The sequence below is a fragment of the Peromyscus leucopus genome, chromosome X (assembly GCF_004664715.2).
Source record: "Peromyscus leucopus breed LL Stock chromosome X, UCI_PerLeu_2.1, whole genome shotgun sequence".
NCBI lineage: Eukaryota > Metazoa > Chordata > Mammalia > Rodentia > Cricetidae > Peromyscus > Peromyscus leucopus.
In genome coordinates this window covers 23,006,322-23,078,410 of record NC_051083.1, presented here as the reverse complement: position 1 = coordinate 23,078,410, position 72,089 = coordinate 23,006,322, and the positions used below count along the sequence as shown (strand labels likewise).

General features: G+C 41.0%; 2 protein-coding genes and 1 pseudogene across 2 annotated transcripts; 2 read left to right on the top strand and 1 right to left on the bottom strand.

Moving 5' to 3' along the window:
• Positions 1-26,881: 26,881 nt before the first annotated feature.
• Positions 26,882-30,547, top strand: LOC119086702. Its single transcript, XM_037199368.1, is given in 4 exon segments — positions 26,882-26,955; positions 27,399-27,511; positions 29,757-30,304; positions 30,307-30,547. Coding segments are annotated over 3 exon segments (699 nt in total). The 5' UTR covers positions 26,882-26,955; positions 27,399-27,482; the 3' UTR covers positions 30,429-30,547.
• Positions 30,548-38,871: 8,324 nt separating this feature from the next.
• Positions 38,872-46,779, bottom strand: LOC114688292 (RE1-silencing transcription factor-like). Its single transcript, XM_028862908.1, is given in 3 exon segments — positions 38,872-40,656; positions 42,987-43,180; positions 46,698-46,779. Coding segments are annotated over 3 exon segments (2,061 nt in total).
• Positions 46,780-52,839: 6,060 nt separating this feature from the next.
• On the top strand, positions 52,840-55,768 carry LOC114688291 (annotated as a pseudogene).
• Positions 55,769-72,089: the final 16,321 nt, after the last annotated feature.

The following is a 72,089-nucleotide window of genomic DNA, read 5'->3' as shown; positions in this document are numbered from 1 at the left end:
ATACAGTTTGTAAGTAATATAAGCATCTGAGTGATTATTTTATACGTGGATTGTGGGTCTGTGGGGCTTGGTCGAGCCTGGAGAGAAGCCCTCCAGCAACAAAGTCCCTTATTTCTTTGTTAACTTTCGATTTTGCAGATCAGTCCAGTGGTGAGAGTAGGGTGTTGAAGTCTCCCACTATTAATGCATAGAGTTTTATGTGTGATTTAAGCTTTAGTAATGTTTTTTACATATGTGGATACCCTTGTGTTTGGGGCATAAATGTTCAGAATGGAAACTTCATCTTGGTGGATGTTTCCTGTGATGAGTATGTTATGTCCTTTTTGATCTCTTTTCATTGATTTTAATTTGAAGTCTATTTTGCTGGATATTAGGATGGCTACACCATATTGCTTCTTAAGACCATTTGATCGGTTATTTGCTAGACTAGTCACTAGAGTAGACAGGTTCAGGAACTCTTTGGACCACTGCCAGCAGACCAAGATGGGGTCAACCTTGTGGATTCCTGAGAGCCTCCCCAGCACCCTGCCTCTTCCTATTCCCATGATGTCCTCATCTATCATGGTATCTTCCTCCCTGCTCTCCCACTCTGTCCCTGTTCCAGCTTGACCCTCCCATTGCCCTATGTTCTCATCCCCCACTCTTCGCCCTCTGCTACTTCCCCACACCCAGACCACTCATGTAGATCTCATCAAATTCTCCTTCACAGGGTCATCCATGTGTCCCTTGTAGGATCTTTTCCTGTTAGCTAGCCTCTCTGAAGTTGTGAGTTGCAGTCTGGCTATCCCTTCCCTCACATTTAGTATCCACATATGAGTGAGTACATACTATGTTTGTCCTTCTGAGTCTGGGTTACCTCACTCAATGCTATTTTCTAGTTCCATCTATTTGCCTGCAAATTTCATGATATCATTGTTTTTTTTTTTTTTTTTACTGCTGAGTAGTACTCCATTGTGTATATGTGCCATAATATCTTTACCCATTCTTCAGTTGATAGTCATCTAGGTTGTTTCCAGGTTCTTGCTATTACAAATAATGCTGATATGAACATAGTTGAGCATGTGTCCTTGTGGTATGATTGAGCATTCCTTGGGTACATGCCCAAGAGTGGTATAACTGGATCTTTAGGAAGACTTATTCCCAATTTTCTGAGAAACCATCATTCTGATTTCCAGAGTGTTTGCATAACCTAGGTGTCATCATAGAGCCTTTGTCTAGTGATTGATGGAGGCAGATACAGAGATCCACAGCCAGGCACCAGGCTGAGCCCAGGGAATCCAGTTGATGAGAGAGAGAAAAGATACTGCAGGTGAGGGACATCGAGATCACGATGGGAGGACATGCAGAGATGACTGGCCACACCAGTGGAAGCCCAAGAACTGTGGACTGGTGGCTGTGGAGCCCCCATGGGACTTGACTAGACCCTCTGGATATGGAAGACAGTTGTTTGGCTCAAACTGTTTGGGCAGGACCCAGGCAGGGAGATGGGGACCGGTCCCTGGTCTATGGGCAGGCTTCTGGAACCCGGTCCTGTGGTGTGACACTTTGCACAGCCTTAGGGCAGTGGGAAGGGCTTGGACCTGCCTAGGCTCAGTGTGCTGGACTCTACTGACTCCCCATAGGAGAACTCGATTTGGGGAAGTGGGGATGCGAGGCGGCTTGGAAAAGAGGACTGGGGGATGTGAGAAGGGAGGAGGGGGGGTCTGTGGATAGCATGTGGAGTGAGTAGAGAATATCTTAATAAAGAAAAAAAGACCATTTGATTGGAAAAGACTTTCCCCATGTTGTTGTTTTTATGTATGTGACCAACAGGGAAGATTCCACAGCCTGCCATCTTAGATAGAAGAATTCAAACAGCATTTGCCAGCAAATGATATACCACAGACTCTGCTGGAAGTAAATGTGACCTGAAAAGCATCATCCAGATTCTCAGGAGCTTGGCCCAAATGTCAGTTGATCATCTGGGTGTGGTGAACCATAACTTTAATCTCAGCAATGGGAGGGAGAGGCAGCCCAATCTCTGTGAGTTCTAGGTGTGACTTGTCTACATAGTGAGCTCGCAGAAAGCCAGAGGTACTCTGAAACCAGGTCTCATGTAAACAAAGAAAAGAAGAATTTTGCTGACATGCACAACATGCCTTTGTTTGAGACCTCTGCTACAAACCCCAATGGTGATTGTGCTCTCTACTCTTGATCAACTTGAAACACAGTAGAGTTTCTTTGAAAGATGGAACCTCAAATGAGGGATTACCTCCAACAGACTGGATTAATGATTGCTGTGATATAGACCAGCCTTGCATGATGTTTTCCTCTAACAGAACCCTTAGCTCTGATAGGTTGACCTTCTGAACTTTAATTGCCACTGCTTCATACACCCATTGACTTTTGCTACCAGTGGCTCTCAATATAAGGGAGTCTAAAAAAATACTACTTAGAGCACCCCTGTTGATAGGTAAGTCAGAACTGAAGGTGAAGTTAATAATGTGGTGGCTTATATTTACTGTGTTATCATTAAAGACTAAACTAACAGAAAGAATCCATGAATTGAGAATTGGAGGAATTTATTTTAACTAGGACTTTTATTTTAAATATGAAATGTTATTAAAAAAAAAAAGAAAACTTTAGAGACAACTGAAGGAAACTAGTCCGGAGTCTGAACCAGTTAGTAAGCATATGTTCCTATTTTCCCTAGTTTTCTCCTCATTCCCAGTCATGTTTTATTCTCAATGTTACATTAACAGACTTGAGTTATACTTCTGAAGGCATACCTTACCCTCACAATGTTGAAAATTTACATGGATATCTGTAATGCCATTATTTAGCCATTTTTTTCAAATGCTTGGATTTTATTGCCACTCGAGACTATTCTTTTTCAGGAGGAAAGATAAGTAAAATATGGAAAACCATCTTATCTGCTCCTTCTTAGAAAAGAGGAATATTTTTAAATTACCCAAAACATGTCATCATGAATTTCAGATTGTCCATAAAAAATAGCACCCTTTCATATGATGTGAATTACAGAAATGGAATGTTAGCCATGAACTTCAGCTAAAGTGTCCATATTGACCATTACCTACAGCTTACAATCGTTGGTAGCCTTAAAGGATATTAAGCCAAAAGACATTTTATTTAAATATTTTTAGAATGTGGGAAACAAGTGTAATCTAACTCAAATTAGCACTATTGCTACCGAGGGAAATTAATCTGTTTTTCTTCCTCATAAACCATAGAATAAATTGTTTTGTTACTGTTTTATAATAAACACATGGCTGTAGTAATTGTTATGTATATAATTAATTGGTTGGTTGGTTGGTTGGTTGGTTTAGTTAGTTGGTTGGTTGCTTGCTTGGTTGCTTGGTTGGTTTGAATCATAGTCTCACAGTATAACTTTGGAGTGAACCTCACTATGTATATGAGACTGGCCTCAAACTTACAGATACCTGCATGCCTTTTGAGTGCGGAGATTAAAACCATGTATTACTATGCCCCAAGAGTGTAACAGTTTCTCAAAGAATGGAATTTATCATTTTTCAAACTCCTCTGGCAAGGCCTCACCACAAAATCCCCCCATCAGTTCTTGCAGTCTACATGCCCTGCCCCAAAACCCATCATCTGCCTGAGACCCCAGTAACTTCCTGAGTCAAAGAAACCAAACTGCCAGCTCTCATTCGACCAAGAATAATTCCTGAGACAGGGAATCAGCCAGCCCTCATTAGACCAAGAGTGGCTTTCTGAGACATAGAATCTGCCACCTCTCACTGTACCAAGAGAGGCTTCCTGAGACACAGAATCTGTCAGCTCTGACTGGACCAAGAGCCCTGACTGGACCAAGAGCGGTTCCCTGAGTCACAGAATCAACTAGCTTGGGTTGAGCCAAGAGCAGTTCCCTGAGATACAGAATCTCCCAGCTCCAATTAGACCAATGGTTAAGTTTGGACCTAGAGGGGCCCCCTGCCACACAGACACAACAAGCACAGATTGGACCAATAGCAACTGGCTAAGAAACAGAGACTTCTTATGCCTATTAGAGGAAGAGATAGGCTGCGGTCAATGCAAAAATACATACAAGATAAAGAGCGTTACAGCATCACCAGAATGTAGCCATTCTCCAACATCAATACCTGAACATCACATTGTAGAAGAAGCAGAAGACAGCAACTATAAAAAGAGCTTCATGAAGATGCTAGAGGCTTTTGAAGAAAAAAATGAAAATTTCACTTAGAGAAATGGAGGAAGGACTGCAACTGTTCCCTGAGACAGAGCCTAACAGCACTTGACTGGACTAATTGGTGAGTCTTTATCCTCATACCAGAACACCCCAGCCCCTAGGCTTTGGGAACAGGGGCACAACTCTGTGTCCCTAAACTCCAACCCATAGCAGTTCCAGTTTCAGGCCAGTTGGCAGGCAGCCCTCCTGCACACAAGACAGATTACCACCATGCCACATCAGACCCTGTAACCCAAGTCCCCTTCCCACAATCCCACTCACCTTCTGATATTGCAACTCTTCCCTGAGACAGAGCCTGCCAGCACCCAACTGGACTAAGAGGCCCGTTGGCAGGCAGACATCCTGCAGACAGGTCAGATTACCACCATCTACCACATGGTAAGACTGCAGCTACTCCCTGAGACAGAGACCACTAGGGCCAGTTGGACTAAGAGCTGCTGCCTAAGACAAGAATTCCATCAGGATAGACTAAACCAAGAGATCCTACTGGAACAAGAGTACCAATCAGACCAAGAGAGCCCCCGCCCCAGACACAGACACCAGTTTCAGCAAGTGGAGAAATAGTTGGGTAGACACCAGGGCAAAAATACAGTCAACAACATAAAAAACCAGTATGGCTCTGTGAGAACCTACATCAGCAAGACCTGAACACCCCAACACAGAAGAAACAGAAAATATCTACCATAAAAATGACTTCAAGAAGATATTAGAGATCTTAAAAGAGGAAATGAAAAAGTCCCTTAAAGAAATAGAGGAAAAGTCAAACAAAAAATGGGAAGAAATCAGTAAATACCTTGAAAGCCAATTAAACAAGTGAGGGAAACAGTTCAAGATTTCAAAACTGAAATGAAGTCAATAAAGAAGACACAAACTGAGGTAATGCTGGAAGTGGAAAATCTGAGTAAACGAACAGGAACTAATGATGCAAGTATAACCAACAGAATACAAGACATGGAAGAGCAGATCTCTGGCATTGAAGATATGGTAAAAGAAATAGATTCATCAGTCAAAGAAAACACTAAAACCAATGAAGTCATTACCCAAATTGTCCAGGAATTTGTGACACCATGAAAAGACCTAACCTAAGAATAATAGGGATAGAAGAAGGAGAAGAACACCAACTCAAAGGCACAGAAAATATATTCAACAAAATCATACAACAAAACTTTCCCAAACTAAAGAAGGAAATGCCTATGCAAATACAAGAAGGTTTTTGAACACCAAATAGACTAGATCAAAAAAAAGTCCCTGGCCACATAATAATCAAACCACTAAACATACAGAATAAAGAAAAATTATTAAGAGCTACAAAGGAAAAACGCCAAGTAACATATAAAGGTAGACCCATCAGAATAACACCTGACTTCTTAATGGAGACTCTAAAAGCCAGAAGGTCCTGGTCAAATGTTATGCAGATACTAAGAGATCATGGATGCCAACCCAGACTATTATACCCAGCAAAACTCTCAATCAACATAGACAGAGTTAACAAAATATTCCATGATACATCAGATTAAAACATTATGTCTCCACATATCCAGCCCTACAGAAAGCACTGGAAGAAAAAATCCAACCTAGGGAAGTTAGATACAACCATGACAACACAGGCAATAGATAGTCAAATACCAACAAATACCAAAGAAGGGAAACATACAACACTACCACCAAAAAATAATGCGAAATAAAAATAATTGGTCATTAATATCCATTAATATCAATGGTCTCAATTCAACTATAAAAAGACACAGGCTCACAGAATGGATACGAAATCAAGATCCATCCATTTCCTGCATATAAGAAACATACCTCAACTCAAAGACAGACACACATCAGAATAAAAGGCTGGGAAAAGACATTCCAATCAAATGGACTTAAGAAGCAAGCTGGTGTAGCTATCCTAATATCTAATAAAATAGACTCCAAACTAAAATCAATTGAAAGAGATCAGGAAGGGCTCTATATATTTATCACAGGGAAAAGCTGACAAGATGAAGTCTCAATTCTGAATATTTAATTCCCCAATTACAAGGAAACTGACATTCGTAAAAGAAGCTTTACTAAAGTTCAAACCGCACATCAAACCCCATACACTAGTAGTGGCAGACTTCAACACCCCCCTCTCACCAATGGACAGGTCTGCCAGACAGAAACTTAACAGAGAAATAAGGGAAAAAACAGACATTATGACTCAAATAGACTTAATAGATATCTATAGGATATTCCACCCTAACAAAAAAGAATATACCTTCTTTTCAGGACCCCATGGAACATTCTCCAAAATCGACCACATACTTGGTCAAAAAGCAAATCTCAACAGATACAAAAAAATTGAAATAACCTCCTGTGTATTATCAGACCACCATGGCTTAATGTTACACCTGAACAACAACAAAAATTACAAAAAGCCTACAATCTAATGCAAACTGAATAATGCTCAATTGAATCACCAATGGATCAAAAAAGAAATAAAGAAAGAAATTAAAGATTTCCTAGAATTCAATGAAAATAATGTACAACATACCCAAACCATGAAAAGACTAAACCTATGAATAACAGGGATAGAAAAAGGAGAAGAATACCAACTCAAAGGCACAGACAATATATTCAACAAGATCATAGAAGAAAACTTTCCTAATGTAAAGAAGGAAATGCCTCTGAAGATAGAAGAAGCCTGTAGAACACCAAACAGACTAGTCCCCAAAAAAGTCCCCTTGCCACATAATAATTAAACAACCAAACATACAGAATAAAGAAAGAATATTAAGAGCAGCAAAGGAAAAAGGCCAAGTGACTTATACAGGCAAACTCATCAGAATAACACCCGATTTCTCAATGGAGACTTTGAAAGCCAGAAGGACCTGGACAGATGTAATGCAGACACTAAGAGACCATGGATGCCAGCCCAGACTAATATACCCAGCAAAACTTTAAATTATCATAGACGGAGTGAACAAGACATTCCAAGACAAAGCCAGATTTAAACATTACTTATCCACAAACCCAGGCGTACAGAAAGAACTAGAAGGAAAATTCCAACCTAAGGAAGTCAGATACAGAGTCGAAAACACAGGCAACAGAAAAAGCCACAGCAGTAAACCCCAAAGTAGAGAAGTATACACACACTGCCACCAAAAAAAAAAAGGAATGAACAATCACTGGTCATTAACATCCCTTAATATCAATGGACTTAATTCACCTAAAAAAGACATAGGCTTACAGAATGGATATGAAAGCAAGGCCCATCTTTCTGCTGCATACAAATAACACATCTCAAATTCAAAGATAGACACTACCTAAGAATAAAAGGCTCAGAAAAGACTTTCCAATCAAATGATCTTAAGAAACAAGCAGGTGTAGCCATCCTGATATCCAGCAAAATAGACTTCAAATGAAAATCAATCAAAAAAGATCAAGAAGGGCATTACATACTCATCACAGGAAAGGTCCACCAAGATGAAGTTTCAATTCTGAACATTTATGCCCCAAATACAAGGGCATATGTAAAAGAAACATTACTAAACTTAAACCACATATAAAACCCCACACATTAATAGTGGGAGATCTCAACACCCCACTTTCTCCACTGGACAGATCTCCCAAATCAAAACTTAACAGAGAAGTAAAGGACTTAACTGATGTCATGACTCAAATGGACCTGATAGATATGTACAGAACATTCCATCCTAACAAAAAAGAATATATCTTCTTCTCAGCACCCCATGGAACTTTCTCTAAAATCGACCACATACTTGGCCACAAAGCAAATCTCTACAGATACAAAACAATCGGAATAATCTCCTATGTTCCATCAGACCACCATGGTTTAAAGTTAGATTTCAACAACAACCAAAATTACAGAAAACCTACAATCTCATGGAAACTGAATAATGCTTAACTGAATCACCAATGGTTTAAGGAAGAAATAAAGAAAGAAATTAAAGACGAAAATGAAGACAGCACATACCCAAACTTATGGGACACCATGAAAGCAGTGCTAAGAGGGAAATTCATAGCACTAAATGCCCACATAAAGAAGTTGGAGAAATCCTACACTAGTGACTTAACAGTACACCTGAAAGCACTAGACAAGAAGGAGCAAAGTCTCCCAGGAAGAATAGATGCCAGGAAATTAACAAAGTGAGAGTTGAAATCAATAAAATAGAAACAAAGACAACAGTACCAAATATTAATGAAACAAAGAGTTGTTTCTTTGAGAAAATCAACAAGATGGACAAGCCCTTTGCCAAACTAACCAAAAGACAGTGAGAGAGAATCCAAATCAACAAAATCAGAAATGAAAAGGGAGACATAACAACAGACATTGAGGAAATCCAGAGAATTATCAGGTCATATTTCAAAAACCTCTACTCCACAAAACTAGAAAACCTAAAAGAAATGGATGATTTTCTGGATAGGTACCAAATACCTAAGTTAAATCAAGACCAGATAAAGTGTTTAAATAGACCAATAACCCCTAAGGAATTAGAAACAGTCATTAATAGTCTCCTAAACAAAAAAAAGCCCAGGACCATATGGTTTCAGCACATAATTCTACCAGATCTTCAAAAAAGAGTTAATACCAATACTCTCTAAATTGTTCCACACAATAGAAACAGAAGGACTATTACCAAACTCCTTCTATCTGCCTACAATTACCTTGATTCCTAAACCAAGCAAGGATACAACAAAGAAAGAAAACTACAGACCGATCTCCCTCATGAACATTGATGCAAAAAAACTCAATAAAATACTGGCAAACAGACTCCAAGAACACATCAAAACAATTATCCACCATGATTAAGTAGGCTTCATCCCAGGGATGCAAGGGTGGTTCAACATAAGAAAGTCCATCAATGTAATACACCATATAAACAAAGTGAAAGAAATAAACCACATGATTATCTCACTAGATGCAGAAAAGTCATTTGACAAAATCCAACACCCCTTCATGATAAAGGTTTTGGAGTGATCAGGAATACAGGGAACATACCTAAACAAAATAAAGGCAATTTACAGCAAGCCAACAGCCTACATCAAATTGAATGGAGAGAAACACAAAGCAATTCCACTAAAATCAGGAACAAGGCAAGGCTGTCCACTCTCTCCATACTTATTCAATATAATACTTGAAGTTCTAGCCAGAGCAATAAGACAAATTAAGGAGAATAAGGGGATACAAATTGGAAAGAAAGAAGTCAAGCTTTCCCTATTTGCAAATGATATGATAGTATATTGAGTGACCCCAAAGATTCCACCAAGGAACTGATACAGCTTATAAACACCTTCAGCAACATAGCAGGATACAAGATGAACTCAAAAAAATCAGTAGCCCTCTTTTATACAATTGACAAAGAAGCTGAGAAGGAAATCAGAGATACATCACCCTTTATAATAGTCATAAATGACATAAAATACCTTGGGGTAACACTAACCAAGCAAGTGAAGGACCTATATGACAAGAACTTTAAGTCCCTGAAGAAAGAAATTGAAGAAGATGTCAGAACATGGAAAGATCTCCCATGCTCATGGATAGGCAGGGTTAACATAGTAAAAATGGCAATCTTACGAAAAGCAATCTACAGATTCAATGCAATCCCCATCAAAATACCAACACAATTCTTCACAGACCTAGAAAGAAGAATACTCAACTTCATATGAAAAAACAAAAAACCCAGGATAGACAAAAGAATCCTGTACAATAAAACAACCTCTGGAGGCATCACAATCCCTGACTTCAAGCTCTACTATAGAGCTACAGTAATAAAAACATCTTGGTATTGTCATAAAAACCGAACATGGACCAAAGGAATCAAATTGAAGACCCTGATGTTAACCCACACACCTATGAACATATAATTTTTGACAAAGAAGCCAAAAGTGTACAATGGAAAAAATAAACATCTTCAACAAATGGTGCTAGCATAAATGGATATCAACGTGTAGAAGGCTGCAAATAGATCCGTATCTGTCACAGTGCACAAAACTTAAGTCCAAGTGGATCAAGGACCTCAACTTAAATCCAGCTACTCTGAACCTGCTAGAAGAGAAAGTAGGAAGTAGTGTTGAAAACATTGGCATAGGAGATCACTTCCTAAATATAACACCAGTAACACAGACACTGAGAGAAACAATCAATCAATGAGAACTCTTGAAACTGAGAAGCTTTTGTAGAGCAAAGGATATGGTCAACAAGGCAAAGCGACAGCCTACAGATTGGGAAAAGGTCTTCACCAACCCCACATCTGACAGAGGACTGATATCTAGAATATATAAGGAACTCAAGAAATTAGACATGAAAACGACCAACAGTCCAATTAAGAAATGGGCTATAGAACTAAACAGAATTCTCAACAGAGGAAACTCAAATGGCTGAAAGACATTTAAGGAATTGCTCAACATCCCTAATCATCAGGGAAATGCAAATCAAAACAACTCTGAGATACCACCTTTCACCTGTCTGAATGACTAAGATCAAAAACACTGAAGACACCTTATGCTGGAAAGGATGTAGAACTAGGGGAACTCTTCTCCACTGCTGGTGGGAATGCAAGCTTGTACAACCGCTTTGGAAATCAATATGGTACTTTCTTAGAAAAATTTGGAATCAATCTCCCCAGAAAACCAGCTATACCACTCTTGGGCATACACCCAAGAAATGCTCAATCATACCACAAGAGCACTTGCACAGCTATGTTCATATCAGCATTGTTTGTAACATCCAAAACCTGGAAACAACCTAGATGCCCTTCAACTGAAGAATGGATAAATAAAATGTGGTACATATACACAATGGAATACTATTCAGCAGAGAAAAACAATGACATCATGAGGTTTGCTGGCAAACGGATGGATCTAGAAAAAATCATCCTGAGTGAGGTAACCAAGACTCAGAAAGACAAATATGGTATGTACTCACTCATAGGGGAATACTAGATGTGGAACAAGGATGACAGGACTGCTACTCACAACACCAGGGAGGCTTCCTGGAAAACAGGACCCCAAGGAAGACATGGGATTGCCCAATGACGAAGAAAAGCATGAGATCTACATGAACAACCTAGACATGAGTGGGAGTAATGAAGAGTGAGGGTCGAGGGAAAGAGAGCTTGGGGGAGGGGGAGATCCCAGCTGGATCAAGAACAGAGAGGGAGAACAAGGAACAGGATACCATGGTAAATGAAGACCACATGAGAATAGGAAGAAGCAAAGTGCTAGAGAGGCCCACAGAAATCCACCAACTTACCCCCATAATAGACTGCTGGCAATGGTCTAGAGTTTCTGAACAGACCTACTCTGGTGATGGGATGGGAAACACCCTAATTGTAGTGCTAGAAACCCTATCCAACGACTGAGGGATCTGGATGCAGAGATCCATGGCTAGGTCCCGGGTGGAGCTCTGGGAGTCTAATTAGCGAGAAAGAGGAGGGTTTGTATGAGCGAGAATTGTTGAAACCAAGGTTGGATAAAGCACAGGGACAAACAGCCAAACGAATGGAAACACATGAACTATGAACCAATGGCTGAGGGGCCCCCAAGTGGATCAGGCCCTCTGAATGGGTGAGAAAGTTTATTGGCTTGATCTGTTTGGGAGGCATCCAAGCAGTGGGACTGGGTCCTGTGCTCATTGCATGAGTTGGCTGTTTGAAAACTGGGTCGCTAGGCTTGGCCTGGGAGGAGGGGACTGGACCTGCCTGGACTGAGTCTACCAGGTTCATCTTAGTCCTCGGGGGAGGCTTTGCCCTGGAGGAGGCAGGAATAGGGGGTGGGCTAGGGGAAAGGGGAGGGGGCCGGGAAGGGAGAGAACAAGGAAATCTGTGCCTGATTTGTAGAACTGAATTGTATTGTAAAATAAAATTAAATAAAAGAAATGTAATTTTCTACTTACTCCACATGCACAGATTTCCCCTCTCCCCCCCCCAGCTCTCTTTCCCAAGCTACCCCACATCCCCCAAATTGAGGTCTCCCATGGGGAGTCAGCAAAGCCCAGCCCACTTGGCCTAGGCAGGTTCAAGCCCCTTCCCACTGCACCAAGGCTATGCAAGGTGTCACACCACAGGCACTGGGGAGTCAGCAAAGCCCAGCCCACTGGGCCTAGACAGGTTCAAACCCCTTCCCACTGCACCAAGTCTATGCATGGTGTCACACCACAGGCACTGGATCCCAGAAGCCTACCCATAGACGAGGGACAGATCCTGTTCTCCCTGCCTGGGTGCTCCCCAAACAGTTTGAGCCAAACAACCATCTTCTGTATTCAAAGGGTTTAGTCCTCTCCCATGGGGGCTCCACAGCCACCAGTCCACAGTTCATGGGCTTCCACTAGTATGGCCAGTCCTCTCTGCACATCCTCCCATCATGATCTCGATTTCCCTCACCTGCAGTATCTCTCCTCTCTCTTATCAATTGGAATCTGGTGCTTAGACTGGTGCCTGGACATGGATCTCTGTATCTGCCTCCATCTGTCACTGGACAAAGGCTCTATGATGACAGTTCGGTTATTTGCTAGGCTGGTCACCAGAGTAGATCGGTCCAGGCCCCCTTTGGACCACTGCCAGTAGATCAAGGTGGGGTCAACCTTGTGGATTCCTGAGAGCCTCCCTAGCAACCTGCCTCTTCCTATTTCCATGATGTCCTCATCTATAATGGTATCTTCCTCCCAGCCCTCCCACTCTGTCCCTGTTGTAGCTTGACTCTCACATTTCCCTATGTTCTCATGCCCCACTCCTAGCCCTCTGCCATCCCACCCCCCAGTACACTCATGTAGATCTCATCCACTTCCACTTCTCCTTTACAGTATCATCCATGTGTCCCTCCTAGGGTCATTTCCTGTTATCTAGCCATCTCTTCCCTCCCATTTAGTATCCACTTATGAGTGAGTATGTACTATGTTTGTCCTTCTGAGTCTGGGTTACATCACTCAAGATGATACATTCTAGATCCTTCCATTTGCCTGCAAATTTCATATCATTGTTTTTTACTGCTTAGTAGTACTCCATTGTGTGTATGTGCCATATTTTCTTTATCCATTCTTTGGTTGAGGGACATCCAGGTTTTTTCCAGGTTCTTGCTATTAGGAATAATGCTGATATGAACATAGTTGAGCATCTGTTCTTGGGGTATGATTGAGCATTCCTTGGGTATATATCCAAGAGTAGTAAAACTGGGTCTTTAGGAAGACTTATTCCCAATTTTCTGAGAAACTGCCATACTGATTTCCAGAGTGGCTGTACAAATTTGCATTCCCACCAACAGTGGAGGAGTGTTCCCCTTGATCCACATCCTTTCCAACATAAGCTGTCTTCAGTGTTTTTTATCTTAGCCATTCTGGCTATTGTAAGAGGTTATATTTCTCTGATTTCTTTCTCAGCTGATTTTTCATTTGTATGTGGAAGGGCTACTGATTTTTTGAGTCAATCTTATATCCTGCCTTCTTACTGAAGGAGTTTATCAGCTATAGGAAACCCCTGGTAGTATTTTTGGGGTCAATTATGTATACTATGATATCATCTGCAAATAATGAAAGTTTGACTTCTTTTCCAATTTATATCACTTGATCTTCTTTTGTTGTCTTATTGCTCTAGCTAGAACTTCAAGTTCTCTAAGGAATAAGTAGGGGGAGAGTGGACAGCCTTGTCTTGTTCCTGATTTTAGTGGAATCGCTTTGAGTTTCTCTCCATTTTATTTGATGTTGGCTGTCGGCTTGCTGTAAATTGCCTTTCTTATGTTTACATATATTCCTTGTATTCCTAATCTCTCTAGAACCTTTATCATAAACAGGTTTTGGATTTTATCAAAGACTTTTTCAGCATCAAATGAGATGATCATGTGGTTGTTTTTTTCAGTTTTTTTATATGGTGTACTACATTGACTGATTTTTCTATGGTAAACCATCCTTGCATCCCTGGAATAATGCCTACTTGGTCATGGTGGATAATTTTTTTGATGTGTTCCTGGATTTGCTTAGCCAGTATTTTATTGAGTGTTTGTGCATCAATGTTCATGCATGAGATTGGTCTGTAATTCTCTTTTTTGTTGCATCTTTGTGTGGTATGGGTATCAGGTAACGACGGTCTCATAAAAATAATTTGGTAATGTCCCTTCTGTTTCTATGGTGTGGAACAATTTGAAGAGTATTGGTATTAGCTCTTCTTTGAAAATCTGGTAGAATTTTGCGCCAAACCATCTGGTTCTGGGCTTTTTTTGGTTAGGAGAATTTTAATGACCATTTCAATTTTTTTTAGGGATTATTGGTCTATTTAAATAGTTTTATCTGGTCTTGATTTAACTTAGGTATGGGGTACCTATCCAGAAATCATCCATTTCTTTCACATTTTCCAATTTTGTGGAGTACAAGTTTTTGAAGTACAACCTGCTGATTCTCTGGATTTCCTCATTGTCAGTTGTTATGTCCCCCTTTTCATTTTTGATTTTGTTAATTTGGATGCGATCTCTCTGCTTTTTGGTTATCTTGAATAAGGGCTTATTTATCTTGTTGATTGTCTCAAGGAACCAACTCTTTGTTTCATTGACTCTTTGTATTGTTCTCTTTGTTTCTATTTTATTGATTTCAGCTCTCAATTTAATTATTTTTGCATTGACATCTGCCTATCTCTTCCTCTAATAGGTATAAGAAGTCTCTGTTTCTTAGCCAGTTGCTATTGGTCCAATCTGTGCTTGTTGTGTCTGTGTGGCAGGGGGCCCCTCTAGGTCCAAACTTAACCATTGGTCTAATTGGAGCTGGGAGATTCTGTATCTCAGGGAACTGCTCTTGGCTCAACCCAAGCTAGTTGATTCTGTGACTCAGGGAACCGCTCTTGGTCCAGTCAGGGCTCTTGGTCCAGTCAGAGCTGACAGATTCTGTGTCTCAGGAAGCCTCTCTTGGTACAGTGAGAGGTGGCAGATTCTATGTCTCAGAAAGCCACTCTTGGTCTAATGAGGGCTGGCTGATTCCCTGTCTCAGGAATTATTCTTGGTCGAATGAGAGCTGGCAGTTTGGTTTCTTTGACTCAGGAAGTTACTGGGGTCTCAGGCAGATGATGGGTTTTGGGGCAGGGCATGTAGACTGCAAGAACTGATGGGGGGATTTTGTGGTGAGGCCTTGCCAGAGGAGTTTGAAAAATGATAAATTCCATTCTTTGAGAAACTGTTACACTCTTGGGGCATAGTAATACATGGTTTTAATCTCCGCACTCAAAAGGCATGCAGGTATCTGTAAGTTTGAGGCCAGTCTCATATACATAGTGAGGTTCACTCCAAAGTTATACTGTGAGACTATGATTCAAACCAACCAAGCAACCAAGCAAGCAACCAACCAACTAACTAAACCAACCAACCAACCAACCAACCAATTAATTATATACATAACAATTACTACAGCCATGTGTTTATTATAAAACAGTAACAAAACAATTTATTCTATGGTTTATGAGGAAGAAAAACAGATTAATTTCCCTCGGTAGCAATAGTGCTAATTTGAGTTAGATTACACTTGTTTCCCACATTCTAAAAATATTTAAATAAAATGTCTTTTGGCTTAATATCCTTTAAGGCTACCAACGATTGTAAGCTGTAGGTAATGGTCAATATGGACACTTTAGCTGAAGTTCATGGCTAACATTCCATTTCTGTAATTCACATCATATGAAAGGGTGCTATTTTTTATGGACAATCTGAAATTCATGATGACATGTTTTGGGTAATTTAAAAATATTCCTCTTTTCTAAGAAGGAGCAGATAAGATGGTTTTCCATATTTTACTTATCTTTCCTCCTGAAAAAGAATAGTCTCGAGTGGCAATAAAATCCAAGCATTTGAAAAAAATGGCTAAATAATGGCATTACAGATATCCATGTAAATTTTCAACATTGTGAGGGTAAGGTATGCCTTCAGAAGTATAACTCAAGTCTGTTAATGTAACATTGAGAATAAAACATGACTGGGAATGAGGAGAAAACTAGGGAAAATAGGAACATATGCTTACTAACTGGTTCAGACTCCGGACTAGTTTCCTTCAGTTGTCTCTAAAGTTTTCTTTTTTTTTTAATAACATTTCATATTTAAAATAAAAGTCCTAGTTAAAATAAATTCCTCCAATTCTCAATTCATGGATTCTTTCTGTTAGTTTAGTCTTTAATGATAACACAGTAAATATAAGCCACCACATTATTAACTTCACCTTCAGTTCTGACTTACCTATCAACAGGGGTGCTCTAAGTAGTATTTTTTTAGACTCCCTTATATTGAGAGCCACTGGTAGCAAAAGTCAATGGGTGTATGAAGCAGTGGCAATTAAAGTTCAGAAGGTCAACCTATCAGAGCTAAGGGTTCTGTTAGAGGAAAACATCATGCAAGGCTGGTCTATATCACAGCAATCATTAATCCAGTCTGTTGGAGGTAATCCCTCATTTGAGGTTCCATCTTTCAAAGAAACTCTACTGTGTTTCAAGTTGATCAAGAGTAGAGAGCACAATCACCATTGGGGTTTGTAGCAGAGGTCTCAAACAAAGGCATGTTGTGCATGTCAGCAAAATTCTTCTTTTCTTTGTTTACATGAGACCTGGTTTCAGAGTACCTCTGGCTTTCTGCGAGCTCACTATGTAGACAAGTCACACCTAGAACTCACAGAGATTGGGCTGCCTCTCCCTCCCATTGCTGAGATTAAAGTTATGGTTCACCACACCCAGATGATCAACTGACATTTGGGCCAAGCTCCTGAGAATCTGGATGATGCTTTTCAGGTCACATTTACTTCCAGCAGAGTCTGTGGTATATCATTTGCTGGCAAATGCTGTTTGAATTCTTCTATCTAAGATGGCAGGCTGTGGAATCTTCCCTGTTGGTCACATACATAAAAACAACAACATGGGGAAAGTCTTTCCAATCAAATGGTCTTTTTTTCTTTATTAAGATATTCTCTACTCACTCCACATGCTATCCACAGACCCCCCCCTCCTCCCTTCTCACATCCCCCAGTCCTCTTTTCCAAGCCGCCTCGCATCCCCCACTTCCCCCAAATCGAGTTCTCCTATGGGGAGTCAGTAGAGTCCAGCACACTGAGCCTAGGCAGGTCCAAGCCCTTCCCACTGCCCTAAGGCTGTGCAAAGTGTCACACCACAGGACCGGGTTCCAGAAGCCTGCCCATAGACCAGGGACCGGTCCCCATCTCCCTGCCTGGGTCCTGCCCAAACAGTTTGAGCCAAACAATTGTCTTCCATATCCAGAGGGTCTAGTCAAGTCCCATGGGGGCTCCACAGCCACCAGTCCACAGTTCATGGGCTTCCACTGGTGTGGCCAGTCATCTCTGCATGTCCTCCCATCGTGATCTCGATGTCCCTCACCTGCAGTATCTTTTCTCTCTCTCATCAACTGGATTCCCTGGGCTCAGCCTGGTGCCTGGCTGTGGATCTCTGTATCTGCCTCCATCAATCACTAGACAAAGGCTCTATGATGACACCTAGGTTATGCAAACACTCTGGAAATCAGAATGATGGTTTCTCAGAAAATTGGGAATAAGTCTTCCTAAAGATCCAGTTATACCACTCTTGGGCATGTACCCAAGGAATGCTCAATCATACCACAAGGACACATGCTCAACTATGTTCATATCAGCATTATTTGTAATAGCAAGAACCTGGAAACAACCTAGATGACTATCAACTGAAGAATGGGTAAAGATATTATGGCACATATACACAATGGAGTACTACTCAGCAGTAAAAAAAAAAAAAAAAAAAAAAAAAACAATGATATCATGAAATTTGCAGGCAAATAGATGGAACTAGAAAATAGCATTGAGTGAGGTAACCCAGACTCAGAAGGACAAACATAGTATGTACTCACTCATATGTGGATACTAAATGTGAGGGAAGGGATAGCCAGACTGCAACTCACAACTTCAGAGAGGCTAGCTAACAGGAAAAGATCCTACAAGGGACACATGGATGACCCTGTGAAGGAGAATTTGATGAGATCTACATGAGTGGTCTGGGTGTGGGGAAGTAGCAGAGGGCGAAGAGTGGGGGATGAGAACATAGGGCAATGGGAGGGTCAAGCTGGAACAGGGACAGAGTGGGAGAGCAGGGAGGAAGATACCATGATAGATGAGGACATCATGGGAATAGGAAGAGGCAGGGTGCTGGGGAGGCTCTCAGGAATCCACAAGGTTGACCCCATCTTGGTCTGCTGGCAGTGGTCCAAAGAGTTCCTGAACCTGTCTACTCTAGTGACTAGTCTAGCAAATAACCGATCAAATGGTCTTAAGAAACAATATGGTGTAGCCATCCTAATATCCAGCAAAATAGACTTCAAATTAAAATCAATGAAAAGAGATCAAAAAGGACATAACATACTCATCACAGGAAACATCCACCAAGATGAAGTTTCCATTCTGAACATTTATGCCCCAAACACAAGGGTATCCACATATGTAAAAAAACATTACTAAAGCTTAAATCACACATAAAACTCTATGCATTAATAGTGGGAGACTTCAACACCCTACTCTCACCACTGGACTGATCTGCAAAATCGAAAGTTAACAAAGAAATAAGGGACTTTGTTGCTGGAGGGCTTCTCTCCAGGCTCGACCAAGCCCCACAGACCCACAATCCACGTATAAAATAATCACTCAGATGCTTATATTACTTACAAACTGTATGGCCATGGCAGGCTTCTTGCTAACTGTACTTATATCTTAAATTAACCCATTTCTATAAATCTATACCTTGCCACGTGGCTGGTGGCTTACCGGCGTCTTTACATGCTGCTTCTCCTCGCGGTGGCTGCAGTGTCTCTCCCCCTTCTTCCTGTTTCCCCAATTCTCCTCTCTCTTTGTCCCGCCTATACTTCCTGCCGTGTCGCTGGCCATCAGTGTTTTATTTATATAGAATGATATCCACAGCAGACTTAACTGATGTTATGACTCAAATGGATTTAATTGATATCTGCAGAACATTCCATCCTAACAAAAAAGAATATACCATCTTCTCAGCACCCCATGGAGCCTTCTCTAAAATCGACCACATACTCAGTCACAAAGCAAATCTCAACATATACAAAAAAAATTGGAATAACCTCCTGTTTTCTACCAGACCACAATGGTTTAAAGTTAGATTTCAACAACAACAAAAATTACAGAAAGCCTACAATCTCATGAAAACTGAATTATGTTCAACAGAATCACCAATGAGTCAAGGAAGAAAAACAGAATGAAGTTAAAGATTTCCTAGAGATCAATGAAAATGAATAAACCACATACCCAAACTTATGGGACACAATGAAAGCAGTGCTAAGAGGAAAAGGCACAGCACTAAATGCCCACATAAAGAAGTTGGAGAAATCTCACACTAGTGACTTAACAACACACCTGAAAGCTCTAGAACAAGAAGCATTAAAATCACCCAGGAGGAACTGATGCCAGGAAATAATCAAATTGAGAGCTAAAATCAATAAACTAGAAACAAAGAGAATAATACAAAGAACCAATGAAACAAAGAGTTGGTTCTTTGAGGAAAATCAACAAGATAGACAAGCCCTTATCCAAACTAACCAAAAGACAGAGAAAGAGCATGCAAATTAGCAAAATCAAAAATGAAAAGGGAGACATAACATCTAACATCGAGGAAATCCAGAGAATCATCAGGTCATACTTCAAAAACCTCTACTCCACAAAACTGGAAAATCTAAAAGAAATGGATAGTTTTTTGGATAGGTACCACATACCTAGGTTAAGTCAAGACCAGACAAACTATATAATAGACCAATAATCACTAAGGAAATAGAAACAGTCATTAACAGTCTCCCAACCAAAAAAGCCCAGGACTACATGGTTTCAATGCAGAATTCTACAAGATCTTCAAAGAAGAGATAATGCCATTACTCTTTAAATTGTTCCACACAATAGAAACAGAAGGAACATTACCAAATTCCTTCTATGAGGCTACAATTACCCTGATTCCCAAGCCAACCAAAGATGCAACAAAGAAATAGAACTATAGACCAATTTCCCTCATGAACATTGATGCAAAAATACTCAATAAAATATTGGCAAACAGACTCCAAGAACACATCAAAACAATTATCCACTATGATCACGTAGGCTTCATCCCAGTGATGCAAGGATGGTTCAACATACGAAAAAGCTGTAAATGTAATCTATGATATAAACAAACTGAAAGAAACAAAACTACATGATCATCTCACTAGATGCCGAAAAGGCCTTTGACAAAATCCAACACCTCTTCATGATAAAGGTCTTGGAGTGATCAGCAGCAATACAGGGAACACACCTAAACATAATAAAGGCAATTTACAGCAAGCCAACAGCCAACATCAAATTAAATAGAGAGAAACTCAAAGCGATTCCACTAAAATCAGGAACAAGACAAGGCTGTCCACCCTCCACCTACTTATTCAATAGGGTACTTGAAGTTCTAGCCAGAGCAATAAGTCAACATAAGGAGATCAAGGAGATAGAAATTGGAAAGGAAGAAGTCAAGCTTTCCAAATTTGCAGATGACATGATAGTATACATAAGTGACCACAAAAATTCAACCAAGGAGCTCATAGAGCTTATAAACACCTTAAGCAAAGTAGCAGAATACAAGATTAACTCAAAAAAGTCAGTAGCCCTCCTATATACAAATGACAAATGGGCTGAGAAAGAAATCAGAGAAACATCACCCTTTACAATAGTCACACATGATATAAATATCTTGGGGTAACTCCAACTAAACAACCGAAGGACTTGTATGACAAGAACTTAAAGTCCCTGAAGAAAGAAATTGAAGAAGATGTCAGAAAATGGAAGAATCTCCCATGCTCATGGATAGGTAGGATTAACATAGTAAAAATGGCAATCTTACCAAAAGCAATCTACAGATTCAATGCAATCCCCATCAAAATGTCAACACAATTCTTCACAGACCTAGAAAGAACAATACTCAACTTCATATGGAAAAACAAAAAAACCAGGATAGCCAAAAGAATCCTGTACAATAAAGCAACCTCTGGAGGCATCACGATCCCTGACTTCAAGCTCTACTATAGAGCTCTAGTAATAAAAACAGCTTGGTACTGGCATAAAAAGCGACATGTGGACCAATGGAACCAAACTGAAGACCCTGACATTAATCCGCACACCTATGACCTTATGATTTTTGACAAAGAAGCCAAAACTATACAATGGAAAAAAAAAAGAAAGTATCTTGAACAAATGGTGCTGGCATAACTTGATGTCAACATGTAGAAGAATAAAAATGGATCCATATCTGTCACAGTGCACAAAACTTAAGTCCAATTGGATCAAAGACCTCAAGATAAATCCAGTAACTCTAAATCTGATAGAAGAGAAAGTGGGAAGTAGTCTTGAACACATTGGCATAGGAGATCACTTCCTAAATATAACATCAGTATCACAGACACTGAGAGAAACAATCAATCAATGGGACCTCTTGAAACTAAGAAGCTTTTGTAGGGTAATGGTCATGGTCAACAAGACAAAACGACAGCCTACAGAATGAAAAAAGATCTCCACAACCCCACATCTGACAGAGGGCTGATATCCAAAACATATAAAGAACTCAAGAAATTAGACATCAAAATACCTAATAGTCCAATTTAAAAAAATGGGATATAGAGCTAAAAAGAGAATCCCCAACAGAAGAAGCTCAAATGGCTGAAAGACATTTAAGGAATTGCTCAAGATCCCTAATCATCAGGGAAATGCAAATCAAAATGACTCTGAGATACCATCTAACACCTGTCAGAATGGCTAAGATAAAAAACACTGAAGATAGCTTATGTTGGAGAGGATGTGGAGCAAAGGGAACACTCCTCCACTATTAGTAGGAGTGCAAACTTGTACAGCTACTGTACAAGTTTGGAAATCAACATGGTGCTTTCTTAGAAAAATGGGAATCAACCTCCCTCAAGACCCAGCTATACCACTCTTGGGCATATACCCAAGGAATGCTCTATCATACCACAAGGATACATATTCAGCTGTGATCATAGCAGCATTATTTGTAATAGCCAGAACCTGGAAACAACCTAGATGCCCTTCAACTGAATGATGGATAAATAAAATATTGTACATATACATAAAGTAGTACTACTCAGCAGAGAAAAACAATGACATCATGAGGTTTGCAGGCAAATGTATGGAACTAGAAAATATCATCCTGAGTGAGGTAATGCAAACTCCGAAAGACAAACATGGTATGTACTCACTCATAAGTGGATACTAGATATAAAGCAAAGGATAACCAGACTGCAACCCACAACACCAGGGAGGCTACCTAGTAAAGAGAACCCTAAGAAAGACACAGAGATCACCCAGTGACAGAGAAATGGATGAGATCTACATGAGCAAACTAGGGGGAGGTAATGGAGGGCAAGGGTCAGGGGAAAAAGAGCTAGGGGATCAGGCGGTCCCAGCTGGATCAGGAACAGAGTGGGAGAACAAGGAAAGAGACCCCATGATAAATGAAGACCCCATGGGAATAGGAAGAGGCAAAGTGCTAGAGAGGTCCCCAGAAATCCACAAAGATACCTCCACTATAGACTACTGGCAATGGTCGAGGAGTGCCCGAGCTGGCCTACTCTGGTGATAGGATGGCCGAACACCCTAACTGTCATGGTAGAACTCTCATCCAATGACTGATGGAAGCAGATGCAGAGATCCACGGCCAAGCCCCAGGTGGAGCTCCAGGAGTCCAATTGCGGAGAGAGAGGAGGGATTATATGAGCAAGAGATACTGAGACCATGATTGCAAAAAGCACAGGGACAAATAGCCAAACTAGGGGAAACACATGAACTGTGAACCAATAGCTGAGGAGCCCCCATGGAACTGGACTAGGCCCTCTGGATAAGTGAGACAGTTGATTAGCTTGAACTGTTTAGGAAGCCCCCAGGCAGTGGAACCAGGACCTGTCTGTCCTTGATGCATGAGCTGGCTTTTTGGAACTTAGGGCCTATGCTGAGACCCTTGGCTCAGGCTTGGTGTAGGGAGGAGGGTACTAGACCTGCCTCAACTGAATATATCAGGCTGGGCTGACTCCCCATGGGAGACCTTGCCCTGGAGGAGGTGAGAATGGGGGTGGATTAGTGGAGGAAGGTGGGAGCTGGGAGGAGGGAGGTCAGGGGAATCTGTGGCTGATATGTAAAATTAAATTAATTATAAAATAAAAATATTTCAAAAATAAAAAAAGGGATTAGTGAAGGGCATATCATCTGGGCTATCCCATTGTGAAGGATTAGGTTTTGCACAGTGTGCCTACTCTAGCATTGAAATTTGCTGATCCTTATGCCTTCATCACCACTAAGCCAAGGGATAGCAGACAGCTCCAACTCCTGTTCAATAGGCCATTTTGGACAAATGTTTTAGTCAGCTATTCAAACAAACTCATGACACCTTTTTCTTAACTGTGTGAATATCCATATTTAGCACAGAATTTCTACTCAAAGTGCCCATATGAATGAATACAGCTTGATCCAGTTTTATGTTCCTTCTGCCATTATCACACACTCTTAAAATTCATCACCACACATCTCACCCAGACTTAAATTTGAATGAATCTGCAAACTCATTAAGGTCTTTGTAGTGTAGCATATCTCTTCATGGACTACATTTTCTACAACCCTTCCAGGAGCCTGCTCTGCCTTAAGTTTGGTTATAGGTCTAGAGGCAAAGAAATATTTTGGCTCTGAGGGAAATCAGTATTGTCTTGCCTGGCATTTTCTTCAGAGAAAGTCACTATTAGTTTAACAAACAATGAAGAATTAATTTCTCAGTTAAAGGAAGAGATGGCAATACTTCATGGGGTGAGGATGTGAGTACATCTTCTATTGAGGGTGGACAGACTGAGGTGAGATAAACCCTGAGAATCTGTGGGTTCAAAGTTCTCAGCTTCAATCCCATCCAAACACACATTCTCATCCTAAGTTACTGGATATCATTCTTGCCAGTTCATGCCCTTACTTTAATTGCTAAGACACTCCCAGTTTGGGACTTGAGTTTTTACTATAATTCAGTTAACCTTAGAATGAAGGCTTTAGTTTGATTTTCTTCAACTGGAGTTCTGTGGCTGCTAGAATGAAGTTTCTCGTCCAGGGTATACTTATGTACCTTTAAACTGTTTATGTCAACTGGGACTGTTCAGTTTTATCATTGAGTTCATTCTTTTCCTTTGTCAAGTTATCCAGAAATGCTAGGAGCAACTGGCCCGCATCATCATTTCCCTTATTTTTTTCACAATTTTTATATGCAGAGTCACCAAACCGCTTGCCCCTCACAATTGGTGAACCAAGATAATCAAATGTATTTGTCTCTTTATGTTCACACCATGGACTTTTGGTTCCCTCTGAGCTTCCTTGAAATGTCAGTAACTTGAGAGGTTTCAGTAACTATAGGTTTTGACAAATTGGAAAGCCTATTCCAGATACTCAAAAAATTTACCCTTATATTTCTGTTGCTCTAGAACCACTTCTAATACTAAGATGTTTATTGTCCAGGGTTCTCTAGAGGCTCTGTTCTTATAAAATATATCTTTATCTATATCTATATTTATGTATCAATCAATAAACCTGTCTATCTATCTATCTATGAAGGTGATTTATTATAATGGCTTACAGGCTGTTCTCCAAATAGTCCAAAAGTGACTGTCTACCAACAGAAGGTCAAAGAATCCAGCAATTGTTCAGTCAACAAGGCTGAGTATCATAGTTAGTCTTCAATATATGTTGGAATCATGAAGAGGTAAGTTCTTATACCAGTAAAGGAACGGGCTTTATAGTGAGAATGAGAACAAGAAATAAAAGAAAACAAATTTGCTGCCATACGTTTTATATTGGCTGCCAGCACAATATGTGGTCCAGATTAAAGGTCAATCTTATCATCTTTAAAGATATGTACTAAAGGTGAATATTCCCACATGGAAGATCTGGACTACAAGTAGGTCTTTGCATTTCAGACGATATAATTAAGAAAAAAAATCCCTCACATGTGTGCCCAGTAATTTGAGTTTTAGTTAATTCCAGATGTTATCAAGTAGACAGCCAAGAATAGTTTTTGGCTATTTGATGCATCACTTAATAAGAAATCAATTTTAAAGACTTCACTCTGACATTTATGGCTAAGATCAAAAACACTGAAGACACTTTATGCTGGAGAGGATGTGGAACTAGGGGAACTCTCCTCCACTGCTGGTGGGAATGCAAGCTTGTACAACCACTTTGGAAATCAATATGGCGCTTTCTTAGAAAATTGGGAATCAATCTCCCCCAAGACCCAGCTATACCACTCTTGGGCATATACCCAAGAAATGCTCAATCATACCACAAGAGCACTTGCTCAGCTATGTTCATATCAGCATTGTTTGTAATAGCCAAAACCTGGAAACAACCTAGATGCCCTTCAACTGAAGAATGGATAAATAAATTGTGGCACATATACACAATGGAATAATACTCAGCAGAGAAAAATAATGACATCATGAGGTTTGCAGGCCAATGGGTGGATCTAGAAAAACATCATCCTGAGTGAGGTAACCCAGACTCAGAAAGACAAATATGGTATGTACTCACTCATAGGAAGATACTAGATGTGGAACAAGGATGACTGGACTGCTATTCACATCACCAGTGGGGCTACCTGGAAAACAGGACCCCAAGAAAGACACGAGGATTGCCCAATGATGGAGAAATGGCTGAGATCTACATAAACAACCTGGACATGAGTGGGAGCAATGAAGGGCGAGGGTCAAGGGAAAGAGAGCGGGAGATCCCAGCTGGATCAAGAACAGAGAGGGAGAACAAGGAATAGGAAACCATGGTAAATGAAGACCACACAAGAAAAGGAAGAAACAAAGTGCTAAAGAGGCCCACAGAAATCCACAAAGATACCCCCACAAAAGACTGCTGGCAATGGCCGAGAGACAGCCGGGACTGACCTACTCTGGTGAGGGGATGGCCAAACACTCTAATAGTTGTGCCAGAAACCCCATCCAAGGATTGAGGAATCTGGATGCAGAGATCCATGGCTAGGCCCCAGGTGGAGCACCGGGAGTCTAATTAGCAAGAAAGAGGAGGGTTTATATGAGCAAGAATTGTTGAAACCAAGGTTGGATAAAGCACAGGGACAAATAGACAAACGAATGAAAACACATGAAATATGAACCAAAGGCTGAGGGGCCCCCAACTGGATCAGGCCCTCTGAATAGGTGAGACAGTTGATTGGCTTGATCTGTTTGGGAGGCATCTAGGCAGTGGTACCAGGTCCTGGGCTCCCTGCATGAGATAGCTGTTTGAAACCTGGGACTTATACAGGGACGCTTGGCTTAATCTGGGAGGAGGGGACTGGACCTGCCTGGACTGAGTCTATCAGGTCAATCTCAGTCCTCAGGGGAGGCCTTGCTCTGGAGGAGGTAGGAATGAGAGATGGGCTGGGGGAAAGGGGAGGGGCAGGAAGGGGGAGAACAAGGGAATCTGTGGCTGTTATGTAGAACTGAATAGTATTGTAAAATAAAATAATAATAATAATAATAATAATAATAATAATAATAATAATAAAAGACTTCACTCTGACATTACATGGGTCCCCATTGGAACCCATTTGTTGCCCAGGACCAACCACATAGCACTTGTAGTCATGGAAACATAAGAATGCATATAGTTACTTCTCTTAAGGTTGGCAGTCAGTAACACTTGAATTTCCTAGAAGAGAGATAAAAAGGTAAGAATTTAATATTTTCCAGGTTGTTTTCATTAATCACCTTCGCTATCTTAAGACATAAGATGCCAAAGAAGGCCTCTGACATATTGATTAGGGTACTTTTGTACATGTTTTCCATTTCAATAAATCCTTCTGAACATCACAAGTGAGAGGAAAAACCAAGTGAATAATAATAATCTCCAGTGTTTGTACTTCCCATTTATCTGTGTACCTCACTTAAGTTTGTGAATGGGAATTAGCATCTCTGGTATTTCCCTATGTATAAAATGAGAATAACAATTTTCTGGGTATCATTCAAGGGTCACTAATATCCTGTAGTGTTTAACATAGGTTCTAACTAAGTAAAGCATGTGCTGTGAATTCAAAAGTTTCTGAGAGCCCAACCATCAACAAGGCATTGTTCTGAGCAGAAACAGGTGCCTAACAGGACTTCTTTTACTCAGGTGCTTCACCACTTCATGTGACTCCCTCTCTAATCAGCATTTTCTGTGAATTAGAAGAAGACTTGTGATATTGTCATCTTCCAAATGGATCACTTTGCCCCTAACACAAAAAGGTAAAAACATAACATATGTTACATGAAAGCTTTCTACTTGTTTCTTTACAAAACACTTGTGTCTACTCTTGGGGGTTCAGACAAGGGCAGTACCACATCCTGCCAAGCTAGTTCATTTGGCACAAAATCATCTTCCCTCCTTTCATTTTTGCTTCAAAGCATACTGCTCCTGCAGTCACTGCCTCAGATCTCTCTTGGCAAGAAAGAGCTCATAGTGATACCCAAGCCACCACCAATTGCAAACTGATCTTGTTGATGTAATTTCCCAAGCAGTAAGTCTACAACCTTCGCCATTTTAAAAAGCACATGCCATAGGAGATTACGGAACAGTAAGTAGCTTGTTGGTAATGCTTTCTGGCAAGGAGATTCCATTTATAAGACCCTTAGTAAAAGGTGAAAGATTTATACCATCTGAAGAGAAACAGGGAGTCCAGTTGAAGAGAGAGATGAGGGATTATATGAGCAAGGGTGTGTGTGTGTCAATATCATAATGGGGAAATCTACAGATACAACTGAACCAAGCTCCTGGAAACTCATGAACTTTCGTCTGCCAGCTCTGGAGCCTGCATGGGACCAGACTAGGCCCTCTGCATACAGGAGACAGTTGTGTAGCTTGGTTTGTCTGAGGGGCCCCTGACAGTGGAATCAGGATCCCTGGTGCCTGAGTGGCTTTTTGGAGCCCATTATTTATGGTGGGATGTCTTGTTCAGCCTTGATGCAGTGGGGAGTGGCTTTTTACTGCCTCAACTGAGTGTACCAGGCTTTGTTGACACCCCACGGGAGGCCTTACACTTTTGGAGGAGGGGATGAAGGGTGGGTTGGGTGGGGAAGGCTTAGGGGGAGCAGGAGAAAGGATGAGAGGGAGATCTGTGGTTGGTATGTAAAATGAATTTTAAAAAATTTCTTTAATAAAAATACACAAAAAACCACCTAAACCTTCTGCATGTGCAATGGCAATAATGTATGCACATGCTGGAATCACTGAAGGACTTTGCTTCCTTCCTTTTGTTGAATAACTCTTCAGGACCACTCATCATGATTTTCTCATTTTCCTTATTGTCACACTCAAAGATCTGAGTTTAGAGAAGATGCAAATAAGTTCCTTCATGGTGTTAATGTGAAGTGTAAGTTTTGTGTCAAAGATGACATTGGCTCAACCAAAATACCTCAGGATACTTTATATGTTGCACCCAAATGAAGCCAATATTCTCAAGGTGCAATACTGAATATATTAGCAGATACAAAAATTTGCATATCCATGATTCCTCATCTTATACATACATATTATAGTTTTGTGGTTATGGGAAATGAACTCAGCACCTCACACATACTGGATAATCAGTAATCTACCAAAAGCTATATCTACATCCAGTTAAACATAGAAGTTAAAGTTTGTGTTCATGCTGGTTTTAATTACAAAATATTACACATACCTTTCTATAGAATTGAATACCATTTAGGAAAATATGTAAAGAATTATGACAGTATCTATTCTAACACCCTTGATCTGCTTAGCATTCCTTTTTTGTTCATCTTTTATGTTCATATATCTTTGGATATTGAACGAAGTCAGGTATACAATCCAGAGGTAAAGGCAGACAAACCTCTTTGATTTCAAGGCCAGCCTGGCATACAGAGTGAGTTCCAAAACAGCCAAACCGTTACACAGAAAAACCCTGTCTCAAAAATAAATAAATAAATAATAAATAATAAATAATGAATAAATAATTAAGTCAGGTATGCTTTGGTTTGACATAAATGGGCATACCATCTGTATCATTTTCCTTTTTGCTTCTTTCTTCTCAAGGGTTATACACATTAAAATGCTTGTGTAAGGATCATGCAACAACCCACTACAATAATGAGCATTCTTCTCCCCAGAACATTCATTAAAGTTATTTGCAATTCTTCTGTCATGCAAAGAGAGATGCAGTTAGAATTACCTTAAATGACCCTGAAAACTATTATTTCACCTTTAACTCCAAGTATTGAAATTCCAATTCAACAAACAGGAATATAGCAGCACTTGAAGGATATTGTGAAATTATTGTCCAAAACATCTTACAATGGGAACTCCTGCCACAGTCATAGATTTAAAGGCTTCTTATACATAAGTACAAAATTGAGACAGCAAGGGCAAGGGATGAGTATCTAGTACTCTGTAAACCATGATTCATTCACTCTGTTTATCACTCTGCATTTGTGTTTCTGGATTTATTCTAATTTTTTTCAATCTTATCTACAGATTTGCACAGGTGAAGGAATGGATCTTCAGACTGACTGGCTTCCTTTGCAGCCTCTTGTCGTTGGGGTTTGGAATAATCCTCCAAAGCAGCCGATACTGGCGCCTCTGGGAATTCGATGACGAAGTTGTTCAGCTTGTGTACATTGGACTATGGGAAGCTTATTACCATCGGGAGTTTCACATCTCTGGTTCTGTGACCAGGATTCTGGTGCACAGCCCTGTCAACTCGACCTGGACCATTTCACCTGAATTTAGATGTGCACAGATCCTGATCTTACTGGCTATGTTTATAAAACCCGTGGTGGTGATTTTTAGCTCAGCGGCTATTAGGGTTAGCATTATCAGAGCCTCAGTCCCTGAGATTCAGATACTCTGCTACAAGTGTTGTGTCTTAATTCTGCTTCTCAGCAGCCTTTGCACAGCTCTTTCTGTGACCTGGAACCATGTAGTAGATCTTTATGGTGAAACCACTCTTGATTTTCCACCCACCTTTCCTGTTAGGAAAGAAGACCTGATCGAAAAACACGACACTCATGTGTTCCCCATAGGGTCCTGACAGCCACCCTGTCACTCTTTGCTATGATTATGTTCCTCTTTGAGATCAGGTCATTGAAATTACAGAGTAACCTGAATGCCCAGGGTGCTTCCAAGCAGGCCAATCCAAATGCCTGAAGTATGAGCTCTGGTGTTTGCAAAATGCGCCAGAAGACTCCTTGGTCAAATTTACTAACATTGCACAATATTCTTGTAGTATTCTACTCACTAAAAATAAAATATTCCTTTGATTATTAGGCTGTGTCTGAAGCTTGTGTCTTCCTCTACATGTCTAATGTCTTCCCTTCCTTAAAGGTGTTCACATCCTAAGCTCTGCATGCAAAGATGATGTGTTCAGATAGTGCCAACTCTTTATGGCAGACAAATGTATTGGTGAAATGAAACTGGCATAAATCAAAAGACCAACCCTAAGGTGAATGGTTTGTTATTAAAGTGAAATACAACACAAGGAATTAATGAATTAATGCCCTAATGTGTATTAAAGAAACACTTTTAAGCCCTAATATATACTGCCTCTGAAGTCTTTCCCATGATGGGACTATCTGAAATTCGCAGGCACTTCCCATCTACTCTGCTAGGCAAAGGTATCACTGTGTGGAACAACTTGGTAGGATATGGGCATGATTCAGCTGTGTGGAAGATCTCTGAGGGTTAGAGGATTCTACTGAATATGGTTAAGCCACTAATAATGCCCTGAACCCACTCCATCCCAAAGAAGAACCTCTTTGGTGCTCTCACTGAAACAATGAAATGCCATCTCCAAATTGGAGAGATGGGGGAGGGAGCTGGTTTCTGGAAATTAGTGTCTGCATTTCCAAGGAGAGCTTCTGAATCATTATGTCTTCTCTGGGTTTACTCAGAAAACAGTGTTTCCCTAATGGGCAGCTCAACCCCTGGATGTAGTGACTATAGCCAGTGTTCCACTGAATAGCTGTATTTTTACTTGGTCCTCTCCCTTTGGTCCCTTCTTCCAGAATCATGTGAGTGATTAGACTTTGGTAGAAGAAGAGAAAGGACCAGTTAAGGTTCCTAATGAGAAAGACGAGGTAGACATCTATGTAAACTAATTGAGGTAGCCATGCTCGGCAGAGAAGCACTGGTACAAATTGTTGCTGCATGCTAATGTTTTTTTTTTTTTAATTTTTATTCATTTTACATACCAACCACATATCTCCCTTTCATCCCTCCTCCTGCTCTTCCCACCCCTCTTCCCGTTCTCCAACAGGGTAAGTTCTCCTATGGGGGGGCAGCTAAGCCTGGTATACTCAGTTGAGACAGGACCAAGACCCTCCCCAGCTTTTGAAGGGTGAGCAAGGTGTCTGACCATAGGTAATGGGATTCAGAAAGCCAGTTCATGCACCTGGGATAGCTCCTGATCACACTGCCAGGAGCCCTTCAAACAGACTAAGCTACACAACTAAACTCCCATATGTAGAGGGTCTAGTCTGGTCCCATGCAGGTTCCACAGCTGTAGGTCTAAAGTTCATGAGTTCCTTTGAGCTTGGTTCAATTGTCTCTGTAGATTTCCCCCATCATAATCTTGAGCCCCCTTGCTCATATAATCTCTCTTCCCTCTTTTCCACTGGACTCCCAGAGCTTGGCCTGGTGCTTGGTTGTGAATCTCTGCACCTGCTTCCATCAGTTACTGGATGAAAGCTCTATGATGAGAGTTAGGGTATTCATCAATTTGCTTACCAGGGTAGGCCAGTTCAGGCACCCTCACCACTATTGCTAGTAGTCTAATCTGGGCTTGTCCTTGTGGTCCTGGGAATTTCCCTAGAAACAAGTTTCTCCCTTACCCCATAATGTCTCCCTCTATCAAGATCTCTATTTCATTGCTCTCCAACGCCATCCCTCCCCTAGTTCGACCATCCTGTTCCCTCACGTTCCCAACTCCCATCCCCTCACCTCTTCCCCCCCCCATCCCCAGTTTACTCATTGAGATCTCCTCTGTTTCCCCTTTCCAAGGTGATCCATACATCATCCGTAGGGTCCTCCTTGTTTCCTAACTTCTCTGGAGGCATGGGTTGCAGTATGAATGTTCATTGCTTTACATCTACTATCCACTTATGAGTGACTACATGCCATGCTTCTCTTTCTGAGTTTGGGTTACCTCACTCAGGATGATACTTTCTCATGCATTTGCCTACAAATTTCATGATGTCATAGTTTTTTACAGCTGAGTAATACTCTATTGTGTAAATGTACCACATTTTATTTATCCATTATTTCATTGAGGGGAATCTAGCTTGTTTCCAGTTTCTGCCTATTACAAATAATGCTGCTATGAACATAGTTGAGCAAGTGTCCCTGTGGTATGCTTCAGCATCCCTTGGGTATGCCTAAGAGTGGTATCATTGGGTCTTAAAGTAGACTGATTCCAAATTTTCTGAGAAACTTCCATACCGATTTCCAAAGTGGCTGTACAAGTTTGGACTCCCACAACAGTGGGAGTGTCACACTTGTTCCACTTCCTCTCTAGCATAAGCTGTCCTCAGGGTTTTTGACCTTAGCCATTCTGACTGGTGTAAGATGGTATCTCAGAGTCATTTTGATTTGCATTTCCCTGATGACTAAGAATGTCCAGCAATTCCTTAAATGACTTTCAGCCATTTGAGATTCTTCTGCTGAGAATTCTCTGTTTAGTTCTGTAGCCAATTTTTTAATTGGAATGTTTGTTATTTTGCTGTTTAATTTCTTGAGTTCTTTATATATTTCGGAGATCAGCCCTCTGTCACATATGGAGTTGGTAAAGATCTTTTCCCATTCTGTAGGCTGTCATTTTGTCTTATTTACTGTGTACTTTGCTTTATAGAAGCTTCTCAGTTTCAGGCGGTCCCCTGTATTAATTACTGCTGTCGATGTCTATGCTACTGGTGTTATATTTAGGAAGTGGTCTCCTTTGTCAATGTTATCTATGCTACTTCCTTTCTATCCTATCAAGTTCAGTGTATCTGGATTTATGTTTAGGTCTTTGATCCACTTGGACTTGAGTTTTGTGCATGGTGTTAGATATGGATCTATTTGCAATCTTCTACATGTGGACATCCAGTTATGCCAGCACTATTTGTTGAAGATGCTTTCTTTTTTTCCATTGTACAGTTTTGGCTTCTTTGTCAAAAATCATGTGTTCATAAGTGTGTGGATTACTGTCAGGATCTTCAATTCAATTCCATTGGTTCACATATCTGTTTTTATGCCAATACCAAGCTGTTTTTATTACTAGAGCTCTATAGTAGAGCTTGAAGTCAGGGATGGTGATGCCTGCAGAAGTTGCATTATGAAGGATTGTTTCAGAAATCCTAGTTTTTCTGTTTCTCCATATGAAGTTGAGTACTGTTCTTTCCAAGTTTGTGAAGAATTTTTTGGGGATTTTGATAGTGACTGAATTGAATCTGTAGATTGCTTTCAGTAAGATTGTCATTTTATTATGTTAATACTACCTATCCATGAACATGGGAGATCTTTCCATTTTCTGATATCTTCTTCAATTTCTTTCTTCAAGGACTTAAAGTTCTTGTCATGTAGGCCTTTCACTTGTTTGGTAAGAGTTACCCCAAGGTATTTTAAATAATTTGTGGTTATTGTAAAGGGTGATGTTTCTCTGATTTCTTTCTTGGCCCATCTATCATTTGTGTATAGGAAGGCTACTGATTGTTTATTTTTATTTTTTTATTTTTTTGGTTAATCTTGTATCCTGCCACATCACTGAAGGTGTTTATCGGCTGTAGGAGTTGCTTGGTAGAATTTTTGGGGTCACTTATGTATACTATCATATCATCTGCAAATAGTGAAAGTTCAACTTCTTCCTTTACAATTTGTATCCCCTTAATCTCCTTTTGTTGTCTTATTAATCTAGCTAGAACTTTGAGTACAGTATTGAATAGATATGGGGAGAGTGGACAGCTTGTCTTGTTCCTGATTTTCGTGGAACTGCTTTGAGTTTCTTGCTGTTTAGTTTGCTGTTGGCTTGCTGTATATTGCCTTTATTATGTTTAGGTATGTTCCTTGTATCACTGATCTCTCCAGGAATTTTTTCATGAAGAGGTGCTGGATTTTGTCAAGGGCTTTTTCAGCATCTAATGAGATGATCATGTGGTTTTTTTTTCTTTCAGTTTGTTTATATGGTGGATTACACTGAAAGATTTTCATATGTTGATCCATCCCTGAATCTCTGGGATAAAGCCTACTTGATCATGGTGGATGATGTTTTTTTATGTTTTCTTGGGTTCAGTTTACCAATATTTTATTGAGAATTTTTGCATCAGTGTTCATGAGGGAGATTGGTCTGTAATTCTCTTTCCTAGTTGCGTCTTTATGTTGTGTGGGTATCAGGGTAACTGTAACCTCGTAAAAAGAGTTTGGCAACGTTCCTTCTGTTTCTATTGTTCAGAACAATTTCAGAAAAATTGGTATTATCTCTCCTTTGAAATTCTGGTAGAATTCTGCATTGAAACCAGCTGGCCCTTGTAGCAGGAATCTTTTGTTGTTGTTGTTGTTCTATTCATTCACAGTTAATACAGAAAATACTTGGAAACAATTTTATATAATGTTTGACACAGAAATCATCAAATAGAAGTATACAATGTTGACAGGAGACAGTACATTTATAATTTATAACCCCAAATGTATTTACAAATTAGAAATGGAAAGATCTACAAATGAAATTATGAAGGTTCTCCAAAGTCATTTAATCTGTCAGTTTCTCATTCATTTTTATGTCTTAATAATATTCTATTGTATGAATAAGCCACATTTTATTTCTCTCCAGTATTCGATAGCTATTTGAGTTGTTTTAACTTTTTTACTATTAGCAACACACTGCTGTAAACCTTCATGTACATGTTTCATAGGTGCACATTTTCAGTAGTTTGAGGATATATTCCTAAGGGTAGAATTGTTGAGTAACAGAGTAACAATGTTTTGCATTTTGACCAACCACCAAACTGCTTTGCCAAAGTGGCACACCATTTTACAATCTCACCAAATCCTTGTTTTTAAGGCTCTGATTTTTGTACAAAAGCATTCAATCATTCTGTCAGACCAAACCAGGAAAAGTAAGCTATAGTTCAGAGCTGTTCTATTCCATTTACTATGCAAAGCCATTCTTGGTGTTTGCAACTCTCAGCCCTTTTGAGTATTCTTGCATTGTTCACTTTTTCCTCCACCACTTTTTTTTCTGGTTTATTTCTATCTATTACAAATGTATAAAAAATCCTCCATCAACGCTGCTGATAGCAGCAGAACCTTGAGAAATATACCTTTGGTTTGCCTCAGAAAAGGAACATATATTGCACTGTAAAGTTTATAAAATTGGCGCAAAACATTGTGATAATGTTACAATACCAGTTTTAAGAGTTCAGTGACTAATGGGGAGCCGATGGGATACATATGCAGAACTGTGAAAGCGATCTCACTTAGCCAGCTGTACGCGTAGACTGTAAATCTACATTCAGATCATTTCTGAACTAAGACTATCATCTCAGTTTATCTGTTGAGGTCAACCAGGAAACTCTAGAATATACCTTGTTTTTTGCAAAAAACAAAATAGGGGGAGGGGTTTCTTCAGCATTTCACTCCACGAGTAACAGTATCCTAACAGGCAAAGTGTTCTCTCACTGTCAACATAGAATGAACTGCTGCTGGAGGTCAACTTGGGCTTTAATTTGCATTAGCACTTACATGCATAGTAGTCCAAATTGTTGACCTCATGACTTTAAAAAGTAACTCTAAAAAAGTAAAATGGCCCTTCTTGGAAGACTAAAGAAAGACATCCAGCCACAGTTGTAAAAAGTCTCATCAAAACAATACACCCTTTTATAAATTACGCCTCAATTTAAAAAAAAAAAAGTAGCCCCAAATAAGAAGCAGCTCTGAAAAAGAAAATATAACTTAAGATATTTGAATAAAACAAGGTGAATACAGGTTCAAAAATAATTAAGATACATTTTCCTAAGGCTACCTAGAATTAGGCTTTAAAGAATTCTACCATTTCAAGTTTAAAACTAGTTACTAGATACCTATTTACAAACAAGATGTTCACTTTTTTTGTTCCTTTATCAAGAGAAAAATCTACCTTCAGACTATGAGGGTGGTGATGGGGAGGGACTAGAAGACAAGATTCAAACAATCCCATGCAAATATCACATTTTTCAAATGGAAGAACTCCAAACTGCACTAGAAGTTCCAATCACTAAGAAACTTTCCATTGAAATGATTTAAGTACAACTACATGGCACCAAGGTTTAGGCCTAATATAGGCCTGACAACCAAGTCCTTGTTTTCTGGAAGAAAGGCCTCAAAAGTCCCACTCAGTTCCACATAACCATACTTCAAAGATCAATTAGGTTTTCATTTCCTTAATATTTTTGTTTTTGACTTCTAATCTTAAAGACTAGATTAAAACTTAGCTCATTTCCCAGAAGGCATTGCTTCCCTTTGCTCTATGAAAGAGTCCACCAAGACCTCTTCCTCAAAACCATCTAGCCCCCAGCCTCCAGCCTGTGCTTGTGATGCATCTTTCTCAACATCCTGAAAAGGTAATGTAGGTAAAATATGCTCATAAACATTAAAACTAGTTGTTAGAAAGACGTAACTAGCTTTATAATTTAAGTTTTAAAACATAAATACTTGCAGCTTGATCTGCACTGACAATGATTGTCGGAGCCTAGAATTCAACATTTACAAATTCTCATTCACACACACAAAACACACTATTATCACACAACTTGTGTCTTGAGAGAATCTTCTGCTTTTTAAATCTTTGGCCTCCCAGTCAATCCCAAGTTCAACCAACTTTAACTAAAACTTCACTCAGAATTTCACCAAGCTTTTCACCCACACATTAATGCTTGTCGTATCTTTCATCAACTGTCAAAATCTGAAGCCTGCTCAGAGATCGCCAGGTAAAAGAAAATAAATGAAACGCACAGAGGTTATTTCAAAACAGAACATGACTATCATCAAAAAAAAAAAAAAATGTCATGATTCCCGATTGGGATCATCCTTTGTTTACTACTAGTAAGAAAAATCCCACGTTGGACTATTTCACACTCCAGCATTGGCCAAAGGACACGAGAGCTGGTTCTGGAGCATGCAGTTTCTCACACAGGTGTCCCCAGAGGAACACCAGGGACAAAGTCACGTGAGGCCTCTCCCGTACAGAGGCTGTCTCACAGGGGCAGCGAGGACACCCACTAGTTTGTGGAGATCCCTGAGAAAGTATGATTCTTAAAATCTGGACTGTACATAATTCATATCAGCCCTGTTCAGGTACTCACTGGAAGAAAGATGCAGCTGTTTGCCAGAACTCAGCACTCCACTCTAGATCAGCCATGTGGCCATGATGATTTTCTCACAAGTGATATTCTCTAGTTTAAAGGATAATTATGTTGGGCTACAGATTTGCTATTTCCAAGGATGACTTGGAGTTCATCACTCATCACTTGACTTGAGTAACCATCCCAACATCAACCATCTATTGAAAAAAGAAACTCTTCAAAGAATGACTTCTCACTCTGTAAGAAATAAGCTAGAAACAGCAAAGTAAAAAAACTCTAATGGCTGATACTGAGATTAAACTGTGTTCAATATGGGATCTAGTTGCTTACTGCAAAAACCAGACCCGGAGAGCTGTAGAATTACACATATGCTCACCATCAAAATAACTTACATGAAACTGCTTCTGGCATAGATCAAGAGGTTAAGATTAAAAAAATAAAAACAATGGATTGAACCTGCATGTTCCATTGCTCATAAACTTGCACACACTATTGTTCTGCAAAAAAGACAACTGCAGCAAAGAAAAATGGCCCTTTTGCAAACAAGCCTAAAAGTAGCCCCCAAAAAGAAAAAAAACATGCATATATGTATAAAGTGTTACTATTAAACACAATGCTATATCTAGGGGGGGAATTAACTGCATAGATTAAAAAAGAAAAACAAAAAACCATGTGCAACATCTTAAGCCAGTAAAGCACCAAAATAAAAAAAAAATTAAAAACCCACCAAAAATCACTTTTCATAATGATTAACATAGAAGCACAAATATATCGACCATAAGTCAGGAAGCAATTACCTGGACAGATACAATGTCCACTGTTGAAAGAATTTTTCTTCAATTTAAATGTCTTTCTCATCTCTAAAGAAACCTTAAAGTGCTAACTTTACTTATATAAAGCAAGCAAATTCTTCAAGTAATTTGCTACGCCAATTTTTATCAGCCTAAACAAGGAACTAAAAATATCAAGTGAAGTGAAAAGGGCAGAACACCCGACCGGTTCCACACAGGTAGACACCCGGGAGAATGTCACCTACCATCCCGCCTTTCTTCACTGCACTGCACAAGCTAACAGATTAAGTATCTGTTTTCTAACATTAACTCCCTAGAATTTGCTAAGGTTTTTGCAAGTCACTAGGTAACACATACAGTCCTAAGGAAATAATGTCACTTAAAAATCAGCACACTAATTAAAGCGAGCTTGTGTGTGTCCACTGCCTTAAACTAAAAGTGAGGCATCACTTACAAACTGTGACGAGCCGCCCTCCACCGACCGGCTCACTACTCCTGCCCCTCAGCTGCTTTTTCAAGGAAGTATACATTAACCAGATGGCAATTGAGGTGCTTGCTGTAATCCTTTTCCTTTCTGAAAGACCCATCACAGAAAATACAAACAAACTCTCCCTCGGTTATTTTAACTGCCAACCCCTCCTTCCCACTTTTTGAACTTGCTTCTTGTGGCACTGGCCGAGCCCCATGCAGCCCAGAATCATCACTTCCCTCGGACATATTATCACTCAGGTCACTTCCATCATGGCTGTGGATGCCTTCATCTTCATCAATGTCTGGTGACTCGTTTTCAGCCAAAGTGATAGGAGACGAGGCCATTACGGTTGGTGATGGGACCGGAGGCAATGGTGACGCAGGTTCGGGTGCTGAGGCTTTCACAGGGACACTGTCTGGGTTCTGCTCAGTGTCCACTTCCATTTCACAAAGCCCAGCTGAACCAGTCTGACACTTAGCATGTAACGTTTCACCACCTGACCCATTTGAGTTTTGTTCCGAGGATAAGACACTGGTAGATTCCTTGGGAGCAGCAAGCATAGCTAGACTCTTGCCAGCTTCCTCTGTTCCCACTTTCTTGATAGGGGCCATTTTATTTCCTTCCCCATCAGAGCCAATTTCTTGGTCCTTGGGTGTCTCGTCTCTTCTTGAGTTTCCCTTTGGAAGATCCTGTGTGCGCCTGCTTCCCTTCAGAAGCTGGCTATCTCTAACAGGTACTAAGCCAACTTCAATAAGGACTTGCTCCTGCCGCACCACGTCACTCCACATGCCCGACTTCTCCTTGGTACTCTCTTTTCGGGGAGAAGACCTTTTGGTGACTGGTTTCACTTGAAGAGGTGGCTCCATGACAGCAGGAGGCTCCTTCTGAACAGATCCCATGTGAGGAGGCCCTGTCTGAGCAACCTCCACCTGAGCATGGTCCAAAGGACAAAGCAGCCTCTTCTGACAATGTCCCCGCTGAGACTCCATGGGAGGAGGCGGCCCCATCTAATCAGGCTCCATGGGAGGAGGCGGCTCCCTCTGATCAGGCTCCATGGGAGGAGGCTGTTCCATCTGAGTAAGCTCCATGGGAAGAGGCTGCTCCATCTTTGGAGGCTCCCTGGGATGGGGCAGCTCCCTCTGAGGAAGCTCCAGGGGAGAAGGCAGCTCCCTCTGAGCAGGCTCCAGGGGAGGAGGTGGCTCTCTCTGAGGAGGTCCCAGGGGAGAAGGCAACTCCATCTGAGCAGGCCCAGTCTGAGCAATATCCATGGGAGAAGGAAGCCCGGGCTGAGTAGAGCCTGTAGGGGTGACCACCACCTGAGTGAGTGCAAGACGGGAAGAGACCTCCTCCTGAGCCAGCTCCATGGAAGGAGGCTCTGCCGGAGCTGTCTCCTTCTGCATCTTCTGAGCAGGTCTGCTGCCTTTCTTACTTGATTTACCTTTTTGAGGTTTCTTCTTTGCACCTTTTTTAATGGAAGTATTTTGCTTTTTATTGTCCCCCCTAGTCTCCTCCGTCTTGCTGTCATCCTTTGGCACCTCGGTACTATTTTTGGATTTGCTTTCCATCTTTTTTTTTTTCTTTTTTGTCACTGGTTCCTCGTTCACAGGCTCATCTGACGGATGGGCTTCAGCATTTACCTTTCTTTTCTTCTTCTTGGCTTTACTGACTTTTTCTTTATTATTTCCTGTATGTACATCTATGTGTTTCGTCTCTGCTGCCTTAGTCTCCGTCGCAGATTTCCGAGTTCTGGTAGTTACCTGGACCACTGAGGCATTGCCACAAGACTTCTTCTCTTTTGAAACATCCTTTTTCTCTAGATATTAGGATAGCTACACCAGCTTGTTTCTTAGGTCCATTTGCTTGGAAAGCCTTTTCCCAGCCCTTTATTCGGAGGTAGTGTCTGTCTTTGAAGTTAAGTTGTGTTTCTTGTATGCAACAGATGGATGGATCCTGTTTTCTTATCCATTCTGTTAGCCTGTGTCTTTTTATAGGTGAGTTGAGACCATTGATATTGATGAATATTAATGACCAGTGATTGTTAATTCCTGTTATTTTCTGTGGTTGTGTTGTGTTGTCCTTCTTTGGTGTATATTGGTGTGGGATTATCTATTGCCTGAGTTTTCATGGATGTGTTTAGCTTCTTTGGGTTGAATTTTCCCTTCTAGTGCTTTCTGTAGGGCTGGGTTTGTGGACAGGTATTGATTAAATCTGGTTTTATCCTGGAATATTTTGTTTACTCCGCCTATGGTGATTGAGAGTTTTGCTGGGTATAATAATCTGGGTTGGCATCCATGGTCTCTTAGTGTCTGCATGAGATTTGTCCGTGATCTTCTAGCTTTCATAGTCTCTATTGAGTAGTCTGGTGTTATTCTGATGGGTTTGCCTTTATATGTTATTTGGTCTTTTTCCTTTGTGGCTCTTAATATTTTTTTCTTTGTTCTGTGTGTTTAGTGCTTTGATTATTATGTGGCGAGGGGACTTGTTTTTTGGATCCAGCCTATTCGGTGTTCTGTAAGCTTCTTGTATCTTCATATGTATTTCTTTCTTTAGGTTAGGAAAGTTTTCTTCTATGCTTTTGTTGAATATATTTTCTGTGCCTTGGAGTTGGTATTCTTCTCCTTCTTCTATCCCTATTATTCTTAGGTTTGGTCTTTTCATGGTGTCCCAAATTTCCTGGACGTTTTGTGTTACGACTTTTTTGTCTTTAGTGTTTTCTTTGACTGACGAATCTATTTTCTCTATCGTGTCTTCAGTGTCAGAGATTCTCTGTTCCATCTCTTGCAATCGGTTGGTTATGCTTGTTTCTGTAGTTCCTGTTCATTTAGTCAGGATTTCTATTTCCAGCATTCCCTCAGCATGTGTTTTCTTTATTGTCTCAAATTTATTTTTCAGATCTCGGAATGTTTCTTTCATCTGTTTAATTGCTTTTTCTTGGTTTGATTTGATTTCTTCCCATTTTTTGTTCGTTTTTTTTCTTCCATTTCTTCAATGGAGTTTTTTATTTCCTCTTTAATGGAGTTTTTCATTTCCTCTTTAAGGAAAGTTTTTATTTCCTCTTTAAGGTAGTTTTTCATTTCTTCTTTAAGGAAAGTTTTTATTGCCTCTTTGCGGGAATGTTTTATTTCTTCTTTAAGGGCCTCTATCATCTTCTTACAGTCATTTTTAGGGTTAATTTCTTCTGTTTCTTCTGTCATGGTATGTTTAGGTCTTGCAGGTGTAGAATCACTAGGTTCTGATGTTGCCATATAGGTCTTTATGTTGTTGCCTGTATTTTTGCACTGGCGTCTACTCATCTCTTCCTCTGTGCGGTGCAGTTGGTGTCTGTGTCTGAGAGTGCCTCTCTTGTTCTAATTTTTAGTCTTGGTTTAGTAGGAGTTCTTGGTTAAATTGGTGCTATTGGACTGTTTCTTCAGGGACAGCTTATTTCAGTCGGTGGATTATATACTTATGATTCTGGTGATCTGGTTTAGTGGCTGGGTAGCACCTTCTTCTGTGTTCCCAGGTCACGTTTTGTTCATTTGTCAACTCCTCAACTGATCTTGTTTCTTCAGACTTTAAACTGTAGGCATCTGAATCCTCTCCCAGATGGGTTTCAGCTGAGCAGGGTAGTCTCACCAACACCTCCAAGTTGTTGGGTTTCACAGGATCAGCAGTTGTGCCCCGGGTTGTCCCCAGACGGAGTGCCCAGACTCGCCCTGGTTCCGACCCAGGGAGATAGCCTCCTCCCCAGGTGTTGGGGCTAGGGGCATCCCCGTTCCAAGCTGCGTCTGCCCATCTCCATCCCTGGGCCTGTCCACCCCTGCGGCCTGTTGTCACAGGCCCACCTGCGTCTGCTTGTCTCTGCTGCCGGGCCTGTATGTCCTTGTCAGCTGCCGCTGGGTCTGTCTGCCTCTGCGGACTGCCACCGGGCCTGTATGTCTCTGTCGGCTGCCGCTGGGCCTGAATGTCCCTGTCGGCCGCCACCACCGGGCCGGTCCACCTCCCTGGGTCGCTGCCGAGGACCCACCTGCATCCGCCTGTCTCCGCCGTGTAGCCTGTCTACTTCTGTGGGCCGCGGCTGGGCCTGAATGTCTCTGGCGGCTGCCGCCGGGCCTGAATGTCCCTGTCGGCCACCGCCGCCAGGCCCGTCTACCTCCGCGGGCCGCTGACACAGGCCTACCTGTGCCTGCCCGTCTCCGCCATTTTGAATCTCTCTTATCTGACCGCTCTGGCTTTCTTGGGACTTTTGTACATTATCCTGATTTTCCTCATTGAAGCCAATACATTCTCCGTACTGAAATCCAGGCTTTCTGGCTTTTCTGTCATTCAAGGTACCATCCAAGTTATCTAGTTGGCAACCATGGTACATGGAAGCTTGTAGCTTGAGTTTTCCTGCCTTGCCCACAGTCAGGACAAATCTTTGTCTCCTGCCAGTCCCACAGCCATTCAGACCAGCATTTTCACATGCTTCTTGTCCTGGCAGCAGCTGGCAGGCAGTCCCCTTCTGCCTTCCTGTTCTTTCTTTTCTCCTCTCTCATAGCAGGAATCTTAAAAGTTCTTATTAATAAAATCAAACCTGAGCCAGGTTTTGGGGTGAACACTGGAAGGTCAGAGAGACAGAACAAACCACAGCTAACCTCACCTGGCCAACTTCTCAGCTGATCTTGTTTCCTCAGACTGGAGGCCTCTGAGTCCTCATCCAGAATGGGTCTCAGCTGAACTGTGCTGCTCAAAACCTAAAAGCTTAACCAGCCAAATGCTTAACCAGGCCAAATGCTTCTAGTTTCTGGTCTCCACACCTTATATATCTTTCTGCTTTCTATCACCACTCCCTGCAATTAAAGGCTGGCTTTCTGGGATTAAAGGCGTGAGTCACCATGCTTGGCTGTATCCTTGAACACATGGATTTCTGCCTCTGGAATGCTAGGATTAAAGGCGTGTGCTACCACTGCCTATTGTCTATGTTTAATATTGTGGCTGTTCTGTCTCTGACCCCAGATAAGTTTATTAGCATGCACAATATTTCGTGGAACACAATACCACCACAGGCCCTGGGCTTTTTTTGATTGAGAGCCTTTTGATGATTCCTTCTATTTTCTTAGGAGTTATAAGTCTATTTAAATTGTTTATCTGATCTTGATTTAATTTTGGCATGTGATACCTATAAAAAATAAATTGTCCGTTTCTTTTACATTTTCCAATTTTGTGGAGTACAAGTTTTCAAAGTATGACCTAATGATTCTCTGGATTTCCTCAGTGTCTGTTATGTTGTCCCCCTTTTCAATTCTGATTTTGTGAATTTGGATATTCTCTCTCTGCTTTTTGGTTAGTTTGGATAAGGGTTTGTCTATCTTGTTGATTTTCTCAAAAAACCAACTCTTTGTTTCATTGATTATTTGTGTTGTTCTCTTTGTTCCTATTTCATTGATTTCTGTCCTGAGTTTGATTATTTCCTGGGGTCAATTCCTACTGGGTGAGTATGCTTCTTTTTGTTCTAGAGCTTTCAGTTGTGCTGTGATTTCTCCAACTTCTTTATGTAGGCACTTAGTGCTATGAACTTTCCTCTTAGCACAGCTTTCATAGTGTCCCATAAGTTTGGATATGTTGTGCATTCATTTTTGTTGAATTCTGGGAAGTCTTTAATTACTTTATTTCTTCCTTGACCCAGGGGTGATTCAGTTGAACATTGTTCAGTTTCCAAGAGTTTGTAAGCTTTCTATAATTTTTGTTGTTGTTGAAATCTAACTTTGAGACCTGGTGGTCCAATAAGGTACAGTGGGTTATTCCAATTATTTGTATCTGTTGAGATTTGTTTTGTTACCGAATATGTGGTCAATTTTGGAGAAGGTTCCATGGGGTGCTGAGAAGAAGGTATATTCTTTTGTCTTAGGGTGTAATATTCTGTAGATATGTATTAAGTCCATTTGAGTCATAACTTCTGTTAGTTCCCCTAATTCTCTGTTAAGTTTCTGCCTGGCAGACCTGTCTGTTGTTGAAAGTGGTGTTTTGAAGTCTCTCACTGTTAGTGTGTGGGGTTTGATATGTGATATAAGCTTTAGTAATGTTTCTTTTACAAATATGGTTGCCCTTGTATTTGGGGAATACATGTTCAGAATTGAGAATTCATCTTGATGGATTTTCCCTGTGATAAATATGAAATACTCTTCTTCATCTCTTTTGATTGATTTTAGTTTGAAGTCTATTTTTTAGCTATTAGGATAGCTAAACCACCTTGTTTCTTAGGTCCATTTGATTGGAAAGTTTTTCCCAACCCTTTACTCTGAGGTAATTTTGGTCTTTGAGGTTGAGGTGTGTTTCTTGTATGCAGCAGAAGGATGAATCCTGTTTTTGTATCCATTCTCTTAGCCTGTGTCTTTTATAAGTCAATTGAGTCCATTGATATTAAGGGACATTAATGACCAGTGATTGTTAATTTCTGTTTGTTTTGGTGGTAGTGTGTGTTTGTTTCCCTTCTTTGAGATTTGCTGGAGTGAGACTATCTTTTGCCTATGTTTTGGTGACTGCAGCTAACTTTCTTGGATTGGAGTTTTCCTTCTATTGCTTTCTGTAGGGCTGGATTTGTTGATATGTAATGCTGAAATCAGATTTTGTCATGGAATATCTTGTTTTCTCCATCTATGGTGATTGAAAGCTCTTCTGGTTATTGTAGTCTGGGCTGGCATCCATGGTCTCTTGATGTTTACAGCACATCTGTCCAGGACCTTTTAGCTGTCAGAATTTCCACTGAGAAGTCAGGTGTAATACTGATAGTTCTACCTTTATATGTTACTTGACCTTTTCCCTTTTCTGCTGTTAATATTCTTTCTATATTTTGTATGTTTAGTGTTCTGACTATTGTGTGGTGAGGGGAATTTTTGTGGTCCAGTCTATTTGGTATTCTGTATGCTTCTTGTACCTTCATTGGCACTCCTTCCTTTAGGTTGGGAAATTTTTCTTCTATAATTTTGTTGAGTATATTTTCTGTACCTTTGAGCTGGAATTCTTCTTCTTCTATCCCTATTATTCTTAGGTTTGGACTTTACATGGTGTCCCAGATTTCCTGGATGTTTTGTGTTAAACATTTGCGGGATTTAACATTTCCCTTGACCTATGAATCTATTTCCTCTATTATATCCTCAACACCTGAGATTCTCTTTTCCATCTCTTTTATTCTTTTGGTTATACTTGCTTCTATAGGTTCTGCTCATTTACTCAGACTTTTCCTTTTCCTGAATTCCCTCAGTTTATGTTTTCTTTATTGCCTCTATTTCAATTTTCAAGTCTCAAGCTGTTTCCTTCACCTGTTTGATTGTTTTTTTTTTCCCTTGGGTTTCTTGACTTTTTAAAGAGATTTCTTGATTTCCTCCAATTTTTTGTTTGTTTTTACATCCATTTCTTTAAGGTAGTTTTTTATTTAATCTTTTAGGGCCTCTATCATCTTCATAAAGTTGTTTTTAAGGTCATTTTTGTCTGGACCATCTGCTTTGGGATGTTCAGGTCTTGATCACTAGGTTCTGGTGGTACCATATTGCTCTTTATGCTGTTTAATTGGTTCTTACACTGCCATCTACCCATTTCTTCCCTTAATCTGAACAGGTGGTGCTACCGGTCACTCTTCTTCCAATTGGTGCAAGTAGGGCCTCTGGCTCCTATGGTTGTTCTTCTTCTCAATTGGTCCAAGAGGGGGCATATGGCTCTGGTGGTCACTGGTGGTGCAGGGTATGGTTGGGAAGTGGTGGGGGTGGGAGGAGGCTACTCCCTGGTCTCTGGGGGCTGCACTGGCTTGGAGGAGGGGCACAGAATATGCCCATGGGGCCTATGGGCTAGAGAACTGGGATGACCACTCCAGAGATTGGAGACTTACCTGTTTCTAACCAGTGCATGATGGTTGTATGGCTCTGGTTGTCCTTGGTGCCACTGGGGCTGGTTGGTTTGTAGAGCTCCATGTTCTTTATATAGGCTTTCAGTTGAAAGTGTATCCCTGATTAGAGTTTAAATATCTAGATTAAAGGTGTGTCTTCCTTTCTCAAAGGTCTGGGTCTGAAGTGGATCTTCCCACTTCAAATGATCCAATTAAGCAAAAATTACCTAGCAGGTTTAAGAGTCCAGTTTGGGGTTTTAGTCAATTCTAGCTGTAATCAAGTAGACTACAAAGAGGAGCCACCACACATCCTCAGTGAGGTCATCTAAACCTCAAAGGACAAATATGGTATGTGTTTGCTTATATGTGGATATTAGCTTTTAAGTATTTTATAAGTAGATTCTAATATGTATACACACAAAGGCAAGATATAAAGTAAAGGATTTGCTGAGGGAAAGAACCAAGAAAGGGAACGTAGAATATATAGGTATGGATAGATGGCGGTGAACACCAACTTCAAAGAAGCTGATTAAATGGAAAGGAAGAAGGAAACTAGGGATATTAGAGGAAACATGGGGAGGAAGAGCTAAAACTACGGGTCACTTGAAGAGTTGAATGGAAACCTAATACAATAGGGGCTTCTTACAGTATACACATATATTAAAGAAATCCAAATGGAATCACCAAATAACAAAGGAGACTAAGCCCCAACTAGACAACTCTCACCACCATGGAACATCCAGTGCCAGGAATGGGTTACATCTAATTGAGTTGTTGGTCCAAGGGGCCTCATGGAAACCCCTAGGCTATTGTCAACTCTATTGGTTGCTCTTTACAAACTGAAGGTAAGGCCCTTGGGTTGAGAAGAACACCTACATATTACTTTGAGTAGAGAGAAGTCAAGCTCATGCCCACCTAGAGCCTTCATCCCTACTGAGTAGTGTTCATAGGGTACTCTACAGAATATTGGAGGAGAAATATAAACAACAGGCTACAAAAACTTAAAACTTCAATGGTGATCTGCCTGCATTTATACACTGCTTCAAGCACTGTACAAAAGTTGTAGAAGTATCCATCAACTATCTGCTTGGATTTAAGGTCTATGTATGAGATGGATCTCATGCTTGACACTAATTTGGTAGCCAAGAACCTGAGACTAAAAAGGACGTGGTCTGGGTAGAAAACTGCTGTTCTACTAGTGGTAATGACATTCTGCTATACTCATAGTTCAGAGTCTTACACAGCCACCATCAGAGAAGCTTATAACTTAAGAATTATGGGAACAAATACAGAGACCCAGAACTGGACAATGTACAGAGAGTGAGAAACTTTGAAACACTCAGTCCAAAATAGGATGTCTCCATAATTCCCTCCTCTTAGGGCTCAGGGACCTTTGAGGAAGAAGAGGTAAAAAGATTTTGAGAACTAGTATGGCTAGACTACACTAAGGAAAGAGTGCATTCTAGAAACAGCAGGACTGGGACACATGAACTCAGAGAAACTATGACAGCATGCACAGAGTCTGCATAGATATTGTTGTAGGATATTCACCTAAGAAGACCACTCAGATTTAAACCTACTTGGACTTAAGCCAATAGAAAGTCTTTTATTGGCCACCCAGGGGTTACACTGTGTGTTTGGAGTCCTAATGTAGCCCTAAGCCTTTCTCAGGGTGAGATTTTAAGTATAAGAATCATGTTCTGGGTTGACTCTGGTGATCAAGAACCCTTAGCCAGAAGCAGAACTATAGAGGGCAAAAAGCAAAGTTAGAACATTGAGGGACTTCACGGAACCATAGACTTTGATGGATTATATCATTGTTTCCGTTTTTGTCAAGAGGTACTGTCTATGTGATGAGTTTTACAGCCTGAATAGCACTTCCATTATGGAGTCAGTTGTGCTAAGGTCTCAAGGCCTACTAAGATCTGGGGTCCTGTTATGTTCCACACTGGTCTTGGAGAATGAGTCAAATTGTGGACTCATTCTGCCCTAAAGAGGTATCCTAAGGACCATTAATTTGACTAAACTCATACATAATTGAACAAATAGTTTAAGATGCAGGAGACCAATCTTAATCCAATCAAAATGAGATTTCAAGTCCCAGTTAGTATTTATAGCAGAATAGTTAGCCAGGGAGATTAAGGGGACAGAGACTGGTATCAATTATATAGATTTATCTTTGTTTCTTTTTCTTTTTTGTTTTTTTTCAATCATAGCAAGATTTTTTTTTAATTACTACTAATTAATTAGTATAGAAACAACATGTTTTCATTCCTAAAGCCAGACATAATTTTCTTTGTCCCATGGGAAGTAAGTCTAAGCCTTTTTAATTTTCTAGGATCATTCCTGTAAGGGAATATAACCATTGTTTTAATACCTCTGGGTCCTGATCAATCTGTGTACTTAGTTTAGAATGTATCAGAAAAGGCATATTTAGTCAAACCATTGAGACATGCACACCAACTAATCTCAGGGGCTCAGTAATATTATTGTTATCCAGATGAATGAAACCACAAGGCAGAATAGCAGACATCAGAATAAGGGAAAGTACCTAGTTTAAAGGTTTTGGATATTAGACAAGTCCCAGTCATTTGTAAGTCATTTAAGTTTAATTTGGACTGTGCCCCAGACACAGTGATTTTTGTCAGTCAGTATGTTGACAGTTTTACCAGCAATCCTGACTGATTTTTGGCAGGAAATGGTTACCTCCATTGCCTGGTTCCCTTCCTGTGACATAGAGTCAGATTTCCCAGGTTTTTCCTGCATTCCAAAGGCCAGAATATTTCTTAAGGAATTTTTCAGGAAGCTTCTGTTTTACAACCCCAATTTTTGCAGTGGAAATTCCCTTGTTTCTGGTAAACAGGAGGTCAAGCTGCTGGGGCATGTGTAGAGTTGAAAACTTTGCATTCCTACCTCAAAATATAAACTTCTACACCCTCACTTTCTCCAGTACAGCCAGACACTTAAAGTGGGATGACTTCCAAACATAATATAATAGGGGGAAAAACCTCTCCCTTATGTTGTGCAGCAGACTGAAGCATAGCAAAGGAATGAAACCTATCCATCTCTCGCTGGACTCTCATGAGAGCTTTATTAGTTTCTTTTCATGTCCTGCTTATTCCTTTGCGTGGCAAGAGCTCTGAGGTCTGTATTCACAATGATGTTTTTAAACTGTGTCTAAAGCATTAGCTATTGAGAGGTTTTTTTTTTGTATGAAAACTAGGCCATTGTTGGACCCTATTGCTAGCAAGAGGTCAAAATCAGGAGACCATGGAGGATCTTTTTAGTTACTATTTGAACAGTTTTAGTCACAGTGAAGAACACTTCTTACCCATCCAGAATAGCTATCTATAGAAACTAGCAAGTACTCAGCAAGTTGGATCTAGGTGAATCCAGTTTTTCCAGAGTTTGGTAGGGTGTTAGTCTCTCATACTGACCCCTTCCTGGGTATGGGTTCTTTGTTTTGGATTCACTTGAGTACAAACCTGGCATCTGACTGAGGCATTCAGCACTAGGATGCTCAGTCTAGGTATAACATACTTTGGTCCGAGTAACTCAAAAACTTTTGTGCGGGCGGTGGTGGCACACGCCTTTAATCCCAGCACTTGGGAGGCAGAGGCAGGCGGATCTCTGTGAGTTCGAGGCCAGCCTGGGCTACCAAGTGAGTTCCAGGAAAGGCGCAAAGCTACACAGAGAAACCCTGTCTCAAAAAACCAAAAAAGAAAAAAAAAAATGCCAGGCAGTGGTGGCGCACGCCTTTAATCCCAGCACTCGGGAGGCAGAGGCAGGCGGATCTCTGTGAGTTCGAGGCCAGCCTGGGCTACCAAGTGAGCTCCAGGAAAGGCACAAAGCTACACAGAGAAACCCTGTCTCGAAGAAAAAAAAAAAAAAAAAAAACTTTTGTGGATCTTAGATCAGTTACCAGAGTCCTATCCATTGTTTATGAGAGAATGATCTTTCCTTCTGGTGTCCTCCATCAACCTGTGGATTTGAGCTGTTCATTTCTTCTTTACCATGTGGTCTCAAGTAGCACTGGGTTGTGGTATGTCATCAGAATTTCCAAAGGCCCACCGGTCTTAGTTCCCATTGTCTGGCAGCCAGGTCAGAAGCCCAACAGTGTGGAGGACAACAATTTGTAGGGGAAACCAAGTAATCTCTAGGAGGCCAGGAATTTTTTTTATAAAGTCTGGGGCCCTGTTACAGTCAAAGCAAGATGGGCTCCCAGTGGTGAAAGGGAAATTAGACACAAGCCCCTTACCCTTAATCCAGAAGCTCTCTCCAATTGACAAGCACTCACAAAGGAAAAACTAGTTTTCACCAGTGGAGTCTCACTGGGTGCACAAACCACACTCAGTGGTGCCCCATTCCCAGCAGCAAATGTCCAAGAAAAAATGTACTCAAGGTTATATTAGAGGTCTTTTTGTCTTATAAAGCTTTGTCAAGGCATGGGTTTCTTTCTTTCTTTTTTGCATTTTAGCCCTTTTGCTTATACATTATGGTTTCTGATTTTGTGTTTTATGTGATTTCTGTGTGTCCATGTGTGTGTGATTCCATCTGCATGTGATTCTTTTCCTTTCTCTTTGGTTCCTTTTTTTTCTGTTTTTTCCCTATTCTTTCTTCCTGTTTGTTTTTTAGTTTCCTGTTTGTTTTTTAATGAAAAAGAGAAAGAAAGTGTGTGAGTGTTTGGATTTTGGTGGGTAGGGAAGTGGGCACAAACTGGGAGAGAGGATGACCGAGGAAATTCTAATCAGAACATGTTGTGCAAAATATATTTTCAACAAATATTACAATAAATAAATAAATATTTAATTAAAAATTTAAAAAGTCTTTATGAACAATGAAAAATACCACCAATCTATAAAGAACATGCTCATTATGTAGCTCATGAATAGAATTTATTTGAAAGATTGTCAACATTACAACTGAGGAACACATAATGGGAATAATAAGTGGCTATATGAGAAAGTTTATCCTAATAGTAGTATTTGATTAAGAAATAATCTTACTCATTATCTTCCAAGTACACCACCTACAAAGTCATGCTCAATATATTCAAAGATGACTGCAGGACAAAAAAAACCATAAGTACAAAAGGGTCACCTCCAAAAAGATGAAAAGAATTTATTTGGTTTTCACAATCTGAAATTGTGCAGACAACTGTAAAGTCACAGCCAAACCAAGCTGGTGGGAACTCAGGAATTTTGGATCAACAACTGTGGAGCCTGCATGGGACTGGACTGGGCCCTCTGCATCGTGAGACAGTTGCGTGACATGATCTGCTTAAGGAGCCCCCTGGCAGTAGGACCAGAATCCGTCCCTGGTGCATGAGCAGGCCTTTTTGGAGCCCATTTCTGTGATGTGACACCTTGCATGGCCTTGAGGCACAGGGAGGGGCTTGGACCTGCTTCTACTGAGTGTACCTCCCCTTGGGAGGCCTTACCTTCTTGTAGGAGGGAATATGGAGTGGGTTGGGAAGGGGAGACTGCAGGAGCAGGAGGAGGGAAGAGGGGAATCTTTGGCATGTACACTTAATTTTAAAATGTTTTTCTTGATGAAATAAATTTTAAAAAGAGAGATAATAAAATATTTTCTCTAATTTTGCCAAATACAAATGAACTGGATATTGCAACTGTAATTCTTAATTGATAACCGTTTTTGTTGTATATAATTTTACTATGTTAAGGTTAAAACATTCCTTTTTAATTAGACAAACATGGAGAAATGCTGTGGAACAATCTTTTACACTGTCTATATGTGTTGCTTTCAATGTTAATAAAAAGCTATTTGGCTGATAGCTAGGCAGGAATTTGGGGGCAGAGAGAATTCAGGGAAGAAGAGTGGAGTCAGAGGCCTCAAAAGCCAAATCCAGAAAAAGCAACATGGGAAGTTCATAGATGAGGTAAACGAGTCTTGTGGCAGCACATATATTAATAGAAATTGGTTAATTTAAGCTGTAATAACTAGCTAGTAATAAGCCTGAGGTATTGGCCAAGCACTTATAATTAATGATAAGTCTCTGAGTGATTATTTGGGAGAAGGCTCAGGGGACAGAGCTGACCAGTGGTTCTGAAGAAAAACTCTATCTACAGTTGGGGATGGGGAAGGCATCTCTTCTTTGCTCACGCTGCCACATAACAGATGAGTAATGGGGACAGACCTCTCATGCTCACAACTTGAGGGCTGCCTCACTCATACCTCTGTCAACAGGGTTGGCTCTATTGCACTGCCCAGGCAAGACGCAAGGCCTGCCCTACTGAGTATTGCAGCTGGTGGTGGACAGAGTCAGCTCTTCTGCTCTATGACTTTGGGGTCAGCTCTCCCACCTGCCTCAGGTCTTGATGGATAGAGGGAGGACATCTCTCTCCAGCCCATACTGCCACATGACAGATGTGGAATGGGGACAGCTCTCTTATGCTAACTTTGGGGCTGGTTCACCCATACCTCTTCCAACAGGAATAGCTCTATTGTTCTGCCCAGGCGAGGTGAGGACCTGCTCTCCCGACTGTTGCGGCTGGTGGGGGACAGGAGTAGCTCTCCTGCTCACATGCCCTTGGGGCCAGCTCTCCCATCTTCCTCAGACATTGATGGGTGAGGGGAAGGATTCCTTCTCCCGCTAATGCTGCCATATGACAGAAGAGTAATGTTTTTCACATTCTTTAGGGAGTCACTTTCCCCGAAAGATGGTGTTTTTCCTTTACAGAATATTTTCAGTTTCATGATGTCCCGTTTAAAAACTGTTGGTCTTCCAGGCTGGCCTCGAACTCAAGATCCTCCTGCCTCTGCCTCCTTCAGCAAATCTACCGGTGCGTGCCACCACAACCGGCAAATGAGTTGGCTGTTTGAAACCTGGGACTTATGCAGGGACTCTTGGCTCAATATGGGAGAAGAGGACTGGACCTGCCTGGACTGAGTCTATCAGGTCGATCTCAGTCCTTGGGGGAGGCTTTGCCCTGGAGGAGGTGGGAATGGGGGGTGGGCTGGGGGAAGGGGAGGGGGACAGGAAGGGGGAGAACAAGGGAATCCGTGGCTGATATGTAGAACTGAATGGTATTGTAAAATAAAATAAAAGGAAAAAAATAAAAATAAAAAGCAGATTTTGTTAAAAAAAAAAATAAAAACTATTTGTCTTAGTTTCTGTGCTAACACTGTTCTACTCAGAAATTCCCTTCCTCTGCCCATAAGTTCAAACCTGTTCTCCACTGTCTCTTCTATTAGGTTCATAATATCTGGTCTTATGTTGAAGACTTTGCTCCATTTGAAGTTGAGTTTTGTGCAGGGTAAAACCATGTATATAACTATTTGCACTATTCCACACTTAGCAGTCCTGTATTTCCAACAACATTGGTTAAAAATACTGTGTTTTCTGCAATGTATGTTTTTGGCCTATTGTGAAAGATCAAGGAAACATGTTTCTGTGAATTTCTGTCTGGGTTTTCCATTTGATTCTGAGGGTCAATGTCCCTGTTTTTATGCCAATACCATGCTGCCTTTTATTAGTATCACTTGGTAGTACAAGTTGGTATTTGGGATGGAAATGACAGTATCCACAGACTTGGTGGCTACAAAATTTTGCTTCCTTTCTTCTCAAGTACATTTTGACATTCCCCCAGGACATGGTTTTTCATGAGCATTAACACTACATCCAGGTATTTGAACTAAGAAGTGATTTAAATAAGACGGTGCATATAGTAAATGTGGACAAATAGTTTTGTTGTTGTTATTGTTAAAGAAGATGGTGGTTGACACAGATAGTCAGGATATGCAACAATCAAATGAAGTTGGTTACCTGAAAATCTACATTTGAGTAAGTTGTGAATAAATGATGGAAATAGCCAGGAGTCTTCATGTTTTACATGTAGATTTTGGACTTTTGGCACTAAGGAATGGATATAGCATCTCTCAAATGTTAAGCATTCACTATTTCACTGAGGAATATTCTTAGCCCAGATATTTATATATTTTGAAAGTAATTCTTACTGAGGCTTTAATATGAAATTAGTATAGCTTTTTAAAAATCTGCACATTTCAGAAAAATGTACATATAAGATATTATACATTGCTAGTCTGATGGGCTTAGAGTAACTTTTTCAGTTATAATTTTACATTCACATTTCTGTATGTATTCATGTGTGTGTTTGTGTGTGTATACATACATACAAATATACATGCTTCACATATGTAGAGAAAACATCTGCTGTAGTTATGGAGTTGAGGGCTTCTTACACTCTTACCAATACTCTTCAATATTAGGTATATTGAACCCTAATACATGGATAGACTACTCAAAAACAATATTGAGACAGCACTGATAAAGTATAAGAGCTTGGTGCTCTGTAAATCATGACTCATTTAGATTTCCCACCCTCCCTTGTGTTCCTGGCTTGACTATATATTTATTCAATCTCATCTTCAGATTTACCAATGGAAAGAAATGCATCTTCAAGCTGAGTGGCCTCCTTTGCAGCCTGTCAGCTTTGGTGTTTGAAATAGTCATTGCAAATTGTCAATCCTGGTGCCTGTGGAAATTCAACAATAAGGTTGTAAAATTTGTGTCTTTTGGACTCTGGGAGGCTTATTACCCTCAAGAGATTAATGTCTCAGGGACTGTAATCAAGATGCTGGTGCACACTCCTATCAATTCCACCTGGACCATTTCACCTGAATTTTAGTATGCACAGACCATGATAATATGGGCCATTTTGATGAAGCCTGTAGTTCTGGTTTTCAGTGCAATGGCCATTAAGATAAGTTTCATGAAAGACCCATTTGTTGAGATGCAGATATCTTGCTACAAGGTCTCTGCCTTAGTTTTGTGTGTTAGCAGCCTGTTCACATTTGTTTCCATGAGCTGGAACCACTTCATAGAGCGTTATGGCCAAACCACTCTTGACTTTCCACCAGACTTCCCTGTGAAAAAGGGAGCCTTGATAAGCAAACATTATACTTTTGTGTTCCCATTAGGGGTCCTAACAGACACCATGTCACTCTTTGGAGTGACAATGTTTCTCTGTGAGATAAGCTCTTTGAAACTACAAAGTTATATGAAGTCCAAGCGTGCTTTCAAATTTACCTAACAAGAGGTCTGAAGCAAGGGCTCCTGCGTTTGCAACATCAGTCAGAATGCTCCTTGAAGAAATTTCCTCTTCTCAGCCAAAAGTTGTATAATCATCAACTTGTTCTAAATAAAGCACCAACTTGGGCCTCTGGGTCTGTCTAAATTAATTCCTCCTCTATCTGTGTTCCTTACTTTAAATGTTTTCACATCCTAAACTCTGAAGGTCATGATCATGTTTTCAGATATTGCCAATGAGCAGTAGCAGGTAAAAGCACTCATGAAATATATGTTACGCCGGGCGTTGGTGGCGCACGCCTTTAATCCCAGCACTCGGGAGGCAGAGCCAGGAGGATCTCTGTGAGTTCGAGGCCAGCCTGGGCTACCAAGTGAGCTCCAGGAAAGGCGCAAAGCTACGCAGAGAAACCCTGTCTCGAAAAACCAAAAAAAAAAAAAAAAAAAAAAAAAAAAAAATAGTAATATATGTTACAAAAATAAACACGATAAATACCAGGTGAAATCATTTTATAAGGAAGCTGAAACACACAAAAGCAAACATTCTTGTGTGATGACAGGTAAATCCCTATGTCTATTGCAGCAGAGCAGGACTTCATAGTGTTAGCTCTGCAGACACTTTGCATAAATTTCAAGGAGTAGGAAGGCTATCCTGTATAATGGGCAGTGGGAACCTCCTTTCTTTATGTTTGTGAAAATCACAAATGCCCAGGCATTTCCAGTGTCCTTTTATGGAAAATGTGGTATAGTAATCAGAGGACAGTTTATCCAACTTGATCTGCTTTGATTCTGAATCGATGCATTCAAACTCACATTAACATGATGGAAAACATAAATTCCTACTGGCCAATCCCACTAACACAAAACATGGCACTTTCAATCCTTTGTCCTCATAATAAAAAGAAGGATATTAAAAAAGAAAAATTAGTTGATACCATCTGTAAAATTATCTATCATATTTAACAGTCACAAGATTGTTCAATTGTCCAAAGTCTCCTTTGGCACTCTGGGGGTTTTTCAACTGTAAGACCTTTGGCAATCATAAATCAACTCACATACTTCTAACATAAAAGGATACGAAGGAAGTATTATCAATATAAAGGAGAGGAAAGGAGCCAAAGCAAGGGAAGAAGTGACAGAAAAAGACGTAAACCCATGAGGGTAAACACTGAATCCAGCAGCTCCATATCTGTCATCTAGTAATATAAAGCAGTGATTCTGGCTTCCAAGGGCTTTTATGTTCCCTGGCCTTCCATCAGTGTTGGCTGTACCAAGCACACAGTCAGCTTTCCACATGAGGTACCTCATGATTCTGGGATGCCGATCATCCTGCATACCCACTGCAGCACGGGCTTGTCTTTTATATCTTCATGCAAAAGACTTTTTAACCCCCTTGCAGGGACTTTAGCTCTGACACACATTGTCTCAAATTGTCATTCAAAGTTCTAGTACCCAATAATATTGAATCTTCTCTTTCTGCAAATTCAGCACCATGAAGATCATGCTGTCATATTCTTTGTCCAGCTTGATATAGTCCTGGTTGTGTTTGGTTATTTCATTGTTGTTTTTAGCTTGACAAAATCTAGAGTCATCTGAGAAGAGTGGAGCCTGGTCGATCTGGTTTTATTTTTGTTAGTTTTACACACTTCTAAAATTATCCATCTAGAGTCCTCTGAGAAGAGGGAATCTCAGTTGAGAAAATGCCTTCATGAAATTGGCTGTAGGAAAGCCTACAGAGCATTTTCTTGATTAATGATTGGTCTTCGAGGGCCAAGGTCACTGTGTGTAGTGCCATGCTTGGATAGGTCATCCTAGGTCGTAAAATAAACATGCTGAGTTACCCTCAGTGGATGAGCAAGTAAGTAGAGTTTCTTCATGGTCTCTACATCCATTTTTGCTCTAGGTTCCTTCCTTGACTGCTGACCTAAGTTCCTTCAGTGATGGACTGGTAAATTTCTGTTCTGGCTTTCTCTGGTGAGCAATCCACTCCCCAGAATCAAATGCACCTGTGGCATATCCACTTTAAAAGGAGTAGAATGAGATGTACAGCTTTCACATCGTTTTTGCAGGCTGAGCTCCCCAGAACCTTTCCTGCCACAGCCATGCATATTGAGCCTGCCTAGATCTGGTCACACAGATACTCCACTGGCTACCTCTGTTGAATTCCACCTGAACTAAACCTACCTGTGTCATCCCTGCTCCCCAGTCATAATTTTGGATACAGACTGCTCACCATCTTTTCCTGGAGATCATCCTTGAATCACTTCTGCTAACATCATGCACACATTTTCAGGCTTGGCATCCATCACACAGCTCCTGCACATATTTTCACAGTTTAGTTACCTCAAACCCCAGTTTGCCTATGCCATCCTTATACTTCCAGGTGTGTCTCTATTGGACATACCATCTACCAACTTTGCATGATGAGATCCACAGACATTTGCCTGCAACTGTAATGGTTACCCTTCCATGCCTGACTCTAGTCACACAGCTCCTTCACTGGATTTCCTTGAGAGTAGCCATATTGATAATCCCACATTTGTAATTTCCATGCTAAAAGGTCTAGCTAAGTGTGTGCAGATCAGGCAAAGGGTATACTTTTTGAGGAAGTCTGAACCTTGCCCTCCAGGGTCATACACTCCTCACAGGCCCTGCTCAGAGCAGAGTATCTGCTAGAATTCCCTTTTTGATAGTTACAGTTCCAAGCCCATTCCTGCTGTTTGCACACTACCAGGCCTAGCTCTGTCCAGATTGTCACAGACATCTCCCCATATCCTTGTTTGCCAGTGGCACCACCTTCACAGATTGGCCTAATTCCAGTCACACATGTACAACACCTGATTTCCCCACCATGACCAAGCCTGCCTGTGCTAATGTCACACTCCATGGTCTTGCTTGCTCTAGACTCATAATTCATGCCCTGGACTTGAACATTATGGTCAGTTGCATAGGTATGGCCCCCATAGACTCATGTGTTTGAATGTTGGCCCATAGGGAGTGGCACTCTTAGGAGGTATGGCATTGTTAAAGTAGGTATGCCCTTGTTTCAGGAAGTGTGTCGTTGAGTTCCTCATACATGGTAAATTCACTCAGTGTGACAGTTCACTTCCTATTGTCTGTGGACCAAGACAGAGAACACTCAGCTCCTTCTCCATTACCATGTCTGCATGCATGTTGCCATGCTTCTTGCCATCACCATAATGAACAAAACTTCTGAAACCTCTGTAAGCCAGCCCCAGTTAAATGTTTTCCTTTTTAAAAGTAGCCATGGTCTATTGGAGAAACTATTAAGGCCACTCCACGTAGTTAAAAGGGAGGTTTATTCTGTGGGGTAACTTACAAGTGAAGGGATAGGCTACAGGGTCTGGGAAAGGTGTGGTGCAGTCTGGCAGTGTTCTCTGGAGAACTCTGCTCAGTCTAGCTCCAGCATTCAGGGTCCAGGAACCAAGAGCGCCCACACATCCAGATCTTGGGTCTTCAGCATCCTCTCTCAGCCCTGCCTTGTAGGCGTGACCATTACCGAAGCCTCAATGGTGGTTGCAACTTCCAGGTCAAAGCTGGAATGCCTACCCACTACAATGGTCATGGTGACTCTTCACAGGAATAGAAACCTTAACTGAGACACCTGTTGAACTCCCCTGAACCTTGGCTTCCAGAGACTTCACCACACTTCCATGGATAGCTCGGGAGATGTAGCTCCTGCACCAACTTTTCCTGGTAAATTCCCCCAAGAAACAAGGCCACCATTTGCCATGTCCATTCTCCATGCCAATGAAGATATGTTACCTGCTTTTCTTGTTCATCACCACTGAATCTTGCCTGTAAGAACAATCTACTCTCACCCATGCTTACTTCCTTTCATGCTGCTCTGGTTACAACTTTACGTGGTAGTTACACCAGACTACTTATAAACGCACACATGTAAAATCTCCATAGTCTAAGGGCTGTATCTCAACATAGATTAAAGATTGTTCTTGACTAATGGAACTCCCATGAAACTAGCTTGCAAGTTCCATTCATTCACTGCCAGTACTATCTCAGGTCATGCATCTTCTGCAGCAGCTTTCTCAAGTGATATATCCTAGAACCAATTACACCTGTGCCACCTGCGCACTCCAAGAACTAGATTAGGATGAACAGACCACATTTTAAGCTTGCCTGAGGATGCTTCCCTGAACTTCACCTTCCAGTGTCATCCTCATACTCCTTTTTCTAGATGTCTAGCTCATAACACGCAGATCCCATAATAGCTTTGCCTTTGATCTCCAAAGAACCTTGCCCTCCAACATCAGCCCCATAGTTCTGGGCCTAGTTTTGGTCATACAGTTCCCTCAGTGGCTTTTCCTGGTCAGTTCCTGCAAAGAAACAAGCTTCTCTCTATCACCAACCACCCAGTTTTGCTCTTGTGTGCATTGACAATCACCAAAACCCCAACTAATAGTAGTGACACAAAGCCCACCTTGCTCTGCTAGTTCCTATACCAGATTTCCTTGGTCTTTTCTTCAGAAACAGGCAGTCCTGTGCCATCTTCACACTTCCTATAACTAACATTGGAAGCAGAGATCACACACTGATTTGCATTATCATAGTCTGCAGCACCTCCCTCAGCAGTGTCATCCCCATACTCCCAGACATGACAGTCTATATCCAGAAGCTCAGAACTCATATCAAGTTTTCCTTGTGTTCTCCAAATAATCTTGTCTGCCAGCACCATCCACACGCTCCCATACCTAGCTCCTCTCTAGCAGTTCTTACAGTTGCTTCCCCTGAAGCACCCCCTCAGAACCAAACCTCCTTCAAACATCTGCACAGTCCACAGGCTCTCTGTAATTGCTCCTATCATGCACCAAGTTTGCCTGGTCTCCAATATAACCTCACCTGCTTTTACCATTCCCACACTCCCATAAGTAGCTCTGGACATTTGGTTCCTGGACCCACATTTCCTAGTGAGTTCTACCTGAATCCAGTCCTCTTGAGGTCTCTCAGGACACTCAGATCTAGCTGCCCATGCTTACATTGCTCACCAACTTTGCCTGCTGAGCTTTTCTTAAGCTTTACTGCCAGTGCCATCCCTACACTTTGAAGTCTTGCCTAGTATTGAGGCTACAGCACTGGCCTTCCTTGGTCACTTCTCACTGAGCCAACGCCACCTGGAGCATCTCCATACTCCAGCTTCTAACATTCTCACTTGCAGAGTTGATGGAAAGGCTTTCCTGGTAATGGTTGCCAGAAAGTTTCCTCAGCACATAACTGCCGGGAGCCATTCCCCGGCAGTGGATAGGTCCGGCAGAGGGTGTAAGGAGTCAGCAGGGAAAGAAGTGAGCCAGGCCATGGTGGTTGGGAGAATCTTGCAGCCTGACTGACTAGCAGCCAGAGTGTTTCTTTATTGATACAGAATTTAGTTAGCACGGATACATTCACGATGTTCCAAAACATAGATGATATCATTTTTGTTTTTGGACATGTGTTTCATTTCCTTTTGCTCATCTTTTAGTCATCATTAATAAACTATGACAGAACAGAGTCATCATTTCCAGTCATTTTCCCTCAAGTTTTGACATTATTAATAAACAGAGTTATCATTCTTACTCATTAACCCCACAACCCATTTTTTGAGAATCTAGAGGCATATGACAGCCTTGCTGAGGCTGGTAGTTTTGGTTGCTTCAAGGACATTAGACCAAAACAAAATCTTTAACCACCCTAGGTATTTTGCCATGTCTCAAGCAATGTATTACTAACTCTTAGTGGTCAGAGTACCCAGGAAAAATTCTCAGGCTAAAGCTGCAGTAATTTCAATCAATGTTCATATTTATATCCTTATAGAATTTGTCTATATGTCTAATCCTGGCATTCTGTTGTTCCATGGTCATATGACATTATAGTGGCTCTACATGAGCTAACTTCTAAGAGAGGGAGGTCTTAACACCTCATACTTTCATCATCTTTCCACTAGAAGGGGTCCTGCCCAGTGGCTAGAACCAGGGGCAAGTTGGGCAGGTCTTCCCCGGAGTGGCTGGCACCCAGGGATGTGGTCTGTGCTGGGCCCAGATACTCACCTCTGGTCCAGAAGGGAAGTCAGGCTTAAAGTAGATCTATCTGTTGGTTAAACAGCATGCTGCTTGTGGCTGGCCGCCACCCGTGGGCGCCATGCTGGTGGAGTAAAGTGCTGATTGGAAGAATCACAACCATGGTTACCTTTTTAGAGCTTTGGGAGAGGGGAGGAGAGAGAGAGGGAGAGAGAGAAGGAGGGAAAGAGAGGACAGACAGAAGGAAGGAGCAGAAAAGAAAGAGAGGGATGCACAGAGGGTTCACCCACTTTTTAGGCTGGGATGTCATCACAGGCTGACGAAGTAATTAAGAACAGAATCCTTATATCCCAGACTTTTGCTTATTATAAAATCAGGTAGATGGGAATAGGGGCATCATTCCTCTCAAAAACTGCTTCCAGCTGACAATTGGACGTCGGTTGGCTCTTGAGGGAGTCTTCCGAGATAGACAGGTATTGCGGGATGCTGTCTGTCATTCATTTGCTCTGGAGACATGTATCCCTCTTGGCTGTGGCTGGGAACTTTCTGTTTGACAAGATGATGATCTCTGGACTCTGGTTCTGTGGTAGTCCTGAACCATTAGCTGAACAGTGAGTTAGAACAGGGAACTTGGAAGAGAAAAGCTTGTGGTGCACGAGAATTTATTTTTTTGGAATTAGGGACAAGGCACAGATCAGGGCCCTCTTTGTATGCACGTGAGAAACACAGGCAATGGATCTGGAGCTCTTATTTTAGGTGGAAATCTTTTCTCATTAAGTAACTCTGAAAGTGCAATTAATTCTGGTGAGGTGGTAAGACTGTCCTCTGTACCCAACAATAAAGGAGAGGTGGCATCCCAAAACTCCCAGGACTGAGTCAGTGGCTCCGGTGTCCAGAAGGAAAGAAACAGATCACTTCCCTGCTGCATTCTGGGTTCCCTGCCATATCTGTAGCCAAGCCTAGGTCTGTTGGAGATCTTAGCTTGATGTACTCATGCATCCATGCATCTTGACACCTGGGGGAAGTCAGCTGACTCTTTCTCTTTCTAGTCGGCACTTTTAACAAGGCTGTTGATGGCCTGGCAGGGCATTCACTAGCCTGTGCCTTTTCCTCACTTAAAACAGCTTTTGGGAGTCATCGAGGGCCAGAATTAGGCAATTTTGTTTTCAGGCTTTTATCTCTTCGATGGCACACCTTAAATGCCACATATGACTCTTTTGCCTGTGGGCTCAAGAGCCTTGCTCTCCAGATGCTTAAGTTTTAGTCAGGGAGGTCTGGGGAACAAGAAACCAATTTTACTCCGTGTCCTGAATTTTCCCCTGGTGATTGGTAGCTTAAGGACAGCTTTTGGAAGATCTGCCAGTAGGCAGAATATAAACCAATGCTTTTGGAAGACTTGTCTGAGGCTATAAGATGATTTTTGGCTTAAGAGCCACCCTGACTACTGTAAACTTATTTGTATGGATCTTAGCCACTTCCAGACCCATCTGTGCTTTTCAAGGCAGTTTGAGAATGAGTGGGTGGAATTAAGTTGAGTTAGGGCGAGTTGTAGAAACCACCCAAGCCTGCCCATTTGAGCCTGCCCACTGCCAGAGGAAGTCAGACAGAAAAGGTTGCACATGGCAGATGCAGAAGTGGGGAGGGAGAAGGGTTTAGAGCTTTAGCAGAAATCTTGGAAATAAAGTAACTCTTATTTGCCCGTTTGCTGGCAGAAGTTCCTGCGACTCTGTTATGTAGCCAGGTTTACTGGTGCCTGTCCATACCCGCCAATGTAGGTGGCAAATGTAGCTGCCCCTCTGTCTCATGGCTGTAGCTGAGAGAAAAATTAAAATAACAAACTGGGATCAGACTACAACCTCAGGCATCCCCAAGAGTGGAGAAAGATCTATGAATCAGCTCAAGTCACCATTCTTCTTCATCAAGGGAAGGTGAGGGCTGCGACTGCACTGCAGTTGGACCACTGTTGAACCCTAGACAGCATTTACCCCCTCTTCAGGAGCGAAAATGTGCCTGCACTTGCCAGCACAGCCTGAGGACAACCCCCGGGGTGTCCGTCACAAAGAACATAGCCACAAGAATGGCAGACTCACTGTGGCGATGGCAGCACAGTCTCTCAGTCTCATTGGATGGGGGAGGAGGCAGCAGGCAGCAGTGGTCATAGGAGGCCCTCGGGGCTCAGTGGTGTATCTGAGTCTGAACAGTACCAATGTTGGTTAAATCGGTGCTCTGCTCATGGCTGGCCACTGCCCGTGGCAGCCATGCCGGCAGAGGAGAGTGCCGATTGGAAGAATCATAAGCCATGGTTACCTTTTTAGAGCTTTATTGGGAGAGGGAGAGAGAGGAGAGAGAGAGAGAGAGAGAGAGAGAGAGAGAGAGAGAGAGAGAGAGAGAGAGGACAGACAGAAGGAGAGAGCAGAAAGAGAAGAGGGACGCACAAAGAGCCCACCCACTTTTTAGGCTGGGATGCCATTGCAGGCTGATGATGTAATTAAGGACAGAATCCTTACACCTTCTACATTCAAATATCAGAATTTATTGTGCATCTTCCAACTTCAAATAATTAGATCAATAACAAAACCCCCACAGATATACCTAACTTAGTTATGATTTCTATCACTGTGAAGAGACATCATGACCATGGCAACTTTTATAAAGTAAAATGTTTAATTGGGAAGGGCTTAAATTTCAGAGGTTTAGTTCATTATCATCATGGCAGGAAGCATGGTGTTATGCAGACAGACATGGTGCTGGAGAAGGAGCTGAGAGTTTTACATCTGGATCCACAGGCAGCAGGAAGAGACACTGTAACCCTGGGCCTAGCTAGAGTATACAAGAACACAAAAACCCACCACCAGTGACACACTTTCTCCAAAAAAAAAAAAAAAAAAAAAAAAAAAAGCCGTACCTACTACAAAAAAGGCCACATCTCCTTAAAGTGTCACTCCCTGAGTCTATGGGAGCCATTTTCTTTCAAACCACCACATTCCCCTCCCCTGCTATGATAGGCTTAAAGCCATATCATAATGCATAAATGCATTAAGTCCAACTTCAAAAGTCCTCATAGTCTATAAAAGCCTCAACCCCTGTAAAAATCCAAAGTCTTTTCTGAATCTCATGACAAACTCTTAATTGTAATCCCCTATAAAATCAAAATCAAAAGAAGATCACATATTTCCAACATATAGTTGCACAGGATATACATTACTATTCCAAAAGGGAAGAAAGGGAACATAGTGAGGAAATACTGGAACAAAGCAAGACCTAAAAATATCTGGGCAAACTCCAAACTCTGAGTCTCCATGTCTAATGTGAAGGTGCTCTTCAGATCTCCAGCTCTTTTCAGCATTGTGGTCTGCAACACCCTTATTTCTCTTGGGATGCTTCTATTGCCTATTAGCAGCTCTCCTCTACAGGTTTCTCACAATTCTGGCATCTGCAATATTTGGGGTCTCCAAGGCAATACTGGCCTCAACTTCACAGTTTCACAAAATGGCCTAGGCCTCCATTCAGGGACATCTCTGACACAGTGCCTTTCCTTAGTCACAAAGGGAAATTCCATAACCCCATTCTACTTTCTGTTTACTCTAAAGCCAGAACCACAAAGCTAATGCTGCCAAGTTCTACTTACTGCTGTCACATGACCCCCTCTTTCAATTATGTCTTCATCAGCTTTCTGTTTTCAGTGATTTACTTCACTGCCTAAGCTTGGTTGTCCAGAAACTTGTTCTGCAGACCAGGCTGGCCTTGAACTCAGATAACTGCCTGCTTCTGACTCTGGAGTGCTGGGATTAAAGGAATGCAACACCACTCCAGGCTTTGAGCTTTTCTCTAATTCCTTTTTACAAATTAGAATTTAGCTGGGGAGATCTTGTTACCAGTCCTTTTATTCCATTTAACACCAGGCTTTATCTATTTATCTCTTTGAACATAGGAATTAGCTTCATTCCACTTCCTAGTGTCCCTTTTCTCCTCAATCTGTACATTTTGTATTTTTCTTTGCTCAGCCTGATCCTCTTCATTACAGATGTGTTTAAGTATGGCCTTCACTATCCAAGCAGCACAATCAATACTAAACTGTCTCAAATTTTCTCTGTCAAAGCTGTTAATCCATGACTCTTAAATTTAGCCTTAGGCATACATTTTGGACAAGGGTAGAAAGCATGCATTCTTTGCCAGAAGATCACAAGAATGGTCTCTAGGATACACACAAATATTCTTCTCCTTTGAAACTTATTGAGACAGGCCTTCATAATTCAAATCACCCTCAAAACCACTGTCTTCTGTGTTCCTACTAGTATGTCCCATTAATTCCCACTTAAAGCATTTAACTGCTTTTCCAATCCAAGGTCCCAAATTCCACATTTCTCCAAACAAAAAACATGATCAGACTAATCACAGAAATACCCTAGTCTCTGGTACTAACTTCCCTCTTAGTTAGGGTTTCTGTTGCTGTGAACAGACATCATGATCATGGCAACTCTTATGAAGGAAAACATTTAGTTTGGGTTGGTTTACAATTTCAGAGATTTAGTTCATTATTGTTATGGTGGGAAGCATGGTGGCATGAAGGCAGACATAGTGCTTGAGAAGGAACTAAGAGTTATATATCTGAATCAGTGGGCCCCAGGAAGAAACAGTGCACATTGGGCCTAGCTTGAGCGTATAAGACCTTAAAGCCCACCTCCAGTGACACACTTCTTCTACCAAAGCCATGCCTGCTCCAAGAAAACCTCACCTCCTAATAGTGCCACTCCCTATTAACCTACAGGGGCCAATTTCTTTCAAACCACCACACCAACTTCTTTAGTTTCAATTAATCCCAGACTATTCAAGTTGACAACCAAGAATAGCCACTACAAGTCAACTCCTTGTCAATTTGACACACAATCAAATCTCTTTATACAATGCTTAATTACCAGTTGAAAATAATAACCTGGCCATAATTATACCTAACGTGATGTACCTATTATACCTACAACTGCAAATTCATTATATATTTTACAATAGGTGGCAATGTCCTTTGAGGGACATTCTCATGCTCTCTCTCTCTCTCTCTCTCTCTCTCTCTCTCTCTCTCTCTCTCTCCTTCTGTTTCTCTCTGTCTATTCTTTTATTTCTCTCTTCTTTTATTAAAAATATTTTTTCATATAATATATTCTGATTATAGGCTCCCCTCCCTCTATTCTTCCCCACCTATACTTCCATCTTGATTCTTCCCTTTCTATCCCTCAGTAGAAAACAAACCATCAAAGTAGACAGAGACTTCAGGAGTTATTACCCTAGCTCCTTGAGGACATAGGAGCTCTTCACCTCAAGATGGCCCCAGTAAAGATACAATGACTACCACCATTTGCCTTCTTACGTTACCAAATTAGTCAATCCATCCAACCCCTAAATGCCTCTATTATAATGCAAGAGTCCTTACTCCCTCACATACCTCCAGAAACTCTATGGCACCATTACTTGGCTCAAACATTTTCTCCCAATTCCCTATAAAGACATGAGACAATTGTTCTCTTTCCTTGAGGGGAATTCCTTCCTCTCTGCAAAAATACAGTTGATAGAGGGAGCGAGGAATCTCTTAAAGAGGGCTAGTGAACTTGTCTATAATGCCTCCCTGAGGAGACATGACCCAAATGTTCCCCCTGATAGCCCTAGTATTTTGGACTAAAGGCTGTGTACTGGGAGCACTGTGGCAATCAGATCCTTTAATCTGGATACATCTATCACTTTCTGAGCTATCCTGTATCACCTTGAAGTTTGATATTGCCTTTGAGATAGGCACTAAAACAAGCACAACTGCTAAGAGAATCATAGGCTGCGAACCAGACAAGATTGTCCTCATCTTCTCCGTCCAAAATACTCAGCCCTTATGGGCAGACTCTCTTCCCTTCCAGAAAATTATGATGGGTTTTCCAGAGACCTTGGATAACCATTTTCCCCAAGATCAATGTTTGTCAGCCTTGCCACTCCTCGACTTACCATTAAGCTCATATGCTAATTCCTTGAATGTCCCTCTTCCTAAAATGGCTATAGCCTTCACAGATGCCAATAGAATGACCTTTGTCCTAATAATCATAATGCCCGATAGCAAAGAAATTACTCATACCTAACTCAACCCAGGCTCTGTTCAAATAGGAAAACTTCTGGCTGTCCTTAAAGTACTGTAGTTGAGCCAATCAGTGACCATAAACATTTTTTCAGACAGCCAGTACATGACACAGACATGCAAGCTGTTGTCCTTTGTTAAAATATAAAACCTTAGAAATCCCATCTCCACGACTATGAAAGCATTACAAGACATGCTAGAGAATAGGAGGCATCTCCAGTATATAAAACCTACATCCTATCTCATTTGGGGCTACCAGAAATGCTTGCTTCAGGTGATAGGGTTGACAAGGTCTTCATGACAGTAAACTTGCCCCTGTTGGAACAAGCTAGACTGCTCCATCAACAATTTCACCTGTCTCCTCATAACCTGTACAGGCTGTTGCCTGATTTTTCAGTAGCACAATGCAAACCCAATGCCTGGACTTGCACAATCTGTGTCCCACTAACACCCCTGGGACCACTAAATAGAGCAGAAGTTAACCCCAGGGACCTAATAGTAAGACAAATTGCTAAACGATCTTATTAACAACAACAACAACAAAACCCAGATTGGAGTGAAAACCGAAAGATCAAAGCAATAGGATGAGCCACAGCCAACCTCACCTTACCGACTCCTCAGCCTCAAAAGAGACCTATTTCCTGTATACTCATGCCTATATGCCTTTCTGTCCTTGCCATCTCACCTCCCCTCTCAGCCCAGCTACAACACTTCCTCATTCTGCCCTGCTCCACCACTTCCTGTCTGTCTGTACAGACCTCCAGATGTTTAGATTTAACTAGTGTTAGAATTAAAGGTGTGTGCTACCATGCCGGGCTCTGTTCCCAGTGTGGCCTTTAACTCACAGAGATCCAGATGAATCTTTGCCTCCTGAATTCTAGGAAAAAAGGTGTGTGCTACCATTGCCTGACTTCTATGTTTACTATAGTGGATGGGTTTTTCCTCTGATCGTCAGATAAACTTCATTGGGATACACAGATAAAATATCACCACATCTAATGCCCAATGCACTCTAGCAAATTGATATTACCCATGACCCCACCTTCAGCAACTTAAAATGTATACACATAATAGTAGATACATACTCCTCATTTACCTTTGCCCTAGCACAGACAGGGGAAAAAGCCTCCCAAGCAATCAAGGTATTAAAAACTGTTAAGATGGTCATGGGAGTGCCTTGGAAAACAAAAACAGATAATGGCCCAGAATATGCTTCTCAAAAGTTTAAGGACTTCCTTAAGGAATGGAAAGTAGAGCACTCCACAGGTACTCCATATAGCCCCAAATGATAAGCAATTGTAGAATGGATAAACAGCTCACTAAAGGATGGTTTACAAAAAATACCCAAGGAATTGAAGAGGGATCCACATTTGGCCCTGGTGGAAGCTCTGTTTAAGAGGAACTTCCTGTCATTTGATGACAAAGGACTTAGCCCAGCCTACAAGCATTGGACCACTCTCCCCAGAGAAACACTGCTCCCTCTAGTCATATGGAGAGACCTGCTATCTAATCTCTATCTTCTGCCCCCTTATTGCCATGTGGGTGATGATGATATGCTTGTATATTTCCACAGGGTCAAGCTAAGCCAATATGGGTGCCAATCAGAGACATACAGCCTGCTACAGATCAAGAAAATCTCAAGGAGGACCTCTCCCTTTGCTGACAGTCCTGCTACTGATCCTGCCAATGATTATTCAGGCCAAAGACCTCTGGGCACTTGTCCCAGCCCCTCCAATACCAATGCCAATTTCAGTAACTGCCTCTTCCTTTCCCAATATATTTACCACCAATAGAATCTTAGGCCTCTCATCCAACTCTCTGCTAAAGGCAGTGAATTATACTGCCGGACTTGTAAACCTGACAGAAACCATCTGTTTTGATGTGTGCCCAAATAGTACAAGCTGCATTCTCCTTTCTTCTTACTCCACAGATGATTTTAAGGGAAATGGAACTACAGGAATGATGTGAAACTTCAAATCAACAGGGTCTGTCATGAAAAGTTCATGTATATAACTGTTCCCTGAGACAGAGCCCACCAACAACCGATTGGACTAAGAGAGACCACAAGTGCCAATTGGACCAAGAGTTGCTCCATGAGACAAAGAGTCCATCAACACTGATCAGACCAAGAGCTCCCACTGGACCAAGATTATAGATCAGACCAAGAGAGGCTCCCTCAGACACAGACACTGCTTGCACCAAGTGGAGAAAGAGATGGGTAGATGCAAGTGCAAAAATATAGTCAACAACATAAAAATCAATATGGCTCCATTGGAACCTACATCAGCAAGACCTGAACATCTCAACAAGAAGAAACAGAAGAAATAATCCTTAAAAATGACCTTAAAAAGATGATAGAGATCTTTAAAGAGCAAATGAAAATTTCCCTTAAAGGATTCAAGGAAAAGTCAAAGAAAAAATGGGAAGAAATCATCAAATCCCTAGAAAGCCAAGAGAAAGCAATTAAACAAGTGAGGGAAACAGTTCAAGATTTGAAAACTGAAATGGAGACAATAAAGAAGACACAAACGGAGGGAATGTGGGAATGGAAATCTGAGTAAACAAATAAGGACTACAGATGCAAGCATAACCAACAGAATGCAAGAGATGGAAGAGCAGGTCTCTGACATTGAAGATACAATAGAGGAGATAGATTCATCAGTCAAAGGAAACACTAAAGCCAATAAAGTCATGACTCAAAATGTCCAGGAAATTTGGGACACCATGAAAAGACCAAACCTAAGAATAATAGGGATAGAAGAAGGAGAAGAATACCAACTCAAAGGCACAGGAAATATATTCAACAAAATCATAGAAGAAAACTTTCCCAAACTAAAGAAGGAAATGCCTATAAAGATACAAGAAGGTTACCGAACACCAAATAGAATGGATCCAAAAAAAGTCCCCTAACCACATGATAATCAAACCAATAAACATATAGAATAAAGAAAAAATATTAAGAGTTTCAAAGGAAAAAAGGCCAAGTAATATATTAAGGCAGACCCATCAGAATAAAACCTGACTTCTCAATGGAGACTATAAAAGCCAGAAGGTCCTGGTCAAATGTTATGCAGATACTAAGAGACCATAGATGCCAACCCAGACTATTATACCCAGCAAAACTCTCAATCAACATAGACAGAGTTAACAAAATATTCCATGATACACCAGATTTAAACAATATGTCTCCACAAATCCAGCCCTACAGAAAGCACTGGAAGGAAAACTCCAACCTAAGGAAGTTAGATACATCCATGAAAACACAGGCAATAGATAGTCCCATACCAACAAATACCAAAGAAGGGAAACATACAAAACTGCCACAAAAAAAAAATAACGGGAATTAACAATAACTGGTCATTAATATCCATTAATATCAATGGTCTCAATTCATCCAAAAAAGACACAGGCTAACAGAACGGAATCAAAAACAAGATCCATCCATTTGCTGCATACAAGAAATACATCTCAACTTCAAAGACAGACACTACCTCAGAATAAAAGGCTGGGAAAAGAATTTCCAATCAAATGAATTTAAGAAGCAAGCTAGTGTAGCTATCCTAATATCTAACAAAATAGACTTCAAACTAAAATCAATCCAAAGATATTGGAAAGGACATGACATATTTATCACAGGGAAAAGCTGACAAGATGAAGTCTCAATTCTCAGTATTTATTCACCAAATACAAGGGCACCTACATTTGTAAAAGAAACCTTACTAAAGATTAAATCACACATCAAACCCCATACACTAGTAGTAGGAGACTTCAATACCCAACTCTCAACAATGGACAGGACTGTCAGACAGAAACTTAACAGAGAAATAAGGGAACTAAAAGACATTATGACACAAATGGACTTAATAGATATCTACAGAATATCCCACCCTAACACAAAAGAATATACCTTCTTCTCAGCACTCCAAGGAACCTTCTGCAAAATCGACCACATGCTTGGTCAAAAAGCAAATCTCAAAAGATAAAAGAAAATTGAAATCACCTCCTGTATCTTATCAGACCACAATGGCTTAAAGTTAGATTTCAACAAAAAAAAATTTACAGAAAGCCTAAAATCTCATGGACACTGAATAATGCCCAATTGAATCACCAATGGGTCAAGGAAGAAATAAAGAAAGAAATTAAAGATTTCACAGAATTCAATGAAAACAAATGTACAATATACCAAAACT